The sequence below is a fragment of the Caloenas nicobarica genome, chromosome 16 (genome assembly GCF_036013445.1).
Source record: "Caloenas nicobarica isolate bCalNic1 chromosome 16, bCalNic1.hap1, whole genome shotgun sequence".
Classification (NCBI taxonomy): Eukaryota; Metazoa; Chordata; class Aves; order Columbiformes; family Columbidae; genus Caloenas; species Caloenas nicobarica.
In genome coordinates this window covers 10,825,658-10,886,939 of record NC_088260.1, presented here as the reverse complement: position 1 = coordinate 10,886,939, position 61,282 = coordinate 10,825,658, and the positions used below count along the sequence as shown (strand labels likewise).

Below are 61,282 nucleotides of genomic sequence, written 5' to 3'. Positions count from 1 at the left end.
TTCAGACCTAATCCCAGTTCTGAGGATTCCTCATTCCAGCACCCACTGTTCAGTCACTACCCATGTTTTCTTACCAAACTCTCCTAACATACAGCCAGATGTTCGATTTCTCTTTAAGCCAAAACTGAATCATGTTGAATTCTGGTGCGACTAAAATTAAATGGTAACTGCAAACCGAGCATTTAACCACATGAAAGTGAAGCGCTTTTAGAATCCTAATTGTCTTTTCCTATATCCTAAAACAAATACCTCAGTACTTACTGGAGAAATAATTTATTAATTTTGAGATGCAGTGAAGAACAAATGATCTTTTATGTAGCTCCAGGCTTCCTTTGTGCTATCACAGGAACACCCCTTATTCCACAAAAATTGTTTTATAGAAAATGATTTATTAAACGTCACAATCTGTCAAGACACATGAATATTTATGTGTTCACATTAACATCTCCTGGAGCTGCTGAAAACTAAATTTGTCATGACTTACTGGGAATTACATGTTGCAGAGCAACAAGTGACAGGGGCTTAATTAAAGCAAAACTGACGAAGTATTTGAGCAACTACAAAAAATGCTTTGTTTTAAATGTAGCTAAGGAACTATCTGCATGTTTTCACTAACATGTAGGAGGGCAATGCTGAACTCTCTTTAAGAAGATAAAACCTAGAATGGGACAGGTGCATTTTATCATCTAGAAATTGCATATAACAAAATACTCTATTATCTGAAATTTAGATACTATGATCACATAAAAGATGGCCATATCAAATTATAGTTTTGCTACATCCCAAAAGAAGGTAAGAACTGAGATCCCATTATAGTGAAGATACTGAATTCATTTGAGACCACAATTAAAACTTACTATAATTTAATCTTACATTGGTCCTAGGACAAAGGAATTTTAGGAGTTCACAGGAGGACCTTTTACTTGCCTTAAGCCAACAAATCCACAGGAAACACACCCTTTAGTTTACTACACCAATAATTTGCTTGCTTGTGGTCTGGTCATCTGCCTTCACTGCCATGTGTTGGAATTCCCTGTAGAAACCTGGCATTCCCCACCCTCCTGTGGGCTGCGGAACGTTGTGTATCCTGATTTGTGGTGGAAGAATTTCTGACTCAATCCAGTCCATGCACTATATTCAGAAACTGGAAATTTGACTGTCATCAAGGGAAAGTGCCTAAAAATATTCATTCTGTCTTAATATAAGTAGTAGGCTCTTGGTTGATCTGTCCCTGAGATCAGCCAGAAGCAGCGATGTGCCAGACAGACCTGTCCCTGTCCAATATTGATGAGCAGCAGAGCCATGCATACCCATAAATCTCTTTGGCTGACTTCCAAAGAGTTGTACGGGTGTGAACTAATTTAGGAGTTAGCTAGATGGCATTGAAAGATACTCATATATCGCTATACCATTGTGATTCAGGGGAGAACAGGTCTGGTAACCGTTTGGAGTTTTCTAGAATAAATGTTTGATTGATGTTGACGTAACAAAGTGGCAGCCAGCCATCTGGAGAGGGAAGAATCACTCTTTGAAACAGGGGTGTTTGTTAAGGTTTGTTTCTTTGTTTTTTAATAGATCAGTTCAGTGCCAGTTGCAAACTACAATTCAGTTGGGAAGAGCCTTCTCATATCACACCCCCACACTGAGGCAATTGCTCCAGCCGTCTCTGCTCTACAAGTCATTAGGAAATAGAAGGTGCTTTCCTGTGCCCAGTGTTGACTGAGAGATGTAGCTACAACACACTACAGAGTTCCAAGATCTGTTCTCTAAAAGCAAAATAAAACCACTGGCTCTTACCTATGCTTTAGTAAAACAAATACTGTCAGACTGAAGGATCAAAATTCAATATTAAAATAGATTAAAGAAAATATATTAAATATGTTTCAATTATGTAAGCTCTTTAAAAACAAAACAAACTAAAAAGAAACACACCACAACTTTGTACTAACTCTGGTGAATTAATCTACAGAGGTAAATTTGGCTTCTTCATATAACTGAACTTGAAAGAAATTCTATCTTTTTGCTTTTGAATATTTATTCCAAAAATTCCAGTAAAAAAATAATCTGTACACCGCAGCCTTATAGGCCTGGTGGCAAGAATGAACAGGGTAGAAAAGAACAACAGTAGCACTTTGTTCAGAGTATAAATAAAAGCATCAGATGAGGCAATGACAGCTTTAATGTAGAAAGACTCTTCCAGGTAAGACTAAAAGAAATTTAGATATGATTGCCTGTCTCTTTTTAAATTTGGAATCACGATTTTGGTACTTTACAGATTTAAGATGTTCCTGCTCCGAGTGGGTGTGTTCATTCCCGTCTTGAAGAACTCAGCAATGACAGCCTACATGTTACTTTATTTAATTCTTCTCGAATTAGTTCTATACTGTTTGCTTGGAGGCCAAGGAATATTATACAGTGACTATTGTGGGATTCTGATTTTTAAACAGCTTTTCAATGTTAAGAATTGCGATGAATAAGTAATTAAGAGAGACCACTGACAAACAGTGAAGTAACTCAATGTTCATATAGGGATTGAATGACAATTTCTGGCTGCTCTGGAGCTCCCTGCATGGTCAAATGGGTCTTTTTGGAGCGCTCTTCACCATTCCTGATGTGCTATTGGCCTGGCTCACATTGTTTTGTTACACTTTTAAACTTCCTTTGCTACCCAGAAGAAAAAGGCTACAAACGCAGTATATTCTTCCTCAAACAAACAAAAAGCATGGTGGGAAGTTGCTGCAATGACGCAATTGATGTTCATGGTCTGCCAAGGAATTGCATTTAGCCATTTTTAGTCAAAGACTAGATACTAGAATACAAGTCTTGAAGGAGGAATGGAAACTCCATGCAAAAGTTTCTGTGGAACAAACATTTCCTGCAAAAAAAAAAAAGGGTTAAAGCTACTATTCTTTTTACCTGTGTTTTTAAAGTACCACAGATGGACTTAAAGTTTAAAAATCACTTTTTAATAAAAGGCGGGTTTATGCTACTGTTTCAAACTCATCTATAATTGAATGACTTACTTAGGGACTAAGGTAGAATTATTTTTACTTTCTGCTCTTCCCTTCACTCAGCTATCCAGTTTTCATCAGAGCAATGAGTCTTGTGCATGGATTCTCTGAATTTTGAAATGCATCCGATGCAGCATTTATGAATTGTGAAGCATTGGAACAGGCTGCCCAGGGCAGTGGTTGAGTCACCATCCCCGGAGGTGTTTAAAAGATGTATAGATTAGGTTCCTAGGGACATGGTTTAGTGGCAGAGTTAGGTTATGGTTGGATTCGATTATCTTGAGGGTCTCTTCCAACCTAACTGATTCTATGATTCTGTGATTCTAATTGCGCTGGTGGATAAAAACAGCTAATAGCAATTATTTTATTGGAAGCAAAGGGAGGGGTGCAAATTTATTGGAGCATCGTAAATATCACAATTCTTAAACCTTTTAAACATGAAGCAGAAAGTAGTCAGCTTTTCCTAGCAACCAATTATCAGAAAAAGCCTAATAGCCAATCTCAAAATGACAAAACCAAACCAAAAATCTATGCTAACTAATTGTTATATTGCAAAAGCAGAACACCAGCTACCACTTAAAGTCCTCCAGGAGACAGCAGCAAAAGCAGCAGATGAGGCTGGGTTCTGCATCAACGCAACCCACCATGAACAGATACTAGGAAACAAAGAGTTTACATTTTAGATGCTGGAATAAAAGTGAGTATTTGCACACAGGCTGCCTAGTTTGTTGCACCTCTGTCCTCTCTATGCACATATGTTCCCCTGGGTTTCACTCTGATGCCTTTCAGTACCCCAACATCAAAAGATGATAGAGCCCGTGTCACCACCCTGCTGCCAACTGCCCAGCTGTGGTCCGTGTGGGAGGACATGCAACTCCCGCTGCATGGTTGGAAGTACCAACTCATCACTAAATGGCAACTGCTAAAGAACGTTTTCCTTTTCCTCCCTATCAAGTCCTTTGTAAGGGGCCATTTCTGCCCAAACTGCATATAAATTTTACGTTGTTAGTAGATTGATGCTCTCTCACTTCACCTGCACTGTGCTTCGTGCCAAAACCACAAGACTGCACGACTTCAGTCGTAAAGAAAAAAGTAATCAATAAGTCTGGACAGCTTGTGACACTTCGTGTCAGATTTTCACTGCCTGTATGGCTATTTTTTAATTGAGACAAAAATAGTTAACGCGGCAGTTGCATGCAAAAGGAAGTCATCTGCTTCTTATCTAATGTGTAATTCAATAATTCCTATAATTGATCTTCATTGACAGTTTATGCAAGCTCACTCACCCACACTGCACATATTGTGCTTCCTGACATAATTCCCAACATAGACTATGATATTTCAACAGAGGAAGCTTGTTAAATCAGGTCAAAATAAAGAAGCAGAATCTGCTGCAAGTCCTTGCAGCTGTCTGTCTTTTCACCCTTACCCACCCCCCCAAAAAGAAACCCAACTATTGGAATTTTTATAATGGGCCAAAAATACAAAAACTAGTTTTGTTAAATGTTGATAGGCTTCAGAAGAAAAATAGATCATAATTTTTTCCCTAGATGCCAGACTATTACTGTTAATCAGACATAACTGCCAGTCTTTATTGTTTCCACGTAGTTTGATTTTCCCTGGAAGTGCCATATATATTCTAATGATCTGCTGAATTAAAAGAATTCTAAATCGGTTCTCAATTGATGAGCTGCTATTTTTGAGATAGGCCAATAAAGGACATTTTCTCTCACAGACAAAGCAACATAGAAATTATGGAGGTGATAATGGGTCTTCAGGTGTCTGAAAGAGTGATATGTAATTTCAGAAAAACACAAACAATATATGCGTTTTCCATTTACAATAATTGTAAATAAAGAGGAACATAATGTTTCTGTTTTGTAAACACTTGCCTAGCCAGCATTCTCCAACTATTTCAAATGACTCTCATCCTCCAAAGAACTGAGAAATAGGAAGAATTTAACAGACTAGTGACTAACAGATACAATTAATTGTAGCAGAAAGCCAGACGAAGTTAAATAGAAGCATGCTAAAATACTAGATACAGAAGGCTGGGAGATCATTTCCAGAGCATATGCCAGCACAGAGGAACCCCTGGTTTAATTTTCTATAAATGCAAAGAAACTGCCGCTTTTTAAACAAAGCATTATTTGAAGCTCAGAGCGAGGCACTTTTCCAAAGATGTAGATTCCTTTATTACTGATTCCCTTTCCAGCTGTAAGACCTAATTCTATAGCAGCTGAGCAAATGATTCCCATAAATAACCTACTTCATCCACAAGTGTTTCCCCCCATCGGAGGGGTGAGCTCTTAGGGTAACTACCAACCGTGCTGAATGATTTTCCAATTTCTGATGGCTATAGCACTCCAGGTTAGTTATACTACACCTTATTGAGCTAGTAAGTCATCAGGAGAAAAAGAGAAGCAACCAAGGGTGATACGTGTGCAGACGCAATAAAAATCACAGTAGCCTGGCTCTTACCGTTCATGTCCTCAGCAAGTTCCTAAGGAGGCTTCTGCACCGGAGAGGGATGTTGGTGTGCTCTGAAGAGTACGATAATATTTCATGAGCTCTGCAGTCGTATTATTTTCTGTGGAAGCATCTTCTTTTTCCCACAGAGTAACTTCTGAAACAATAAAACAAACAAAAACACTTGAAGGGCAAACCCATAAATATTTCAGTTATTTGTATATAGGTTACTCTTTTGGAGTTAAAAAATGGAGTAAAACCGACACAGCATGTATCCTGCCTGTCACTGACACTGGCTTGCACAAAGGTGACCCAAGGAGTAGCAAAGACTAGTAGCTCTGGGCCAGCCCGTGTGGCACGGGAAGCCATCCAGCCTCTGTCAGGGGGATATTCAATAATGCTTTCGAAGGCAGTTGCTTCCCTCCCTTTTGGCCTTTGCTGAAATTCTTCATTTAAATATCAGTTTGGGGAAGCACTATTCATCTATCTATGCAATGTCCTTGAGTCAAAACAGTGAGGGGAAGTATCAAAATTAATTAACTTCTTCACATAAGGCTACATCTGACACTAACATCAAAGAGGATGACTGAAGTAGGCAAAAATTATGTTCATTTAAACAAAGATATTCTTTTAATAGTAAAGTGTTTCTGAAAGAAACCAGATACCCAAATATGTGGGAGATAATGCAAGCTCGCCCACAGCACTGAAATAATTCATGTAAGACAACTTTTGATGACTCTTCCTGCCCAACAATGCTGGTTTCATGTGGCTCAAAAGATCTTGTCAGGCAGAGGTCTGGAAGCTTTATAAAACAACCTGATCTCCAAGAGAGAGGAGAATCACAGTCCGAAGCATGGCAGGTAACACAGGGCAATCAGCCAAAGTGAGCTCTGGAGAGCCTGAATTGCTGCAGAGTTTTATCACAGTCGTTGCATCTATGGTAAAAAGCCGTCAAGTAAGCAAAATACGCACACGATCTCTATATCCTTTTATAACAGCACGTCAAAGTATTCATCAATCCCAATGAATAATATTTGGCTTCATGTTTGTCACATCTCTCGTTTGTCACGTTGCAGGTCATGCTGCTTTCACATACCCCATGGGAGAAGTTGACTGTGAACTCAGACCAAGGCTGCACTAAATGTTCATAAACGTCATTTCTGATGAGACAGAGCTTGCCTAGCCTCTGCAGGCAGGGAATGCTGTAAAGCAACATTTGAAAATGGGAAACAAGAATAGAAGATACTTTATTAAGGTAGTGTTCATAGCTGAATTTCACCCCCATATAAATCATGTGTGGGTGAATATTAGATTTAAGCAGTTAACAGAATGTTGAGTATATTAGTGACAAACGTGGTCTATGAACTTCCTAAAATGTCTAGAAGTATGCAAAGCAATAATACGGGAAAGGCAAGAGAGAAAGACAAAGGAAACTTTTAATCTTGGGGTTTATTTTTAGGTCATAGATTGAATGAAAGTTCGGCTTTTCCATAGAACACCCACACCCAAGCAGGAGAGCAAAGATTCTGATTAATGCGATACCCAGAGTATCACAACTTTCTCCATGGCTGCTTTTTTCATACAACATCATTAGTTAATTAGATCTTCCCTGATCAATCATTGAATTACCGCTTCAAAAGGCATTATGATATTATGAGGGTGCCTTGCAGCAATGAAACACTGATTTTTCTGTCCTAACACATTTACAGCTAGTGTGAATTTGGTCCTCCCAGTAGGAAGAAATACTTTTTTAAATTACAAGAACAATTTATCTCACAATTTAAAAACTGACCAGTAAAGTTATTGTAATATGGATTCGTTCTCTCCCCTTCTCCTTTCTGGTATTAAAGATTAATGGCTTTCATGTCTTCCTTGTGTCTTATGTTTTGATCTCAGGCTCTTTGGAGCTGTGACCTTCTCCCTCATGTTCTATTCAACAATTTTAATACCGTCACTGTTACACATCTGTGATTTCAGCTGTGTTACAGCATCTCCTTCCCTGATCCTTGGGAGTCTGTCTCAAAAACCAAAGAAGTGTTCTCATTACAGGAAGATACTAACAGGATCTCCTTTGTTTTCCTCTTGCGACTTGGCTCTTGAATAGAAATTGTGAACTGAGGGTTACGACTGTATGTCAAAACTTCCCCGTGAGATTTGTGCAGGACCTGGCATTGGGGACTGTTGGCTCCTTCCTGCCTCGGCATCTCTTCATCCCTCTGTGAAACGGGAACACTGATTATAGGACAGTGTTACCCCAGGACATGCCTCATCACAGTTTCTGTGAAGAGCTTTGGACTCTTTGGAAAGCAGACAGTACAGGAATAGATTAATATGTAGTTTTTGGAAAAGCCTGGTTTTCATTGCATGCATAATATTCAGGGATCTTTGCATAGTGCTGTACAGAGGAGTTCTGCTGCAGTGAAGCAGACAAAAAAAAGCTTTCAAAGTCATGCTTCTGTTAGTGATACGAGTCCCCAAATATGAAGAAAAGATGAATTGTTTTTTTGAGCAGTATAAATGATGGAAAATAATTTACATTTTAATCCTGAAGAAGGACATTTGCCAGATGAAAGAGAGCTGAACTATAGCACAGGAAGTTCTGCAATTGCCTTTCCAGCACAATAGTGCAGTCTGCAGGTAATTAAGCAACAGAAGCCAATACCCACAATTCAACACTATGCCTTAGCTATTACTGGGCAATTCTTTTTCTCTTGAAAACTCTTATATATAAATACGAGCTTAACATGGTAATTACTCATAACAAGTGCTACTTCATTGTGAATTGTTCTCATACAGCAATATGCAACCACATTTGTTAAAAATAAAATAAAAATAATTTTTAAAACAACCCAACAAAACAACAACAACAACAACAAAACCACAACAAAGAGAACTCTTGTACTGCCAGCTGCAGCTGACCTGCACTCTGAGACAAAGTCCGCTATTTTGAATTTGAATGTGCTACCTGGCACGTGGGCAGCAGGCCCCAGGGAGATGATACACCAGTCTGGCAACTCTCCATGTGAAACGGAAAGGTTCTGATGAACTGAAGGGGATTTAGAAACTAGCAACTAGATTGAGAAGACCCAGGATTTTCATTTTTCTGGAGAGATTAAGACCTGGGTATTTTAATAGCAAGGTTTATTACAACCCCCAAATTAAACCCCAACAAGTTTTGTTACTTCTTTCATTCCTTTTTTGGTGTTGGTTTCTTTCTGAACACCTGTTTCAACCCAGAGGAAACTTTTTCATGAGCTAGTATTTAGTAAATACTACGAAGTAATTTAGTATTTAGTAAATATCAACAAGCAATGCCTGGCTTTTCCAGCTTGAACTAATACAAGCAAGGGGAAACCCAAGAATGTTTCCAAGTATGATCCCGTTACCAGAACACACACGGATAGATATCTCACCCTGCCTGCCCTCTCCCTGGCCTCCCCGTCTGGATGACCAAAAGATCCGGCATTTAACTTCAGGCTTAAGACAAACATGTGTGAAGTAACAATGCTCTTTTTAGTAACTGAGCTGTTTAAAAGAAACACAAGTAAAGAAACCGCAGTTTGAAAGCATGAAAAAGGAGAAGGCTGCTGGGGAATAGCACTGACTAACTCATGCTAATGCAGGGTCTCTCAACCGTGTAGAATGAGCTTCAGCTAACCAGGAGCAACTTAATTACCTCTGTTCTATGGTTTTCCACCTACATGTTTATCGCAGTTCATGCTCTTGAAAAGTGCTGAAGAAACAGCTCTGGGGATGACAGGCTGCTCCTCTCATAGGTAATGGGTGCTGCAAAAACTTTTGCTGAAAGCTTTTGTGCTGCACATATCCAGGATGCCTCCATCCGCGCAGGATTGTCTGGCTCCTAATGATGTGACAGTTCAGGGTCTGTGATTTTTTTCCAGTGCTTGGGATTAGTAAATGAAGGGATCCCTTTGCACCAGTTGAAAGGGTAGGTTTCATTTGGACAAAATACCTCAAACCAAAACCCCCTTAAGGCTGCCCATTCCTTTATCTTAAGGTAGTATATGGGAAGGAAACTCTGCTGCATGCACAGCCTCTCTGAAATGCTCAGAAGACTGAAGATGAGCAAGAGGGTCTTGTGTCCAGTCTCCCATAAATCTTGATCTCAAAGACAAAAGGCCACATTTTTCCTGCCACAGCCACATGCAGCATCAGCCAGAGCAGGGTTTCTGGAGCTCATGAGCCCTGCAGATGGAACACAGAAATGTTCTCCAAATCCAGCAAGGTTGGCAGGGGAGTCACCTAAACACAGGCAGGAACAAGCTCATCTTCAGTTGTGCCTCTCCACTGGTCACATACTCCCTAATGAGGGACAAGAACTGACCAGATCCTGCATGGATGCAAAGGTGCTGGTATTTGCACCAAATAGTTCATAGCCCCTAAGGATTAGTAATTACTCAATGTTACATGAATAAATATATAGTTAATAAAAAACCCGTTATCCTGTACTTTCTACTTCCAAACTTCTTGTTCCCAAGAAGTGAATCAGGCCTCTCATCAGATAATTTCTAGAATACCAGTTTCCATAACAACATAATTGCTCAATGAAACAAAAATACCTGGCAGAGTTGCCATTATCATGAAATAATTGACCACAACAGTGAGTGAAGGAGGCTGCATTAGAACCAAGATTGCTTCATGTCAACGTGGCCAATTACAATCCAATAATGCTAGATCAAAGACCATCATTCCTAATGCAAGTCATTACGAATTGCAGCACATCCATAAGAAGCAGAGCAGGATGATAGTGAACAAATATTTTTCCCCACAACAAAACACAAAGTCATGTCTAAGCATTTAATGGTTGCAGAAGTGCATGGCAGGTAATTTTAGCACCTAATGGTTTCCTATAAAGAAATACAAGCCAGAAGATCTCACTCAGTTTGTGTCTTTATATGAACAAAAGCACAGGCTAGTTTTTCTTTTTTAATAGGAGTGTTTGTTCTACAAAGACTTGTCAAACATTGTCATGTTGTAAGATTCAAGAGGGAGTAACTCACACCCAGTGCTGAAAACACCTACTTCATTAAAAAAAAAGCCCTAGTCTCACTGTGGCTCTACATCTACCCATGGAGCCACGAGATTGCTACTCCTGTGAACTGCAGAAGCAGCAAGCCCAGGGCCAGGTTTGTGTGGGAGTGCTTAGGCCTAATACCTCTCAAGCAGACGTGCATGGCCCCATCCCAGGTCTGCTCTGGACTCTGTTGTGCTCACCGTGTCCCAGGGACATTCTTTGTTTCTTTGCAGCTTCTCCAGCTGAGAAAGCTTGAAGCAATGAGAAGCAGTGCTGCAGCCACTCAGAGTTGTGTATATCTGTAATGATGCTGAAGGCACACGATGGCAATCCCTGCAGCTGATGCAAGAGTATGTGAGGATGGGAGCCCTTGCGGGATGTGTCAGAGGATTGTCCCAGTAAGATGGACCCTGTCTGTTATCTGGAGTGTGCCTAGAGCACAGCAAGTCAAGAAGGAGCCCTAGGTGCAAAGTAGCATGTATGTCATATGGCTGGTCAGGACCACGTGTGAAACAGCCAAATTGCCGGTGTGGAATCCTCGCAAATCAAGCTGGCCTAAAATATAGGCCATGCAACTCCACTAGCTCCACAGTAGTTCTGCTCATTCCCAGCACCACCAGCTTTGTTCTGGAGAGACTATTACAGCATGCTTCCAAACTTCATACCTCAAAGTGACTAAAAGCTGTAGTACACAAACTATTTATGTCTCTAACTCATAGATGTCTCAGCATGATACTCATATGTGCCATATGACAAGTCAAAACTATTATTCTATTCTTTTCCTTTTGCATCCCCTGTTCCTTACACACAGGCAGTAGGGTGAGCACAGGATGGTGTTGGCTCTGTCCTTAGGCAGTCCTGAGTCACCCAGGCCATGCTTTATACCCTTAGCAATCAAGAGATTTTTCCCCTGACTTGGATGTCATGAGTCACCTTGGTGGCTGAGTGCTTTTTCTGCTCTGACATAATATTGATAACCTCGGGAAAAAACAAACTTGCTGGGGACTCCATGGGGATCTTGAGCTTTGGGAAAACTCAGGATGGTCTTTTATTTTACTACATGTTGCTTGGCTAACACTCATAACAGCTTTCTTTTCCCTTCTGTTTAACCAGAAATTTCTGTGGTCTTCTCCCTTACCAACCTCTGCAAATATACTTTCCCATCTTGTATTTCTTCTACCCAGCACCAGGGAAAACCTAGGAACACATACCAGACAGCTTTGGACATTAGAGAAACAAAGAGGAAAAAAAGGTCACATATGAGTCTTCTTACTCTGGCTTTGCAGTTCTGGCCTGCTTCGAAAGCAAGACATGTGTATATCCTTTAATTATTCATTTGAGTAACTTCAAACTCTGATCAAACTCTCTTAGGCTGCCTGCACCTCTTGCTGCCCATCTTGCAGCAGCAGGAGGCTGCAGTAAACTGACACAGCTCAGTACAAAGGTACACAAACAACCAGAATAACTAACACATTTGTCAGAAATAAAGTGCAGTAAAGAGAAAAATAAAGCAATTAATCATTCATAAAAATGAGAGAGAGAGAGCATGGCAAAAGAAACCCGATAGCTCGTGCCACCTCCCCTGGAAGACTTTCAGCCCACTGACAGGAAGATTAAGGATGCTGATGGGAATTCCTCTCTCACCACAGTCAGCTTTAAAAGCACAGGACAATAATCTACTTTCACAGGTCTGGCAGTGGCTTTCCTGCAACACATCTTTTCCCTCCCTTACTCTAAATGAAAAAAGATGATCCCTTGCAGTGCTTGTTTTCTGAGTGCTGCCCTCATAGCTGAGGTGAAAGTATTGATTGAAACACTTGGGCATTTATTGGATTTGCAGTTTTTCTGACGTGTGAAAAATGTTTTGCCTTGCTTAACTCGTACAGTCCTACAAACTCCAGTGTTTGCTGGAGTAACCACCAAAGGTCCAGACCCTCTGCCACACTTCCTTTGTGAAGAGACCAACCAGTGAAATCCCTGGAAGGCAGAATACTAATTTCAAAGCGTTGGTTTTAACAACATACTTGACACTGGGCTTGAAGAGACTGCTCAGCTTAGAGTTCACCTCTCCTTGCCCCTCTAGGGAGGACGGTACACATTGCCATAGCCATAGCTTGAGCTGGCTTGCCTGTTTCAGTATCTTTCTCCTTGAGGAACCCGTTTAGCAGCATGAATCGCGCTGGCAGACAGCCCCGCGTGGCTCCTTGAGTGAAGTTTTCCAACCGTCCCCAGGGCTTATTTACTGCACTAGGTCATTCTGGGATGGGAAAAAGCAAGAGGAAATTACTTAACAACAAAGTCAGTGCTGTCCTTTTTCCCCAAACAGGATAGAACATTTGCTACTTGCTTTTCTTTTACAGCCCTGTAAGTTTTTCACCTGAGCAAGACAAGAATGATTGCTCCTCTTATAGGCAATCTTACAGCACTCTCTTATACCAATGCTTTATTTTCACCCTTGTTTCCCAATACCACAGAGAAGGCCTTTGTATGTCCTGGACGAGGTGACATCTTGGTGTTATGTGATGACATCACTTGCATCAGTCACTTGCTCTCTGTTCTCTGTGTGCTTGATTCAGTCTGGCCTTTTTGCGTTTCCAGAAAGAGCCATCCATGCTGACAGATCATTTGCACTGTACACATGGAACCTTCTGCACTGTGAGAGCATCACCTCCTGAAATGCTTGATCTAAATCTCCACAAGAACTACCCACTATTTGCCATTCTTAGTACCTGAGTAGTGAAATCTCGCATCAGGCTTGAGCAGTGCAATTGAGAAAAAAACCCAACACCCCAGCGTTTGGCTCATTTCTCTTAACTCATTCTTCTTTTTCCTAGGCTGAGGTTTTCCAAAGGACACAACCAAGCCTAACTAGGGGAAGAAGAGCAGAAACGGGAGTCAGCCTATGGACAACAGCTGTCCCAGCTCTCAGCTGAAATACACTTCAGGCTCCTAATGGATAATGCAACCATATAACTGTAAAGAAACTGTACTGCTGTATTCTTAACAGTTTTTCACAGATATTTGATTGGGAAAACATGTACAAGATAAAACACTAGTAAAGTAACATACAAAGGAGTTTGAAAAAACAGCAACCTAATATATTTCTAGAAAATCAAATCAATAATTAAATTCACAGGACAATGGATTTTTAAGTGGAAGTTAATAACAGGCCATGCTGCAAACAAAGCTTTAATCCAAGGTTACTCCAGATAACACTGTTATGTTTTGCAGTCAATAGGCCCCAAACGAGCATTAAGCTTGTATAGATGCCTGAGATGGTGGCATATCTACAATACATAATACTGATTTATATGTGCTTTTTCTCTCCATCCAGGCAATAGCTTTTTTTCCCCTCCCTATCCTAACAGCTGCAGCTATTTTGTGTCAGGCTTTGTTTGCGGGATTAAAACCATCTCAGTATAATCTCTTTTTGTTTTATACACTGAAAGCAGCATTAGAGATGAAAATTAATGCCACAATGGATTTCATTAATCACACCAGAAGGCTTGGTTTGCTGTAGTAGGCACTTCCAGCAGAAGGTGCTCACCATCAGTTTAAATATTAAATGCGCTCCTTTGTTTAAACATCGATGATCAACTCTTTGAAAGCGTGGTTTCTGCGTCGGGGCAAGAGGATTCTTTTAAAAGGGCCAACACTGTTCAAATCATCTTGCCTTATGGTGAGTCCCGCTTTCCCGCAATGTAAGCATCAGTTGATTGCAAGGACAAAAGGTCTAGCAAAATCGGTGCCTGGGGGAATTGCTATGAGATAAAGGCGGCGTCACCTCCGTGTCACCAGCGCAAAAGAAATCACAGTCATAACAGCCAACAGTTACCACAATGGGACAGGTCCTGGCAGGCAGCATGGCACAAGGTACCAGGTCTCTGCCTGGTCTTTGGAGAGCAGGTGCTCACATACAAAAAGCACTACTTGCATCAACTGACGCTGCCCGGAAAGAGGCCAAGTATTGACAGCTCCTGCTAGCTGGGCTGTTGGGGCGTATCCCCACAAAAGTCCCAGTGGCAGATGGCCAGAGGGAAGTTTGCATTCTCACAATTCATGCTCTAACTGTTACAAATAATCAGTGGCTCTCCAGGGCCCTGGGTCTGATGCCAGGCAGGAGCCAGCCCCGCTAGAAAACTGCATCAGCCCTCAGCTGTCCCAGCCAGAAACATCCTTGGACTGATGCGTTGCGGCAGTTGCATACAGATCAACACAGTCTAAGTGTATCTTCCGTAGGAGGAAGTAAAGCAAGCCCCATAGAAGCAGAGTCTGTAGAGAAAAGCCGGAAAATTTATCATTTCTTTCTGCAGAATCTGGGAGCCAAAAGTACAGGTTTCCTTAAAAATGGTTCTGTTCAATCACTATTAAAGCCTCACTTGAAATTAAAGCATAATCAGAAATCGAGGAAACACCGTCTTAGCAAATGCGAACATAGTTTTACCCCACCTTATTCTGCCTCTGCCTCAGCTTCCCTCCTGTGGCAAGAAGTACAAAGTGATGCCTGGATCTAAGGGGGGAGAAAGTGAATAAAACCAAAACTGAAAAAACAACCAGTCCTGCTCCCAATGGAGTCTCGTCCCAGAGAGAAAAGTACTATGAGCAAAATTAACTACAACTCCCAACGTTCACTGAGGCTGCTTTTAAGACAATTTATCCGGGAATATCCTAAACAATCTGAAATTGAAAGCAAGCCCCGGTGGTTGTTGGAAGCTGTAGTCAACTCTCCAGGGGTGAACTACTGAGTAGAAAGATCTCGAGAGCTGCTCTTATAGCTAAAAGAGCCCGGCTAGGAAACTGGAGGAGCTGGTAGCGAGGAAGAAGGAAGTTCTGTGCCCCTTCGGGCAGGCTAAGCAGCCTCCTTGGGCTTTTCGGGAGACTCCAATATTTTGAGGGGATTTTTGGCCCAAGCCTGCAGCACAAACAGCGAGACCCGATCGCAGCAGGCGGCTGCAGCAAGCACAGCAGGATCCGTGCGCAGCTGAGGAGCACAGACCCGCACACGCAAACACACAGCGTCCCCCCGCCCGCGCTCCGGGCGGCCCCGTCCCCGCGCCCATGAGCGCGCTGCGCCGGCGCTGCTGCCGCCGGCGGGGCCGGGGGGCGGGGGCCGGGGGCGGCGGCGCTCCCCGCCCAGCAGCCGCAGCCGCGGGCCGGGCGCGGGGGGCGCAGCGGAGCGGCGGCGGCGGCGCGCAGGGCCATGTCGGCGCCGTGCCTGCGCCTGCCCGCCGCCGGGTCAGCACCGGCGGAGGCGGACAGCGCCGGCGGCATGGAGCCGCCCGCCGCCGCCGCCGGGGCCGCCGCCCTGGAGCTGGCCCTGGAGGAGGAGCTGGCGCTGCTGGCCGCCGCCGGGGAACCGCCGGAGCCGCCGCCCGCCGCCGCCGCCCGCGACCCCGAGCTGCTCTCGCTGATCCGGCAGAAGGAGAAGGACCTGGTGCTGGCGGCGCGGCTGGGCAAGGCGCTGCTGGAGCGCAACCAGGACATGAGCCGCCAGTACGAGAGGATGCACAAGGAGCTCACCGACAAGCTGGAGGTGAGGCCCCGCCGCCCTCCTTCCCCCGGCCCGCGGCGCTCCGCAAGGGCCCCCGCTTCAGGGCCGCGGCCACCGGCCGCCCCGCGGTCTCTCCCCGCGGAAAGCGGCGCCTTCCCCGACAATTCCCGGGGGCGGCAGACAGGGGCCCAGCCGGGCAGCCCACGGAACGCCCTATGGCCGTGATAGGGAAGAAAGGGTCTAAGCAAACCCTCTAAGGCCTGGGGGAGGCAAATCTGCTGCTCTTCCCCGTCCCCGGCTGCGAGCTGGTGTATCGGCCTGGGGACAGGCTGCAAGCACCTTGCTTCAAGAGGTTCCTCTGGGTGCTGTTTTGCCCCAGGACCCAGGTACCACCTGGACGAGGAGACGTGCGCTGTGCTCGGCTCACCTCGTCATGGAAATGCCTCAGAAGTTATATTTATACAGCAGGTACTGAGCTACAGAGCGTATGTAACCCTTATACTTAAGCCGTTGCAGCTAAGGCATTAGGCATAGCAGGAGATAAGCCCTAATGATACGTCTCTGTTAACTGGTTGCTCTGAAAAATACCTACAGGTATCTGGAGAAAGCTGTTTGCCAGGAGCTCAGCGGATTGAGCTCTTTATTGATTTTTAAGAATGAAATAGAGCTATTACAAAGAAAAAGGCTTGTGCAGGCAGCTTCTTTGGGAACAACTCTCTTGCACAACTATGTAACAGAGCTACTATTATACCCCCACTCCTTTTCTCAAATATACTCTTGAAATTTTAATTCTCCCAGCAAGTAATACTGTTTAGAAAGCTGAGAAAAAGCCTCTCTTACCTTTCTGGAAAGAGTTTGAACAGTGCTGGATTAACATTCAAATTTCAAGTCACAGCCCTAGACCTCTTCTTTCTGCACAGTCCTGCATATTCCTATGTTCCATCCTCACAGACTTAGATTTCTCAAATACAGGATTATTCGTGAAATTAGTGTATGGCCCTTGTTCTCTTGAGAAAATTCCTCTCTGGTATTAAACTTAGCACTTTACCCTAGTTGATCCCTTCCTCTTTGAAGGGAAATCTCTCTGCAATTACTATTCTGATATAAACAATAAGTGAAGGTGACATTTGCTCAAATTTATCAGATTAGAATTTCCCAGAGTATTAAAATTTGCCACAGCGAATGTTTGCAGGTTGATCTTTAAGCAAGAACAGACGTATGTGGCATTGTGCTGACGTGGTTCTCCCGATGAGTTGGAGTAGAACCTTTACTACCATTAAAGGAAAAATGCACAAGTTTAAGTACTTGCTGAGCTGCTTTTTAGGGAGTTTGGGAATCTCAAATACAACTTGTTGTTTGCAAAATGTAAAGATGAAAAGGAGGGGGGGGGGACTATGACTTTATATTAATAGTACTTTAAATAACATCCCTCAAATGTTTACCTCTGCTTTTGTGGGCCAATTCAGAAGGTGAATGAGGGATGATAAACACAGCGAATTGTTTACATCTTCCCATCCCTTTACTATCACTCTGACTTTCCAGTTGAATAACAGATTGCTATTTTTCAGGATAACGCTAACTCCTGTCAGATGGATACCTACTTAAGGGTCAGATTTTTTCCACGGGGTTTGGCAGATCTAAGACCGTGCTACTTCACTCAAAAAAATCAAACTTGAACATTAATCTTCTACAACACAAACCTGGTAATCCTAGCCTCTGCAGATTAGATGTTGGCCTCCTCCTGTTACCACTGAAGTGAATGAAATTTCACAATAAGCTTTTCAGTTTCAGAGAAGCAGGGGGAGGAAGGACCTACATCTGTTACCTCCTTCCCTATGCTGAGAACTTTCTGATGATGACCAGAAGCAAAGGCTCAGATGAGATCCTGGGTGACAATTGCACCTGATACAGTGATGTTGAAGTATTACGTAGGAGCAGTTTTCTCCTAGTTAACAGGTCAAAGTCGGTTACAAAAGCTCAGTGAAGCCTCTCCACTTCCCAGCAGCCAGTGTGCTGGCCTGCTCCTCCGGGGCTTTGCCTCAAGACTAAATGTGTTCTAGCTTTGGGGCTTCATTACTGAAGTGCAGCATTCCTACCATACACCTACTCTGGCAAGTCTTTCACTTCACAGCCTGAATTCAAAATAATTTCTAATCATGGAACTGAGGCCCTGTAATAAATTCTGATATGTGATCCTAGTTAGTTTTATCCTCTGTAAGGGATTAAACCAGCTCATACCTCTGTTCCTCTGACACAGAGAAGCCTGCCCTGGCCAAGCACTTTAAAGTATGGACCTTCTTTGGCGCTGGGAAATTCCCCCTTGCTGTCATCTTTTTAAATGAGGACTGGCCCAGCTCAGTTAACTTCAAGAGAAGCTGCTTTCAGAAGAAAATGTCTTCTAGAAAAGCCCTTCTGTGTAAAAATCAGTGAGCAGCTGGTGGACAGAAAGACACTTGGGAAACAAGAAACTCCCCTACTGAGGGGAGCAGTTTGCCCTGTCATGACTACGTGCAAAAAGTCTCTATCCAGATCTGCAGCTGTGCAGGTGCTGGAGACAGGGCAGGTGAGGGGAGACGGCTGCTGGGAGAGGCAGAAGGAATCGGTCAGCACGTCCCAGCTGGTTTCTGGTTTATCCCCGTCTTTGCAACAGCCTTTCTGTGCCCCACTGCACTGCTCTGGTTTCTCCATGCCAAGAGAACAAACTTGATATTCTTCATCTCCTTCTAACTCCAGCCTTTGTGACAGCCATTTATTGAAGCTATATGTAGTGTGGATTTTCTTTTGCAGTAAAGGACTAAAACGGATTTTTAGTGATTGACAGGGCTTATCTGTGGCTTCTAAATCACATTTGAGTATGTCTGGGGAACTTTGGCTGCAGTGCTGCTCCTCAGCCGGCTGAAGTTTTATCTTCCATTTAGAGAAGGCCCTGGATCTTTCTAAACATTTCCTAGCAGTGAAGGAGACAGAGTTATAAAAGACAGCATTTTCAGTGTGCCACTAAAACTGAAATTGTGGCTGCTCCAGCCACACTTAGGCTACAAACAAGATTTCTTTGCACTGGTTCTCATGGGCCTGGTGCTGGGATCTCATGCCTACCTATTGCATTAAAAATAATTATAATAATATTTAGCTCTCTCATTTGCAAGTGGTGCTCACTCTCAGTGTCTGAAACACAAGGAAATATTTTTGCTTTGGGCCAGTGTTTTTAATCAGCCTTCTCTCACATTTGAGGGTTTTCCAGAAAGTCCTGAATTTGCAGAAGGATTTGGAAGGACACAAGCAGGGTGCTGCTACACTGCGCTGGAAGGAGCATAGGAAAGGATTTGGAGATAAGATCAAGAAATAGAAAACGGGGCATCTTCTGCAGAGCAAAAGAGGCGGAAGATTAGCAATAACACAGGCCAGAGGGCTGCTGGAGAAGTGGAGAGCTTTGACATTGAGACCTGCTTGGGCAGGAGGCAGAGACCCTGCAAGGGAGGCTGTGTGTCATCAGCAGCATGCACCCAGGGGAAACAGCCACCTCACAGCCTGTGTTTCTAACAAGCAATAAAAAGCCACTTCACATAAATGCAGTGCAATTTTCTTTTCCTCCTGGCAGGTTTATTTTCCCCTCCTATCATAAATGCCATTGGGGATTGCTCACTGGGGGATGATACCCTGGGAAAAATGAGCAAGTGCTGCCAGCACTGGGCCCAGCAGGTTTCTGTTCTCTGCTAAGACACATTCCTAAAAGGCTGGTGAATCTGATAGAGAGTATTAGCAGGTTATTCTAGGGGACAGAAGACAACCAACAAAGAGAGGGCTCCTGCTCTTCAGGTTTCCCTGCTAATCTTGGGACATACCCGTGTCCCCAATGTGTGACTGTTCTGTGAGTGTGTGGATGGCTTTAGTCACCAGGGGAAATTCAAGCTCAGAGTTTCAGAGCTGGGATTCTTTCAAACAGGCACAACATAAATCTGTTTTGACCTGATTTGCAGCTCTGTTTCAGTCAAGCCCTCATTTATCTGAGCCTGTAAAACATGCAAAAGTCCCACTGGGTTCGTGCTGTCCCTCATTTTCCAGCCAGTCCTAACCAGAGCAGAGTCTCCAGAACTGAGAGTGGTTTCTAAAAAACCTGTAACCCAGAACATGCATGTATGTAATGTCTATAGAAACTACTTCATTGCATCCTTTGCCATTCCAGAGCAGACTTCATCAAACAATAGAGTTACTGCGCACTATCAAACTACCAGACAACTAATTAGGTCAGGAATAGAAGGAGCAAATGGATAGATGATTCAACTGTTGTTCATAAGGCCCATATGAGAAAAAAGATGCCTCATCTAGATTCCTCATCAGCAGTAGGGATACAGTTTGTGTAGTTTTGACTATAAAGGCAATTTTTAAAAGAATTATGACACTGCCCACTGAAATATTGCTCTGGAGTTAAGCTAGGCTCTGCCAAATCAATTGGCCTGCCTGACCTATATATTGTGCCTATTGACATGCAGCCCACTTTACTCTTTTGGCAGTTGTTTCAGTAAAAATTCAATGTGCTGATCTACAGAGGCCAAGGACAGACCAATTGCTGGAAACAGAAAGCAAGTTTAGTGCCAGTGACCTGCCCTGACAGGAGTTACCACCTCCATGGAACCATCACACTCTGGTACCATTCTCTTTCCTGCACTAAAGGCTTCAGCCCTAAGCATAGAGGAGGAAAAGGAGGCTGTGTTCACTTTTTTCCTCTCTTCCTAACCTCTTCTCCCCCGTTATCTAGCACCTAGAACAAGAGAAACATGAACTAAGGAGGCGATTTGAGAACAAAGAAGGAGAATGGGAAGGAAGGGTGTCTGAGCTGGAAAGCGACGTGAAGCAGCTGCAGGACGAGCTGGAGAGGCAGCAAGTTCACTTGCGCGAAGCCGACCGCGAGAAGACGCGGGCCGTCCAGGAACTCTCCGAACAGAACCAAAGACTCCTGGACCAGCTCAGCAGGGTGAGTGACCGCGGCGCGGTGAGGGCAGGCACCCAGCTGCCTTGGCCATGGGAAAGGCTCGCAGCTCTGCTATAAACCACCTTTCAGGCAAACAAGCAGAAAACTTCCTTCTTGAGGTAAAAAAAAAAAAGGAGGTTCTGCATCTGGTCAGATTACACAGGTGTCCCTATAAAACATGCGACCTTTTAACTGAATTTTACACCTTTAAGGAGCGCTGCATTTCATTGGCAAAGCAGTTATGTTTCTGGTTTAACTGGTCATGTACTGCATTGATGTCTCTTTCAACTGTTTTTGTATCTAAAACTGATTTAGAAAATCTATTTCTAATTTACAAGTAGGCTGAACAACTGTGGCACACAAGAAAAAAGCTTATCTGTGACAGTGAGGTGACAGGCCTTTTGCTAGCCTCCCTTTTTTGACATACATTGGCTATAATGTTGTAGAATTGAACATACCATGTCACTGTAAGATGGTGTGTCCCTGCAGATAACTTTGCCATGGTTAGATGTGTGAGAACCTACTCAAATTCCATGGAATGGCATGCTTCAGCAAAGAGCTGCCTCTGAATGAAAGCGGATTTATAGTGAGGCTGCTACAAAATCAGCCTAATTGACTGATTACTTCCAGCATGGGTGTCTTTGACAGCAAAAGACTTAACAGTTTCTGCCTCCCCCCCCAGAAGTTAACCTGTCTTCTGGAATTAAGAACCTTGGTTTTTTTCTGCCCACTGGACAGTTAGTACAAATCATCATTTTAATGCTTGAGAACAGAGTTATTCTGGCAGATGAAAACATTTTTTTCTTCACCAGTTGCTTATCCTCAAAATGGCATAGAGCAAAACCACATACCACAAACTCATGCCAAAGAGGCCCACATAATGTTGGAAGAGCGCATTTCAGACTAGGTTCTGTCAGAGGTGAGTCTCTGGGGCTGGCAAAGGGATTGTATAAGGGAGGGTTAAAACCTCGATCGCAACACTAGGACCAGAAGACTCTGGAATGGGCCACGTATACAGGTCTCTTCACTTGTCTTCACTCAATCTAGGTATACAGTTTTCCTGGGTGTCTGGAGGTGAGAAGAGCAGGTTTTGGGTAACGCTCTGTACTGACACTGAAAGAAATCACTCCTCATTCTGCTATAGATTTTCTTGTCAAGTACTAAAAAGCCACTTAGTCTGTAGATTTGGTTTTTAACTGTCTTAAAAAAAAAGAAAAAAAACAACAAAGAAACCAAACAAATACACCACCACTTGTAACTTCCTTAACTCAGGAACAAGTTTATCCATGTTTTTAGAGCAATAACTCTCAAGTGTAGCAGATGAGCTAGTGAGGATCTTTCACCTCTTCTCTGGACAGAGCATATTTCACGTACAACATGGATGAGAGATTCCACCCAAGACCTTGTAGAGCTCCTATGTTGTGTCAAGTTTTTTATCCAGGGCTAAGAACCTGTCTCCCATCAGATTGGGTGACGCTCTGTGATTTTCTGTGTATGCATGATTTCTATTACTGGCTGGGATATGTAAGATTTGTTGTTGTCCCAGCATAAGCACAAACTGAAAGAGTGGTCTACGAGATAGGAGAGGAAAACCAGACAGCTTGCTTTGGGCTTTAAACCACACGGGATTACCCTCACGTGACATTTGTGCTACAGGAGCCTCTTGCAGCCCAGATGCTCAGAGAGCCACTCAGCTGAGCCTCACGCAAGGGAACCACCAAGTTAGGTGTACCAGAATGCAGTGTCCAAGCATGGGCTTTGTTCCCTTAACTCCCTGTTGCTGCCAGAAGTAGTCTTCACCTACCCACTCCAGAACTGCCACATCATGGGAAAAAGTTGAGTCTTGGTGCTGCCCTCACTGCTCCAGCCCAGCCCTGCTCCCAGCTCAGAGAAGAAGACTGTTGTTCTCCACCACAGACTGACAGAGACAGCTTCTGCTTGCCAAGGCACAATTCGGTGCTCATTGAGTTTGTTACCTGGCCAAAACTTGCTAGTGTCTCAAATATAGCACGGGTGTAAACAGACCCCTGAGAACCTGGGCAAATTAAAACAGAGGTTGGAATGGTCTGTCGTCATTCACCCAGGGTTTTGGCTGAGGTTTTTTAAAATCTCAGCATTATATTAACACTTCATTACTGGGTGCTTAGTATTCCACATTTCCTGCTCCATAGTGCAATCGCAGTCTCATTTGTCTGGTCTCTTATTCTGAAGAGGTTATGCACGTAATCCTTGAGGCAGTGGTAGTGCTTAAACCCTGCACCCACATAGTTCTGGCTCCTGTTATTACTTAGGCTTTCAATAAATAAAAAGGACAGATACAGCTGCATGGATGTACTTGCCTACAGCAGTATTGCTATAGGCTGGAGTCTTGCTAAGGATCATGAACTGAGCACTGGGAGAGGAAAAACTCTACAAAGAAGCGGTGTTACAGCTTCTGTGAACTTTGAGGCGTTGCAGGTAGCCTCCTTGCACTCTTGGTTCTGTGTTTTGCACCTGCGTTTTGCATCACAGTGAGTTTGAGAGGAGGGGGTTATGAGAAGTCTGTGGTAAGGCAATGAAAGCCCCATCTGACACTGTGTATTAGAGGCTTAACTCACAGGACAGAAAGACAAGTTGCTTTCTGGTACGAGTCATTCTACACTAGTAGGTACTAGCTCTTTAAATTTTAATTTCTACAGGTTTTAGCAATTAACACCTCATGGCCCAGTTTCACAATCCCTGAGCATCTCTCTCCTGGGGAAGGTGTTCCCTTGGCACTTGGCTGTGTGTGCCAAATGACAGTCTCAGCTTCATGAGCCACCAACCTGCGTGGTCCTGTTTGCTCTTTCTGGAGTCCCTGGGCTTCAGCCCCTTTTACCTCAAAGCACGGCAGCATCCACCATCTCCTTCATCCTACCCCTCCCCTTTCCTGCTGCTGTGATATTCTTTCACCAACTAATTAAGCTTTAGGACTTTTTTTAAACCCTGATTCCCTGGAGATGACAGACCAACCCAAGCACATACTTTTTTCCAGTCTAAACCTGGCACAAATGCTAACCAACCAAGCACACAATCCCACACACCCACACAAGGGTGGCAAAGGGACCTGGAAAGCTCCATCTTGCAATTAAAGCATGGGACCGAAAAAATCCATCCTCAATTCTGGCAAAGGCTGATAAGGAAAAGTCAAGGATGGGGATTTTAAGTCTGTTCCAGTCTCTAAAAATGCGGATAACTGTCTTGCCTCAGAGTTGCCAAGAGGCTAAAATAAGGTCCATAAAATGATTTGAGGTCTTCAGATGAGATGATATAGGAGAACTTTACATATCTAATAATAGTAAGTAGGCTATAAGGAACTTCGCCTTCTCTTGAAATACAGCCTTTTGTGTGGTTCTCTGCTTTTGGCAGAACTGAGATACTGTCTGGGGTTATCACAGTATTAAACCATGGGGAAATTAGGTGAGCTGGACTAGGAGCTTATCATGAAAGACATGATTCAGATGCCAAAGATCAAGTTTAAGATCTCCACAGAACTTTATTTTTTAATTTGCTAAGTGATGATTAAAATCCCTCCTGCATGTTGATTTGATTTCCCTCCCCCTGCCTCAGCACAGCAAAGCATGTATTAATAGTAACTCTCAGCAGCGTGTCCACACCAAGCTGAATGCCGATTTTACCTAGGAGAACATACCACTCACCATAAATGCTCAAAGATAAAGTATAGGAGTCAAAGTACAGTTTTGCTGAGAAAGTCAAGGCTTGGGAATTGCATGTTCCATTTCCAGCTCCTTCAGTCTCTCCCATCTGTTTCAGCTCCCCATTTGGAAAAAAAAAAAATCCTATGTTTTCTGTCCTTTTAAGTTACAAAATGTTGGGGGAATGAGTATAGGGAAAGGTCTCCTGTTACATGTGCCCGCAGCACCAAACACAGCAAGAGTCCTGTCCCCACCTTTGGGTTTCTAGGAGCTACTAATGCAAATAATAATAACAAGCAGCCCTTTTCCTATAATAAGGCAACATATTACTACTTTGTCAGGAAGTGAATGAAAAAAGACTTTCACACTGTTGCTAAGCGGCTTCACCAGATGGCTTTCCCACACATTTCCTGCGACCAAGCTCTGGGCTCCTGTAGCTGATTGCTGCATGTAGCTTGGGTGAGGATGTATCTCCTTATCCTTCCAGGTTCAGTTGGGCTTCTTTTCTGGTACATGGAGCATAAGGAAGTAATTTCACAATGTCAAGCTCAGGTAGTTTTTGCAATGAAAATTGGTTTTCAGTGGCAGGAAGAAGCGTGTCATCTTCCACCACTGAAGTAGCTCTTTGTGTTTAGAGAGGAACACTCGGCTGCTGCGGCATCCCTCAGAGGGGCCCTCAATCACCAGGTTCTTATATTCACTCAGCATCTAGTGCCAACATACTGCTACAAAGAATGAGGTGTTTCAGTCAATCCCTCCGGTACAGCAAGAAAATGATTGGCCATACCACAAATCTCCAAAGGAGGTTTTATTTGCTAGCCACAAACCCTTCCTTTCGGTAATATTTCAGTTCAAGGAGTCGTGTTTCTAACTTTGCACTGTGACATGCAGGACAACTTCACAGAACTAGCAAGCACTCCCTGGCTTTGATCTGAGAGAAACATGTTTTTATGCAAGAATGAGCTGACCATTCACTTATATTCAAATCACTTACTTTAAATACATCCTTTGTGGTCAACAACATACTTAGAAGAGAGGCAGATCTGTTGTTAATTATTGATTTGAAGAGATTTTTCTGAATGGTTATTTGTTGGGACCGTTCGCATAAGAACAATGTTGGTTTCAAGAAAAGCAGACTAATGATTGAAGAAAGTTACTGGAACAAGTGTGCTGGGCAAGATTCACTGCTTTTGCCAGGCCAGAGATCTATAGCCATTACACTGTGGGCTAGCTTGTCTTTAATTCCTTGTTTTATCTGTACAGATGCTTAATACAAGCCTCCTTATGTTTCTGGTTTATTAAGTTGTCTCCAATAAGCAAGCAGGGTATACTGGGAAACTCCATGCTCAGCAGAGAGGCAAGTAAGTCAGAATGAATTTAAGTACTGCTTCAGGGGGTTTATTTTTAAACAGAAGAGGATCCTGAGTGGACCCAGGCTCAAGCAGAGTTGCTTTGACTAGCCTCGTATTTCATGGTGCAGATCAGTCACTACACTGAATTATTTTTCATTAAAAGTCTCTTTTTTCTGCGGCTCAAAGTGTTTACTGGACCTATTCAGTAAGGAGTAGCTTACTGTAAGGAACCCCATACTGAGCTACTCAATAGCACGTGGAGTCCAGCATAGCAAATCTTGAATCTGTAACACCTCCAAGCAGTCTAAATTCAATGGAGAAGGGAGATTGCACAAGAAAAGGTGACATCCCTTCCTGTTGAAGGGGCTGAAGTACCTGCATTTCATGGCAGCTTAGGTAGGGGTGCTCACTCCTTGGGGGAGGCAGACAGCCCTTCCAGCATTGCTTTTTCCCTGGCATAAAGCACACTGATGTTACACATGGCAGGGCAAGAGGAAAGCAGATACCAGCACAAGACAGAGCCAAACACTGAAGCCAGTAAACCTCCCATTAACCACATCAAGCACTCTCCAGCTCCCTGCCCCATCAGCAGATCCTAGTACCACATAACCAGATCCCTGATCACCCAGTGAATACTGATTAGCACACATGCAGGAAAGGCTCTTTCTCATCAGCTACTTCTCCCCTAGCAGAGAGCACTTGTTAATAATTCAGCTTCATGCCACATCAGGACTGGAGTGCTGAGGCTTTCTATGCTAAAGCTGTAAATATAGGATGTGACTGCAGCTGCGTGTTCTCGCCTGCAAAGTCCTTCAATGAAATGATTCAGTGCCCTAGAAGGTAACGAGGAAACATCTTGAGGTCACTGCTGAGTGGCACTCACCCACCATCCATCAGGGAGAAGGGAAACAGGCAGGAAGAAAGGCTCAACCCTCTGCTGAGAGTCTGGCCAAGCTTGTAGCACCCGTTAACCCCATTTTAGGGCACCCAGACCTTCCAGAGCCAACTAGAACAGGGCTATCTGGACACCAAGGCATAAATGCAGGAAATAGCAAAGCAGTAATTTCTGCGAAGATGGCAATGAGGCACCCCTATAGAGTACCGCCAAAGATTTTACATCCACCCATTTCATGCAAGATTTTTACCCTTTTATCTTTTGGTTTAAGTACTGGTGAGCATTGAGGGAAGGGGCAGAAAGCTATCCGCAGAATTAAACAGGGGCACACGCTGCTACTGAACCACAGTGCAAAGCCCTGTGTTAAAGGGTTAAAAATTACCATTAGGGTAAAAAAAAAAAAAAGTTATTATTACGGCAGTGGAACTACACAAATCCTTGCTCATGAGAAAAAGGATAGCATCCATCAGTCCCAGGGCTGGATGGGACCCTCACCCTCCCCCGGGGCAGTGGCGCAGGTACCCGGGCATCCCCAGGGACCCCGTGCTGGTTTCCAGGTGACAGCACATGGCGGTCCCTGCTGGTGACGTTGCTCTGGCAACCGGGTGTGATTTCTCTGCTTGTAATGCTGTGACAGTCAGCGGCCACGCACTGAGACGCATTCGTGACGTCCGAGGCAGGCGGGTGGGTGGCACAGGCCCCGCTGCCACCCCCGGGAGCTCAGCTTGCTACCGGGACGTGTCCCCGGCATCCGCCGCTTCATCACCCCCTCCTCACCCCCTTTCCTCTCCTGTTCACAGCAAGTTTTCCCCAAAAATCAACCTGGAGATTTCCCAGGCTAAGGCAGGCTGTTATCCACACCAGCCACAATGAGCTTTGGAGCCTGCTGGGGGAAGGTAAACATTCTGTTTTCTTGGTAAAAAGAGCTCCTTGTGAGCAGGTCAATCAGCCCACACAAAGGTGACTCTGCCAGGGCTTGGCACAATGCATCTCTCCCTGTGAGCCCAGCTCAGGGAGCACAGCACAACAGAAGCAATTACCTGGCAGAGCCACTTCACCCCCACACTGTGCACGGCTCATCTTGCGTCCTCAGAGGCTTGTGGTGCCTGGATGGAGCAGTAGAGACTGGCCCCATGAGACACCCCCAGAGCCCAGACCTCCTGCCCCCCACACCTTGGGCAGCACAGCGGCGCAAAATGAGCATCCAGAGCACTATCTAGGACAAATACATGCGAGTGTTAAGCACCCTGTAGTCAGACATACACTGCTCTTCTCTGTACTTCAGCTGAGCGCAGCTCACAGCCCAGCCTTCACCTCTAGCAAGTGGTTCTGGAAGAGATTTTGGGAGCTTCTGCAAGGCTTCTACCTTGAGACATTAGCAGCACCACTAAGCCGTGAACATCTGAAAGCAGGAATCTAACATGAAACTGAAGGTGAACTTGTTCTGGAGTGAGGAGATAAAAATCTGGATGAGTCCCTTCCTCCCCTCTTGCACTGCACTAAAAATGTCAAGTGGCTATTCTGTTTGGGTCCAGGTCTTTATAGAAATTATTTTATTATACAGTAGCTCAGAAGTAGGAACATGTGGGCAGAAGAGATTTTTTCAAAAATATTTCTGCTTATTCACACTTGGTGTAAACACTTCCTCCAGGAGATTCTAGAAAGTAGGACACAGAAGGTGTTTGCATCCAGCCACTGCATTACTAGCTAGAATCAGAGCTAAACATGATTGAATGCTTTGCAAATATCTACATAAGAAAAACTCAGTTAAAAGCATTTGATCTTTAAAGAGCCATTCTGGGTTATAAAGTTTGCACACCTTATAATGAAAGTCCTTATTTTTTTTTTTTTTTAAGTAGGATTGCTTTTTCTAAATGCAATTTAGTAGACAATAGCTCAAGAGGGAGGTCTCTTCTATACTGACGGGGGTTTTGCCAGCTGTATTAGGTGCTCTGATTACCCATGCAATCAGAGGCCCCTTGCAAAACAGCCTAGAGCTTAATCAACATTTTCTTTAGAATGGCATTTAGCAAAACCCAGTTATTGTGAGCACAGCTATAGGATCAGCAAGACCCTCTTGCTGACTTGTGATGGATACTGCAATGCAATACAGAGCTGGCTTATGCTTGGCAGCACGACCCATAGGGATGGGAAATGCCACCATAGATGGGAACAAGAAGCTGTCTAGAGTTGAGAGTGCAACAGAGAACAACTGATAGATTAGCACATAAGTCAACAGACTTGCATGACAGAGTGACTGGGGTAAAAGGTTGCTCATAAGTAGACCAAGAGAGTATTTCATTTGGAGGAGATACAGGTTGACCTAACAATTTCATTAGGTTCCCTCCTGTAGAGGCTCAGTTCTGTTTTGTGAGCTATGTCCCGTACTGAAAGTGTACGACCCCAGGAAAAAGCTGGTAGTCCAGAGACATTACTCCCTTATAGAGTTTAAGCTTATTTTTTCCATATCCTTTACATAAAGGACAGTGTGTATAAGTTGCAGAATAAGAATTAGACTGGATGTGAAGACAAACACCCTAGCTGTACAGTTAGCCAAGTAGGAGAACAGATGGCCCAGAGATTCTACAAGGTCTCCATCAAAGGAAGCTTTTGAGAAGTGGCCAAGTGGTCACCAGTCAGGCAGGGCTGGCCAATTTTTGCCTTGGCATGAGAAGAACTAAGCAAAGTTAAGTCTGAAAGAGGCCTTCCGAGGTTTCGCTATCTTTTATTCAGGCAAGATTTTCTGTAACATCAGGTCAAGTCTTCCTGCTATTTATGAATATTGAAGAGGCAGAGAAGCTTAAAGTAATACAAGAAATAAGTGATCTCTAAGGCTTCGGTACAGACTTGCATTTTCACTCTACATGGATGTAAAGTGAGGAGTGAAAACAAATGTAAACAGGAGACTATTCAGAGGTAGGTTCCAACCTTTGCTTGAATGTGAGCTCTTGAACATGCTCAGATATCAGGCAAGTCACACTTCCCAGCAGATTTATGTTTAGATGAAGCCAAATGAGAAAGCCTGAAATGACCATGTTTGTTCAAAAGAGATTGTTTGTAGAATTTAGCAGTGCGATATTTGTCCAAATAACCTGTATTGATCGGCTGTGAAGTTGCACAGGGATTTGCTAACTCAAATTATTTCTGTTGTTTTTGCCTCTAATCCATAGAGATTTATTTCCTTGGGCTTTACTGGATGTTGTATTTCACTTTGTGCTCAAATTCTTCCTAAATGTTGTGCTTCTTACTTTTTATTTCCCTCTCCACCTTAGCACAGGGGACCAGGCATCTTAGTGAAGACTAACTAATAAATATTCAAAGCTTTAAGAGCTCAAGGCAAATGCGTATGAAATTGATGATTTCATTAATACTACTACCTCTTCCTGGGGCCTTTCTGTGCCTGAGGCGCTGGCGCCATGGCCACAGGCCTTACCCTGCAGAGCTGCAGACAAGGAGGGGTCTCCCAGTCTTGGGCTGCTTTGTCAGCCTCTACTGCAAGAAACCGCTGCCCCCAGATCTGCTGAGCTACCTCATATTCATTTCAGTCAAGGCAAAACAGTCCAAAAAGCCACTAGTCGATCTGCTCAGACGGCTTGTTTTTATGGTACGGAGGAATGAGCTCGGCCCAGAGGGAGAGGTGGAAAAGGATAATACACACTTGGGAGCAGCATTATTTTTTTTTTCCTGCCAGATGCAACTGCATATCCCTGGTGTTTTTAAAGCTGCATAAACACAGGCACCTCAAGATCTCCCAGGCAGCACCCTGCCTTCACATGGAGTCCACGCTGGACACTGGCCCTGAAATAAGCAAACCATTTGAGAGCAGGACTGGAGACAGGCAGAAATATTGCTCACAAGCAATTTTCTTGACTGACCAGAATAGACAGGCCAAGCACCATTTTACTTTGAACCCCACTGCAGAAACCTCTATGGAGGTTGTAGCCACTGATTTGTACAATCTAAACCAACTCCTCAAAACCCGCCTACAGAGGATTAACAGGTTGATTTACTTCCTTTAAAGAGGCCTCCTCCATTCCAGGCATTATCCAACCCAGCAGTTCAGAGCTGCTTACCCAAGATTAAAACTCTGGCACCACGAGGCACAGCCCATCAGCTGCAGGCTGGCTCTCAGCAGCTCCTTCCCTTCCAAGGAGTCATTTGCTTCAGGCTTTGAAAACTTGCAAAATTCCTTCTGTCTTCCCATCCTTCATAATCCTCCATCAAGACAGTACCACAGACTGAAAAGGTCAAGCTGGGCGAGAGGGGAGGAGACAGGCAGCCTTTCTACCTTCATTACAGGTCACTGCCTCACCTCAGCCCAGGAAGGGAAGATTAGCCCAGTGTGGGACAGTTCCAGACCACACAGCTTTAGTGCTCCTGGTCCCAGATATGGGGCTCTTCCATCAATCTCTGCCCCTTCTCATGGCCAGGGAGCACACTGCCAATAAAATATTTTTCTATGTGAAAGAGATGATGCAGAAGCCTTTCCAAGCATGGACTTGTTCAAATGAAGATACTAGCTCTCCCGCTGCTTTTTAATCTCCCTAAGCAGAGCTATAAACCACCCCAGGTCAGGGAAAATGGCCTAATCTGACCAAAATGCCTGTCCGGACCCACGTAGCAAGCAGCCTGTGATGTTAACCCTTCTCACAGCTCAGGGAATGTGACATAAGCACTGAGAGCCAGCTGGCCATGGTGCAACTGGGCTCACCCTGGGGACAGGGAAGGAGGAAACAGCTGGTTATGCTGGAAATCCATTGCCAAAGCGCATACACATCTATGCCTACATACACATATACGCCCCCTCCACTCTTCCTTCCCCTCGCATCACTTGGCATGCAAGACATCTGCATGAGGCACCTGCTAGTATTTCAAGCATGTGAAGGGGACAGTTTTCATTAAGCCTGTGTCAGCACCGCAGACAGAAATGGTTTGGTTTTACTTATGCAGTCTGCTGGTGCCACAGAGTGCAGGCAGGTGGGCAGCCATCTCACAACACCGCAAAAGCCTTGTCTGCCCCTTTGCGCAACTGTGGATGAGGCCACTGCAGGATAAATTGGAAACATCAAGGCCAAGTTGCTGCTGGTTTAATATCACAGGGAAATTTTTTGCTTATGTACCAACAGACTCCCATATTCACCACAGAAGAGGCAGTACTTCAAAGGCACTCAAATAATCACTTTTTGGTGCATTCCACCAGCATCGTTAGGCAAATGTCCATAAATACCGTTCTCACATATCTTGTCTCACTGAGATTATCCTTGTCTCCTTGGCAACTGTCAGATGATGTATAATGCTAGCAGGGATTAGCCCCAATGAGCCTTATAACCCTCATGTAAATTCCTACTCTACGAAGAGACCTGGCCAAACACTTTTCTTTCCCGGTTATGTTAAAATGTTGCTATACACAATATTAAATCCAAGAACCTTTCAGTAAAAACCTGAGTAAGGATAAAAACTAATATGGAGCTTTTAAAGTGGTAGTATTTGTGTTGTCCTCCAAATAAATAAGTTTGACATGTGGATATGCTTGGTGTTTCACAGCTTGACAAGTAAAGCTGTATTTTGAATCAGTACTTAAGAGAAGGCTTGTGCTGAAAACTTGGGCTCTAATATCTTTATCTTCTTTGTCCCTTGGTGCCAGTGGGGATCACTCTGGGAAATTCCAAATCCCTGCAAGAGCTTAACAAACTTATGCTACACTTTAACCTATTAATTTCTGAAAACTAGCCTAGATTCAGGTCAGCACTTGTGCATATTCTGTCAGACATCAGTTGCACTGGGACTTTCTGCCTCTGAGCAATCAGCTATGGGCTGCACCCTCATGCTCCACTCCTCCCCGCTGCTCAAGCAGACATGACCAAAGCATCAAGTCAAGGAGGTGCAGCCCCAACACCAAAGCTTTCTTCAGTGGAGTATTTCTCTCCATGTTTGGGCCTGGTGAGGAAGAAGTTTGTCCCTCAGTACCCCATTTGGCCTGCCTGAGCACCCAGAGCAGGCTTTTGCCATGTGTAGTACTGACATCACACAGATGAGGTTTGTCCCCATGAAGGAAAAGCAGAGTATGCCAGTGCATGGAGCCAAGCAGCACTGCATTACACGTAAGTGCTAAGGGCTGGCGTGTCTTAAGTGGTAACAAACAGCCTGTGGTGCAAAAGTGGAATGGTTTACTTGTTCTTTCTTCAGTCCGTTTGAGTCTTTATAATGTTCCAGCTTGGGGAGATCTGCTCAAATTCAACAGGAAAAAAAAACCAAACCAAAACAAAACCAAACACACCACAACCAAACAAAAAAAACCCCATATGCCACCTCCTCGAGCAGAGCCAAGGAAAGGAGGCTAAAAGAAGCACCAGCCTCAGCAGCAAAACCAAAGCCAGACACACTACAGTAGAAGTATTTATGTAATTAAGCAAACAAATCTTTGGCACAGCATTGTGTCTATGCATGAATTCAACAAAGGGCCATGGCTGATGTCTATTAGACTAATCAACCAGAGAGAGCTGAGAAAGAAAGGGAAAAAAAGGTATTGTTCCAGGAGGTGGGTCACAAACCAGCCAACCCAAGGGGTGATGGGGAAGCCTGTGTATACAGGATAGTGGCAGGCAGAAGCTAGTTAGCAATGATGCGACGTGATTTCTTCGCATGCTTCCGTGGACCTGTTTGCTCCCCAGCCATCTGCCAGCTCCTGCACACACCTCATCATGTGCAAGACGGGAGGGGGAAAAAGGGCCAGTGGCTTAAGTCAGGTGATTTTTTAGCACAGATAGGATAAAAGTCTTCCTAACTCACATGCCTGTGTACTGGCAGCAGCTTTAAGCGACACCATTTTAGACACTTATGCACACAGCAAGCACTCTGTAGACTTAGTATTGCTACCACGGGCTTGTGCACATAGAGAAATTCAGCTACAGCAGCAGGAGCAATAAAACTGCTGGGAGCTGAATACCATGATCTCCTCTGTCACTGATCACATTATTCTTGCTTTCAGGCACCAAGAGGAAGAGAAAGTTAATCATTTATATGCAGCAATGCTAGGGAAGATCCCAGTTTAAAATCCTATTGTAGTAGCGTAAGAACTGGAGCAGTAGATCAGCCTGTGCTCAAGTGCAGGATAATCCATACACACTCATGCAAGGCAGCCCCCTCTGCTGAAGATAAAGTGATAAAAGAACATAACTGGAAAGCAATGATAGTTGCCACAGTTGAAGTATGAGCACACTCAAACGGGGCTTTCAAAATGAAGCACACTCCAACAACCCTGTAACTTGCCAAGGACACTTGAAAGCTGAAGAACAGCCACTTCCACACCACTGTTGTGTTTTACTTGGTGTGCTTTAGCTGGTCTCCTGTTACCTAGTTAGGGCCAGAAAGCACATACACAGGGTACATGACACTCATCAGTACTGATATTTCCTTAGAAGTACCAGAGCCAAAACCAACAGCATTTCCTCCACCCTCTCCCCTTTCTCCCAAAAGGCACCCATAGCCCTTTACACACTCTGCCCTTCCAAGACAAATCACTGAGGGTGAAATGGGGAATTTCGGGGGAGCATGCTTTCCTCCTTTGCCATTCTGTGGTCGTGACGGCTTTATGAAGGATGCTGCTTCTTTCCAGACAAAGCCTCAGCCATCAAATCTTCACGAGGGAAAAAACATCTTTTCTCAGCATCAGACACACAGGACAGGCTGCCAACTCTCACAGCATCTGTCAGTACAATGTTGCCCAATCTCAGATCACATGCAGTGCTTGCAGGTCTCCACAGCCCAGAGTTGTTTTGCAGGCAGCCTCATGGCTTGGTGGCACAGAAGCGTGGGCTGCAGATCACCCCCAGTCCCCATGTCTGCCTGGCACCCACTTTCTGCTGCCAGCCCCAGCCCAGGCTGACTGCAAACTTTCTGTACCTGCATGGAGTCAGTTGTCAGAACGCAACAGCCTCAGTGCTGAAAAAAACTCCACAGTTTGAATGGTTCCTATCATTTTAAGCGGCATCTCAGACTGTGAGGGAAAGGGCTTTTGATTCAGTGGCACCTGACCTACATTTGCAAAACCTTGGCTATAGGTGCAAGTCTAAGTATAGCACGTGTGTGCCAAATCTGCTGCCCACAGCCAAATACAGAGCCTTTGTCTGCAGCACTTCAGTGGACTCTAGTTCACATGCAGTTACTCTGACACAACTGTTAGGATGTTGCTACAACAGGTTTTTTTTTTTTCTTCTGACAGCACTCTACCTCTCCTCCACAAGAAAGATAACTGAATAAATGAAGGGTTTGTAACTGAGGTGGCTTCCCCCATACAGAATCACCCATGCTTTACCTTAAATGATATTCACAGATGCACCAAAGCCTGAAACTCATACACAGAGGGGCTCTTTCCAGTCCCTGATAATGCATTCCCCTGCATGTGTATGATTTGGCAGAGCACAGTATATTTTATACATCATCCTACAGAATGTGCTGCACCCGCCTTGTTTTTCAGCTAAGTTTGCTGTGTTCATCTACTTGCTTTATTTTTTATTTTCAAGCACAGCTTTTTGTAGGACTTAAAGTACCAAAATGCCAGCGAGTTTGCCAAAAGCTGTTATTTAAATAAATTCATGCAGGAACTTTTTAAAAGCTAGATTGTAGGAGGACAAAGCTCCAAGGAGAGATCCACATTCTTGTTGCTGGACTCTCGCATCATCCAGAGACTCCAGCCACAGCGACACCCAAGCTGCCTCCTCAGGGAGCACCTCACCTGCCAGGCTGACACATGCATAAGATCTGGCCACTTACAGAAGTGCTCAGCAGCTTCACAAAAGCTGGGTTACAGGTGTTGTTCAGAAAACTTACCATCAACTTCGAATACACCTTCTGTGGCTTAACTTAGCAGCTCTGGCTTATGCTAGAAGTTCTATTATGTATTTGCCACTCCATACTGCTATCAAGGTGCAGAGTGCTCTGAAGGCCAAGCCTGTTCCCTGAGGATCTACGACTTAAAGACCTAATCCCCTAAGTGCCTACATCTGTGGCATTGCACTAAGAGGTAAACAAGTACGTTCAAGCATCTGCTGCACTGAGTCATAAGCTGAACCTTAGCGGAAAGGGAGCAAAGCTGGGCTGAGAGGAGGCGAGCGTTCAGGTACTTACTACATATGGTAATGTGCAAAGTATAGATCTGTGTTCGACTGCAGCAGATCAGAGTGCTCAGATGTTATTACTGACACATTGTAATTATCTTTTGTCGGGAATCACCAAAAGCAAGGTCTGCGTTGTGCTCGGAGCCTGCTCCAAAGACCTTGTGCTCTAAACAGATCTTTTCATGCTGCCAACAAGGGAGAACAATTCAGGAATAGCTGGAGGCTGCTGAAGTACAGGAAGAAGTATTGCCAAGTTAAATGGAATCTCTAGAAGCTTTTTATCTGCAGCTATCCAGCACAGCTTTGGTGTGTTTAAAAAGACAGATCAAATAGTAGTTGACGAATAAATATTTTTAAGTAAAATGTTACCCAACAGCTTCAGAAAAAAATCCATCAAGAAGGTAGATTTGGACCTTTTTATTTGCACATTGCAATTGTGACATGCTGGTGTGTGTGCTTGAGGGTTTTTTTGTTTGGTGGTGGTTGTTTTTTGTTTGGTTTGAGGTTTGTTGTTGTTTGGTTGGTTTTACTTTGTTTTGTTGGGTTTGCTTTTGTTTTGTTGTTCCCTGCCAAAAAACTTTGTGAGACACTTATTCATTTTTATAGCACTCACCTTTCATTTATGACCCTACTGCATCTATCAGTGCTAAAAAACATGTAGTGAAGAGAAAGCTTTAATGGAATAGTTTGAAGCTATAGCTCCCATCCTGGCCAATATTCACTATAGGGTTTGAGTTTCCTTATTTTTCTACAGAAAGCAGCCGTAAGCTTTACTGCATTGGCTATGAGAAATAAGCCTTCTACACAGAACGTCTTCTATCTTGCTTTAGTCAAGCCGAACTAAAAAAAACCAACGAAAAAAAAGACAACTTAGCTCTTCCTTCTCTGACTTTTGAAATAAATTTATCAAGTTGTGAAAGAAACGAGCAAACACATCAGTACTGTTTTTAAGAAACAGTCTGATTGAAGCTATTGGGGGTCAGCAGGGCTTTAAAAGCCAACAAAACATCTCCCAGGTCGATCTACCATAAAGTTTAAATATACATCTACATTTTAGAAAATGTTTTCTCTCTTCCTGTCTAAAGGCTTCCTGAGAGATATTAATATATTTTAAGCCAACTCCTCAAATTTTTCCTCATCTTTTTTGCCATCCACTCATTTCACACATAGGACTGGACATCAGTATTTTCATGCACTCAGACATGTTTGTAGGTGCAAGTTTGAGCATCAGGTCTACATACATTTAAAAGCTTCTGGTTTGTATATTACTATGAAATCCCCAAAGAGCATATTCTGGGCTTAACAGAGTATTTAGATGAAGATTTCAAGAGCAGGCTGAGCTGCTAACCTGCCATCACATATGAGATATCCCCAATAGAACTCAGTTCATTTTCTTTGAAATAAAGGAGATGGAGTGCTTAAAGCCAGAGTAAGAGACTGCAAGAAGTTTAATTATCATCTCTTGCTTCCAGGCACAGACATTTGAGTTTGAACACGTCCAGGTTTAAAGTCTTAGACTAAAACAGCCTCATAAAAAATAAACTCAAGGATGGAGATTGGCTGTCCTGACTTCTGGCTACCAGGGGAAGACAAAGACGGCAAAGCCTCTCAGAGCAGGAGCACATGTTACTTTTCACTTTGCTTCCACCATTATGAGCTTCTGCTTCTTTTTTTTTCAAAAGGTTTTAATGCCCAGGTTAAATCTTCATGTTTTCAGCTCAGCTATTTCCAAACTAGTCAGGCATTTTGTGTTTCATTAGGCTATCATCTGTCCTACACTTATGGCCCACTAGAAATTTGCTGGAAGGAATATCTTTCATCCTTTAGCTCAAGTAGAAAAGTCAGACTGAGCTCAAAAAAATCTGGATTAAAACCCCACATCAAAGGTAACTTGGCCAAAATGCTCTATCAAGATAAAATATGCCTTTTGTCAGGGAAAAATAACTTATTAATGGAAATTAAGCACTGGAAATGCATTAGAAGTTATCTAGGAGGGCAGACCACTGAACTTACTAATGCAAAACACAGACCATCCAGTTTTCAAACCATAGTGGTTCCCTCTGCCCGGCCAAGGCAAAACTTGAGAACCTGCTGTCTCACACGCAGGTGTGGGGGGAACAACAGACTTTTTAACCTGAAAGTCCCAGACCATCTTGCAACACACTGGACCCAGGCTGTGCTCCCCTAAAATTAATGCGGTGGCTCCTCTCAGCTCCACTTTAGCGTAACCAGGCTTGATTATTTAAGCTATAAGCCTTTCTGCTTCCATTTGCGAACAGGTAACTAAAGTAGAGAGGAAGAAATGCTTCATTCAAGGTCATGTGCAGCATCTACACAGAACTAGGACAGCCTGCTAGCATTACGCTTTATTACCCTATTCCTCCTGCCAACAAGCCCCACATTCAGCACCTCGTAACAGACACCAGTGCTGGGAGCCACTGTGCAAAGCTGCCTCATCTCCCACACTCCTTCTGCAAGCAGGATTTGCATACAGAGAGCAAGAGCCACTGTGCGCACTACTTAGCATTGCGTGTCCTCCGGGCACACTTTGTCCTCTGAGTTATCTCCAGTGCTAATTTATTGCAGCATTCGAAGCAGGGAGCCTCCAGCAGGCCCTCCCGCAGGAAGCAGGCTGACTCATTTTTCCACACGCTGTATTTTCCTCTCCACAAGAGCCAAACGCTTCGGTCAAGAATAAACCACAAAAAACACAGAGGGTGGTGTTGAAGCACCTCCTAAACCACGTGCACAACCCACATCCAGTTGTGAAACCATTTCTTTCATTCAAACAATGAACCTAGAGGCATTACACCCAGCTAGAGTTGCCCCCACATGGTACACAACTGCCTTTGCTTCTGTTCTAAATCACAGATCCTAATCCTGTCAAATCATTTAGCCTAAGCTAATGGGTTTTGGCCTCAGCCAAACAGTTATCCAAGTTAGCACTTGCTGAAAAACAAGATGAAGACCACCATTTTGCATTCGTTGCTCTAAGCCCTTTGCCAAAGCATTCAGATGTTTGCCTTACAAACTGTTTCTCGTATATCAGCTAGCCTTGTGGGAAGGAAAAAAAAAAAGAACAGTTCCATTGCCAGAAAAATCTTTACTATCTACTCTTTCACGCTTTGCTTAATGATGCAGCAAAAGTTTACTATCCCTATTAAAAGGATTTTTCAAGGACGCTTCCAGAGAAAAAAAAAGTAGCAGTGCCTTATTGTGTCTGAGTATTAACAGCAGTTATCTCTAGCAGCACTTCCAGCCTTGAGAAACATGGGAAACAACCGAGGTCAGCCAGTGCAAACTTCTCATCCCCCAAAACAGGCAATCCACGTGCCAGTCTGCTTATAGCTACTGGATAGGTCTATATTATATGGCACTATCCAAGCACATTTCCAGTCTTAAAAATCAATTTTTTTTCTAAAAATATCCCATGCGGTCTATGTTGTTGGTCTCTGCTGGATGTTTACAGCCAAAATATTTTGGAAGTATTGCAGGTTTCCTGAATTCTCGTTTTTCCACACAGCTTCTTCAGGCAGTGGCAGCTCTCACGCCAGGACCAAAGCTGCTACGTACTTTGTGTAGTTTAATTTCCCCACAGCTGGGCAGGAGCAGAACAAGGGGTGAAGCAAGGAGAGAAGGATTCGGCCCCACCACATCATTTGGTAGAGGTGGGGACAATTCTGGCCCTGGCCATGGCACACAATGCTCCCCGGCTCCCACGTCCTGTACTGCACTGGGGAGCGGTGGGAACAGGTCCTGTGGAGAAGGCTTAGCTGGGTCCCCCCTTCCTCCTCCTGCAACCTTGGTGCTCACGGGGCTGTTTCTCACATTTTTTACCTCACTCATCACTGCCAGACAGTGTTTTGTCCTTTCTTAAGTACATTTTTGGAGAGGCGTCGCTGCCAGGCGCAGCTGTGCCCCTCAGGGGAGCTGAGCTGAAACCGGCTGGAACCGGCCGTGTCCTCCCCTCAGAGTGGTCCCACGGCCCTGCTGCCCAGACACCTAAACCGAATAAATGCCACCACTTGCCGTGGTGACACACATATTTCAGAACTGTCACTAAAATACGTGCTCATGGCACACCCTTCACAAACTTCACTGAGAACATCAACCACAAAAACAATCTCTTTGCACCAAAATCGAAGTGGCACCGTTGCAACACTGCGAAGGTGTTTTACCTCCAATTCCTCTAATGATACATGATCTCCCTGTCTTTATCTCAACCCGTGAGCTTTTTCATCTTATTTTCTTCCCCGTCGTGTTGTGGAAGGGGTCTGAGAGAGCGGCTGGGTGGGCGTCTGGCCATTGCTCTTCTCCCTGTGTGCCATGGCATTGCCATAATGGGGCTGATGGTGCCACATCCCAGGGACCGTCCGTCAGGAACATCCCTCCTCTGCGCACATAAATCAGCAAATGCAAACTGAAGCCTTCAAAAGGTGACAAAAGGCAAGCGCCACTATTACGAAAGCACTTTCTTGGATAGACTTATGCTTCGAGTAACAATTTGAAGTTGACCTGAATGAAAAGCTTTGGTAAAAATCTCCCAAACATTCCCAAACTGGGCAACCTCAAGGTATGCAAAATATAGGTGGTTGCTCATGGCATCAGCGTGCCAAGGGCTGGAAAATAGCCATGGCCTCACCTCTTTCTTGGCATGGGTCAGTTAACCCAGAAAACCGGGCTTCCCACCACTGCCAGCGGGCACCAGGGAGCCGGGGTGCTGGCTGTGGTGGTGGGGCAGCAATCCCAGTCCTCGCCAGCCAGATCGATGTATTTATTTTAATTGTTCTGAGACAAGATGTTTGTTTTTTCCTCCTTTGCTTGCGACTTGGTAGCCAAATATATTTTCCTCTCAGAGAAGAGCTGGGAATCCAGGAACCTGAAGCCAGGGGAGGCAGCAATTAGTGGTTTGGAGTGTTAATGGTGCCACAGTGGGAACAGGGAGTCCCTCTAACTCCGCTGTTGGCAAATTAATAAAGGGGCAACACGCTCTCCTGAGTGTTACATATTTAGCACTAATTAGGACTTCTCTTTTGTAGCTATTTTAGGCAATAAAATCTTCAATATCCTTTGTTAAATTTGAATCATCTTGTTTGTAGAAGCAAATTGTATGGAAACATTGGTTTCTTCATCCAGCTACAGTCTATTAAACTTTTGCCATTCTCCTTTCTGACATGACTTATGGCTGGATATTTTGTATGCAGTTAGTTTTATTTAGCAAATCTTCCCCCAAAGAGGATTTTCTTTGAATGAGACTGACCTACAGGCTGTTCATTTCTCACAGTCCATCCCAAACATTTCCAAGATCCCCTCTTCGCAGGAGTGTCAGTGCTTCAATTTATTTTTATTTATTTATTTATTGCTCGGATATTCCAGATGTTAAACCTCATGGAGTTATTGTAACTGGCAAACCATATTTTTCGATGAGATATATAGTTTTGTGTATCTTAGCATTTCAGAATTAATCACGAGAGAAACTTAATCAGGTTTGTAATGAAAAAAGGCCTTTAATTAGAGCAGAGGCCAAAATGTCCTCCTGGTCTTGCTTTCTTCTTGCACTGCCCAAATCTCGTCTAAACCTTGCCTGAAGTCCAGAAAACAGATCTCACAGTTGATTGAATATATCTTACTGTGAATTGATGTCTACGGTTTTGCAGATATGTTTCAAACCCTGCCTGTTGGCTGTGTTGGCTAATTTGCCTATACCCAGGAAATTAATTCTTTCTTAACTACAGAGCAAAGCTATGATGTTGGGCGATATATGTCTGCCTTTCTGGAAGGAATATTACTTCTCTGTAGCAAAATCAATGCATCACTAAATGATTGACATAGCCACAAAACATTTTAGCTTTTAATGTGTAGGAGAACACCGATAGGGAAGAGAAAGCCCTACAGTTTACATAATGAGAGTAGAGCCAGACTGGCTGAGGCAGAAGAAATTCACTTCAACAAAAGCTATTGCTTATTTGAGCAATGAAGGGAAAATGCAGATAGAATGTTACACCTTCTGATAACGCTAAGTAAAAGAGGATGCTAGGAGTAATCATTAGCGAGCTCATGGATTAAAACACATATGTACACATGCACGGGACTGTGGAGAACCCAAGTAGACACTGTATGAAAATACACCACAAAGCCTGACAAATAGCAGAGACTGTCAAGGTAGCTTTCCATAAAATAATGCCAATTGATGTTAAAATCTAGACTTTATAATCAATTAGAAATGATAGTTCGGCAGCAGTATTAATAACCTCTGAAACAAATGTAGCATGAAAAGGGGGTTTCCATGACCAGAGCTCAGCTCAGAAGATTTTTGTCTCATGTCTATAAAAAATCAAATCTTTGCAAAGGTGAGACCAAAGGCATCAGCCATTTCCCTATCTAGAAGAACTGGATGAAGACTTTTTCTCATTCTCCTGTGGAGGGAAACACGTGATACCCTCATCTCTGTTTACTTCTTTTAAACGGCTGGTCAGAGAGAATATTCTACACCGAATGAGGCTAAAGAAGGTATTATTTTTACTTTACTGCATGAGATAGGATGTGAATGGTGTATGCTGAGGTGACACTGTGACATCCTGTCTTGCTTTAGAGCCCTAAACACTAACAACAAGTGAGTCCTTTCTTCCCTCCATGTGGGCTATAACAGCAGGAACAAGATGTGTGAGTGTGTAAACTGAGCACCAAGTAGATAAATTCCAGATGATAATTTAAAGCTGGTAAATACTAAGCAAGCAGTCTAGTACTGGAAAGGACCTTTGAGGTCAATTCATTTCCCTTCTTTTGTAGGTAGCCCTCTGAAAGAAACTGCATGATAAAGTGATCCAGCTCCACCACAGAATTAAATTTTGCCATCATTTCTCCTACTGTAATGGTGAAGGAGGAGGAATCCTACTGCAGCTCCTTGGAAAAGTAGAAATCTTCCTATTCCCAGCCTTAATATACTCTTATCCAGTTTATTCACACCATTCTTTCTGCCAAAATTGTGCTTCTCCTTAAATAGCGCTTCTTCCTTCTGTGTCCTTATCCGTGATGTATTTATAGGGAGTCCTCTCTCAGCATTCATTGCATGAGATAAAACATGCCATCCTTTTTTAGTCTCCTTTCATATAACAGGCTTTTCATGATCTGGATCACCCTTGCAGCCCATCCCTTCACTTGCTTCAATCTGAGCATAAGGACCAGAACTAGCAACACCAGCTATATATTGTCTTACCAGGGATTTTTACACTGCCATTAACACTCCCTTGTTTCCTACCGCTGTATTATACATTTACACTGTCTATACATAGAATTGTTCTAGCATATAAATTATGTTATACAGTTAACCGTCAAATACTGGTGTGTCATCTCATCTGGTACCACTTGTGCTCCTTGGAAGTGTGGTCAGCATCTTGCAGGCAAAATCCTTCGATGCTTTTCATCTGGTGCTTTTTCATCCTTGACAGCTCCTGCAGAGTATTTCAGCATGAAGATGTTTCAGCAGTCTTTACAAAAGCAAGTGAATCATTCAAAAAAAGCACAATCCATCCATCTTCTTTAGTGTCACCAATTAATAGCTGCTCAGGATGCTTTGAAATCCATAGCTGCTTAAGAGAAGAAAAATAACCAACTCTTTCCTATAGTGCTGTGCTATCATTATATTTTGTGTACTCTGCCTGTGCAAGGAAGCTTTTTTAAATTAAAGGAGGTGAGTGTGATATGCAAAGACCTCTGATGTGAGGCTTTTAAGAAGAGGAAAAGATCAGTTATGCTAATCCAGGATAAGAAGGGAACTAAAAACCAATTGGTTGTTGGAAACTATTTCTCATTCCAGAAGGCAGTGGCAAGAGCCCGGCTGATTTTGGTGGCCACACTTCTGTCTTGTGCTGCCCGTGCAAGCAAGTGGTGTTGGGGGCAGCCACAGTTCCCTTCACTTGATGGAGCTGGAACAGCCTTTCGTGGATTATTTTGCTGCATACTGTGCAAATAAGGGACCATTTTTAAAGGGGGGTAGTGTTGCCTTTGTGGGCAGCTCAGGCTGGGTCTGTGTGCTCAGTCCTCAGGTCACAAGCTGCTGGAGCAAAGTCGTTGCATCCTTTGGTGGAGCTGCTGCCTTGGGCTCTGTCAGCCAGAGCACCCTGAGGCAAAGCCTGACCCACGTTTGCCAGATGTAAGGGTGCTCTCCCAAACCTGCCCACAGCCGCTGACCCCAATGCAGGTTTTCCCCTCTTGCCCCCGTCTCTCCCTCCCATCTCACCTCCCTGTTGAAGGCATTGTGGCGGCTGATGGCGTTTGCCTCTTGAGGGGGAGCAGTTCCCTTCCAGCTAATCTGCCAGAGGGGGAGGTCTGTGCCTAAGTGTAATGGAACCTGATGGAAGCTAATTAAATAGAAAACCATCCATTTGTGCTGTCTCATTAGGGATTTGTCATGAAAACCTTATGTTCTCTTACAAGCCTAAACAAGCGTGTTCACTATGTAAAAATCAGCCATCAAGCTGTCTGGAGAGTAGTTAACGTGTCCAAGTTGTCATTTATATAGGCTGCCTGCAGCCTGGATCCTGCAGGTAGGAATGGCCTTTCCCCTGTCCTCAAAACACCCACATAAATGGGGCATCCCTCTTTCGGAATGGGAACGAGGGCCAAGCCCAGCAATCCTACACCAACAGCCCTCTAGAGCGGATGCTCCTCCGTCTGGCCCTGATGGGAGCCAGAAATCAGAGGCAAAGAGCACTTGTTATTTTAGAGCTGTGCCAAAGATGTTCGGAGGTTTAGAAAGTGTAAATTTAATAGCAGTGTTTCCTGGGGTCTGTGGCGATTCCCTGGCCTCTGCCTTTGCAAGTGGCCTGGTCTAGTCAACCACAATCAGGCTACTATTTTTGAAGAAAATTAAGTTCCCTGCAGGGCATAGGAGTCATCATGCTATTTTGTAATGGAAGAAAGTTACGGGCTGTGTCCCTTTGGCTCCCCACAGAGAAAATCAACATGGTCTAAATGGCTGCTCTCCTCAACATCAGTTCAGGATTAGCTGTTCCCTCATCCAGACTCTGCAGGCTTCAGAGTTTCTGCCAAAACTAGGGCTTGCACAAAAGTCATTTTGGGGCAGATCTTCCCATGGGTGGGAGGAGAGAACTGCTTTCATTCCATGGAATGACCCCCTGGGATAACGGCAGCTGGTGTCTCCTTGCAGGCGTCGGAGGTGGAGCGGCAGCTCTCCCTGCAGGTCCATACCCTCCGGGAGGACTTTCGGGAGAAACACTCCTCCAGCAGCCAACACATCGTGCGGCTAGAGAGTCTCCAGGCTGAGGTGAGTCTCCTGTGCTCAGCCTTGCTCCTTCAAAAGGCAGCCAGGATGGCAGCTGTGGGACAAAGGACTCCCTCAGCAAGAATTTTTGCTGCAACCCAGGGCTGGCTGGGGTGACATGGGCCAGCTTCAACCTTGGTCACAAGCACACCTGCAAAATGAATGGATGAAGATCTTCCAGGAGCTAAACCATGGCTGTGCTCTTGCAGGACTGCTGCCCAGTACAGATTAAACTCTGGGGCATGGTGGGAAGGTCTGCAAGGTTGTTTTATTTTTTTCTGTTTGTCATGCTTGCAAAGAAAGCAGCAGTCCTCTCCTGCTTCTGAGCCCTGCACATGGGAAGGCAAGGAGCCCCTGCTTATTTTAGCTCTGGTCTATTAACAGGAATGGTATTACCTCCCTTCCTTTTCTCTGATGAGGGTCACTGAGGGACCATGTATGCAGGAACTAGAGGGGTAGAAGGTGTCCAACTCTATTATCCTACTACTTTTTTTATTTATAAGCTGTCTGGAAGAGCTTTTCCTAAAATCTCTCAATTTCTTCTTTTTTCCCACTCCCACCTGCTCCCTGCTGGTCCCTCGCCTTTTCTTCCCCTCCCCTTGGTGTGGAGCAGCAGGTCCTTGAAGTAAGTATGGATGCTCAGAAAGGGTTTGCCTGCGTGTGCATCGCTGTCATCATGCATGCCCGTCACCATGCATGCCTCACCTTGCCACCTTACCTCCTTCCTGCCTCTTGCTTTCCAAATCCTTTTCCCTCTGTGTCCTTCCCATGGCCCAGGGCCCACAGCAGAGTGATGGGTTTTTCTGTTAGATGGTCATTCACAGGGTGTTCATTACTGGTTTGGATACCAAAAATGAACTCTGGATACAATCTCTGTGTTATACCTCTTATTTGTGTCATATTCTTTTTTCTCCAACCCACGCAAATCATGATGGTGGTGGGAAGAGACATCTCAGAAACCATTAGTCACCTAAGAACAGATTTCTAATACCTACAACAACCTTTACCCTGCAGAAATAGCAAGTCCACACACTTTGCTAATATTCCTTCATGCAGCCAAGTCTTTCCAGCAACCTGGAAAGTAGCAAAAGAGAAAAGGTCCCAAAGAAGCCAAGAAAGCAGTGGGAAGTGTCTGAATTTGTCTATGGTCCATAAATTGAAAGGAGGCCGTAGGGAATATTTAGGGTTATACTGGACTGGTAAATGCCATACCCAGTCCCCAGAGGACCTGTGTGTACTGGTCTGGGAAAAGGCTCCATTTTCTTGGTTAAACAAAAAGTGACCTTGGCTAGTGCTGATTCATTCTGTGCACTGTCCCCAGCTAACTGAGAGGTTTTGCTTGGCACATTGTCCCACTTCACCTGAAATCACTGCCCTTGACAATTAAAAGAAATGAACCAATTTTAAAGACAACCGATCACTGAGAGACTAAAAATAGCATGGCACAGAAAGGAGTCTTCACAAGTAAAAAGACAGAAAAATCCCTGGCGAACACGCAGCAATTAAGATCAGCAGATGGGCGGTGCTGTGGAACAGCCCTGCGGGGAGCAGGATCCCGCTGGCTCACCCCGTGGTCTCCAGCACCCATACAGGAGAAAATATGGCCATGCTCACATGGGTACCAGCCAGGAAAAGTAACTAGTTTTGCCCAGTCTTGCAAATTTTAGGGTACAAGGGGTGGGCAGGGCTGGTCTCCGCTTAATCCATGTGGACATTTCTGCCTTCTCCCTGGCTTCCTAGCAATGCACACCCAGCCCCTTTGGAGCTGCCCATGCAGCCTGGGGAAGGAGGAGATTCCTTTCAGAGCCTTCCTAAGCTTTAAACCACACACATACATACAATTCCTCTCATACAGGTACAGAATACCTCCATGCATACTTTTGCTTTTTACTGTTTCATCTCTTGGGAACATGATTTCCCTCCTCTCTGCTCCTTGGAAAGTGCAGGGTCTTACACCGCCTCTCTTTCCTCCGCAGATCAAAATGCTGACGGACAGAAAGCGGGAGCTGGAGCATCGCCTTAGTGCCATGATGGAGGAGAACGACCTGCTCCAGGGAACCGTGGAGGAACTGCAGGACCGAGTCCTCATCCTGGAGAGACAAAGCCATGACAAGGATCTGCAGGTGAGGAGGCAGCACAGGACAGGGAAGAAGAGGGAAATGGAGTAAAAGACATGGTTTGGGGTAAATTGACCAGGAAGATAATCAGGAACTGAGAGACAAAACAGCTGGAAGAATAAAATGACTCAAGTAGGCACGGCAGCAAGCAGGGTCCTGAGTATTCCACATGGGGATAGATAACAGGAGCTGCAATGGGGCATCTTGACAGCAAAGAGCAGCTTGGGAGGGAGATCTGAGCAAGGCAGTGGGACACAGTGCTGGAGAAATGAGATAAATGTAAAAAGAACAGAGAACTGTGGTTGCAGTTCATTTTACTTAACTTTTTTAGAATTGGCTTCAGAAGGGACTTCTTTATGCTCCGCTGTCCCAGAGGGCAGTAACTGGCCTCGTGGCTCTCACTGCTCAGATCGTTTCCCACAAGTCCCATGGTGTTCACAGCCACGTGTCACCAAACACCACTCCCTGGAGAACAGCTGGCACCTCTAAGATTTCAGGCATCTTAGTAGAGAGCAAGATTTTTCTTCCTCTTTTGTGGGTTGACAACCACTGGATGCCCAACTTACCAAAACAGCCCTGAATATTTTTTCTCCTTTTTTATATATGTGTATAAATTCTTTAAAAACATGTCTATATTACTTTTCTTTTTGGATTCACTTACTGCCAGGTTGTTTTCAGCCATTTTTTTTACCTGAGTCCCACAGTGTTCCTCATTTTGGTGCTGATTTACCTGCTATTTTTATGTTTCTGGAGTCTAAACAGTGTCCAATGATGCTTGGAGATTACTAAGCTCTAATAAATAGCAATACCAGCCAAGAGTACTTTCCTCCTGGCTGGGAACCCTCTTTCGTGGCACCCATTCCTCCCTCTCAGCTTCTCCACAAACCAAGAGATTCATCCAGTCTGTATCACCTCCACTAATATTTTTTTTCCTGCTTCCTTGACTTTCTTTGCAAGCTGCACCAAAGCCAGCTGGAGCTCCAGGAGGTGCGGCTGTCCTACCGGCAGCTGCAGGGGAAAGTAGAAGAGCTCAGTGAGGAGAAAAGTCTCCAAAATTTCAATGCAACCAGCACGTCCCTGCTATCCGAGATAGAGCAGAGCATGGAGGCAGAGGAGCTGGAACAAGAACGAGAACAGGTATTTGCCCTCCAGCCCCTGGGAAAGCCCATGGACCTTTGTGGCCAGCCCCAGAGAGAGAGCGAGTTTAATGCATTTGATATGCATTTGGAGCTGAACCAAAAGCCAGAAAACTGGGGTTGTTGTCCCAGCTCTGGTATCAACATCCTTCTGACCATATGAAAGTAAATCTCTATATCCATTTCAAAACCAACATAGCAAGCAAGACAAAGATTTGTGAGGTTGGGTGATCACATGCCCCACTTCACCATGAAGAAAGATCTCCATGGTCTTGATGTTCCAGGCTAATGTCAGGCTCTCTCATTCCAGCTGAGGCTGCAGCTCTGGGAAGCTTATTGCCAAGTGCGATATCTCTGCTCCCACCTCAGAGGAAACGACAGCGCAGACTCAGCAGTCTCTACAGACTCCTCCATGGATGAGTCTTCAGAAACCTCATCAGCCAAAGATGTCCCAGCTGGCAGCCTACGGGCAGCTCTTAGTGAGCTGAAAAGACTGATACAAAATGTGCTGGATGGGGCAGACTCCACGGTAAGTTGATGGTACAGGGAGGCCTTGGCTTGTGCATGTCCCCTTGCCCAGGTGACAGAGCTTGCTGCAGGTTCCTGCTGGATCCTGAAGACCCCGGTCCCAGAGAAAACCTCTGTGGCCCACAGAGATGGGCTGTCATGGTGCACAGCCTGCTCTGTGTGTCTCGAATGCTCAGCCAAATGCCAAGCCAGCACATGGGGTTTCAGCTCGCAGTGGTCAGACCACCATAAGCTCATTGCAACCGTCATTGATCTGGGAGTCATTCTGGAAAATTACTGAAAGTAGGCTTTCTTTGAGATTTGTGGTAAGTTGGAGTTTCAACATGGAAGTATTGCAGATTGTCTTATACATCACAGTTCAGTTATTTCTCTTACGGTTTTCCTAACCTTGCTTTATTAGCAATAGTATCACAAAAACATCATAACCCAAATATGGGTAGGTTCTGCCCCTGCAAATTGACACTGAGTACAAATGTCTGGGCAAGAGCTGCCAAACTCAAATCCATTGATGGGTGAAGGGTTTTGCTGACATACGATGGTGACTGCGGGGTATGGCCCTGGGGCTGCTGGGGAGGAAGGAATGGCATGGAGGACCACTCAGCATCCACAGGAGTGCAGAACTACAAGGAAACACCCCACTTTTTGCAATGGCTCAATTCAGGCCCATTTCCATCACCCGCAAGCTGGTTGCATTGCCAGTGTGACTTATTTGAGATGACGTGGTGAAGAAGATAGTGCAGACCCTGCAAGTGCAGACCTGCATGGGAGTACTCACGCCCCTCATTTCGGTACCTGTAGCAGCTGGTAAGAAGGCTGAGCATAGAGATGAAGTTGTATTTGTTAAATAAAAAATAGTGAGTCCTGCAAATGGTCTACAAACACAGAGCCATATGTTTCCAAGTGATCAGTAGGTCTCTGTAAATTGGGTTTATGCTAAGGTGAAAACATGTCTGCATGCTCTTTTTATCATGTGTAGAAACACTACCCTTGGCTCAGCATGTTTCCAATGCAGAGGTATATGAGAACAAAACTGAAACTCTACCAAAGTCACATTCACACTTTCTTCATCCTTGTTTAGTATCCTCCATCCCAAATCTGTATCAAATTAATGCAATTGCCTTTTTTAAAGTGAAATCTGAGCAAGAGATTTCTCTCCCGCTCTCAGAGCTCTCGACGAAGTGATGATGACACCTTAGAGGAACAGATCAGGCGAACAAGCGAGGATTCACGAGCCCTGAGGGAATTAATGGAGGGAGAACGGGGAAAACTGAGGCAGAGTTTGGAGGAGCTGCAGCGACTGCACAGCCAGGTTAGCAATTCCCACACTTTACATGTGGTCTTGTAACACCAGTATTCATTCACCAATACATACCTTCTGTGGAACAGATCAAGATGATAAGTAACCCAGGAGGATTTGAGCCAAAACCAGTTGTGGTTGGATGAGGGAATCTCTGTGAGACCCAGTTGCAGAGGCTTCATGCATTTAGGACCAGATTTTTTGACAAGTTGTCTGGGGCCTATCCCAGACATCATCTCAGGCAGGCAAACTTCCTTTAAACCTTTCCCCCAGTCTGTTTCACTTAAATTCTTCTCAGTAGAAGACCCCAAAGTATAAGGCTGCTTGATATGGCGTAGTGGAAACTCAGAGGTATCCAGTCCGACCCATCTTGCTTGCACTAAACCCTCATAAGAGCTATATACAACCACTGGATGGACAAAACAGTGCTGCTCTGCTGTACATGGCACAAGGTTTGCCTCCTTCCACAGCACCATCACAAAACTCTCCTAAATGCACATGCAGAGAATCTTAATCATGGCCAACCTGGCACCAGGCAACACCCCAGGGCCAACAGACAATGTCAACAGCAACAAATGATCCAACCCTGAAACCAACAGCAAACCCAAAGCACAAAATCACACTGCGTGTGCACTGAAAATAGCATCATCCGTGTCTGAGATCCTATGCCAAAATCAGCAAATGGAGACAGGCAGGCAAAGAGATGCCCTGCGATCCTTATTTCTACAAGACAAGTCTCCAAACACTGGAAGGGTCTGGAGGCTGCTGCAAAAGCAACATTTGACACAGCTGCTTGTGCAGCACCAGCTGCATTGGAGCAGGGAATGGGATTAACACCCTTGGCTGGTCTTGCCAGCAGTGCTGTATCGCTCTTTTGCCATATCCTTTCAAGAAGAAAAAAGAAAACACATGCCTGTTCAGAAAGTCAGCACAACTTGGGGTCTGAGAGCCTCATGTAGGGCTATGGGCCCTCTGACTATGACGCCAAAGAAAAAAAGAGTGAGAGCATCATTAAATACTGCTGGCAGTGATGGCTGCGTGTGTTTGAGATGGGAAGCAGTCTTGTCGACAAAGCAGCTGGTTAGAGGCAGATCGCAGTGAGGAGCAGCCCTGGCACCCGTCCCTCCTTGAGGACTGCTCCTCTCAGCGAGGTGGCCACCACAAGGGACACCTTTGAGGGTCCAAACTTCTGCCCCCAGTGAGACATGAGCCCAGACACTCCTCTGGCCATGCTGCCATAGTCCTGCGCACCATCCCTGGTGCCCCTTGCCCTTAAACACACCTGAGATGGAGGAGACACAAGAGCTTGATCACTGTGACTTGGCTACCCTGACAGAGACCACTAGAGGCTTATTCACAGATTTTGAGCGACCACCTGTATGTCTGGATGCAGCAACTCCTTCCACATGCCTTGGCAGGACACCAGGAGGGAGCCGCACTTGGTTGGTCTTTGCTGTGGCTGATGTGTCCAAACTCCTCAGCCAACAAAGACGAGAGGACCTGCCCTGGATCACACATCTGGACCCCCATCTCTGCTTTTTGAGGTCTCTGACTATGAAAGCTCTGAATATTTAGGGAGCAAAGGGAAGACTGTGGTTCTACTTTCTTCTCACACATCTTTGTTATATGGAGAAAGATGGGGCGTAAGTACAAACCCAGCAGACATTGCTCTCAGAGTAGCACTCCAGCCTCACACAGCAAGTACGCATCTCCCACAGCTTTTGCCCGTAGCCCGGCTTTGCACTTGCTCAGAGTTAATAATTATTCTCATCTCCCATAGAAGAGACAACATTGTCTTAATTTCAGTGCTAAAGAAGATCATCGACATAGATGAAAATCTGGTCCATCCAGGGCAGCAGTGCTTTGCTGCCTCCGCACCCCTCTGTGTTGTCACTGGTATTGATACAATCAAAGGGCAGTTCCTCCTAAGTTTTGGGACCTCATAGCACCACACACATTCATTGCTCCTACCTGAGAACAAGGTCAGCTGGTGGAGACAGGAATCGCCCCTGCCTCTGACTACACTGAAAAGTGATTTCACGCCTCCTGCCTGGTCCGTTTCCTCCCTTGTGGCATCCCATTCTTACCTGAAACACAGACAAAACCAGCTAAAACCCCAAACACAGTTTTCTGGGGGCCTCTTGATCCACTGTCCCCTGGGATTTCAGCAGAAGTGCTCAGCACCTTTCCCAGAGCTCCCACCACTGCTCTCCATCACCTCATTGTTCTGAGGTGCATCCCATGCTGGGCTGTGTGGGACATGGCTCGGGCAGAGCCCTCCGATTCTCTGGCAGCTCCAGCACACAGCGGGGAACTTCTGCACACAGACAGGGCACGTTCGCACCCACCGACCCAGCCGTGCTGTGCTAACGGAAGATTCTCCCACGCCGCTGATGTGATGAGCCCTTTTTGAGTGTCTGCCCTCTATTTAAAGATTTCTTTGAGGCTTCAAGCGCTACTGAGCTGCATTTAGAGAAGGGAGGTGGGTCAAACGCTGGAAGGGTTTCCAAGTGGTAGAGTAGTGTAACAGAGCATGTGTGTGCCATAGACAAAGAAATTAAACATGTGTGAAATATTGCAAAGCTGTGCTAATGTAATCTTTGCGTGATTTCATACCCTATTAACTCATTCTGTACAAGACCAAAACGATAGATCATTTCTCAGACTGTTTAAGACTCTGCACATATTTTAAAGTCTAATTAAAGTTGTAAGATGTGCCAGTAACACCTTCATGGCATTAAAGGGAATTTTTACATCCTTTGTCTTCAGCTTCAGACTACTTCAAGAGACACAATGGCCCTCCCCCAAAAAAATCTTATTCGCTGCTAAATGATGTTTGCAATAATTTAACCCTGGAAAGGTCAGAATACAACAGGCAGACTCAGAGGATGCACGCACAGGACAAACCACCTGGCGAGGGGCAATATTTCAGCACTGATGCCGTAGATGATTTAAAGCCATTGGGACAGCAAAGTCGCAGGCAGGTCCCACCCCACACAGCTGTGCAGCTTTCGGTGCTGTTGCTGCACATTACTGAGGCCATCCTGGTGATTCACCTTGCTCAGACCAGCGCTGTCAGCATCCTAAAGTGAGCCAGCGCATTTCATGGGGGTTTGCAGCAGCACTAACAGCCCCCTCTCAGCTGATACAGCTTCTCTTACAAGCAAGGGAGCTCATCCTCCAGGTTGGCCCACATGGCTTTTTATTTTCCGATCCACTCATGGTTAATTTACCTGAATAACTCAGGGTTTCACACCTTCCCTCTGCCCACAGGTCACGCTGCTGAGCGTGGAAATGACGACTCTGAAGGAGGAACGGGACCGGCTGCGAGGTGCTGCTGAAGACAAGGAGACAAGTGAACGGCTCCTGCAGGCCATCAGGGACCGAGATGAGGCCATTGCCAAGTAAGTGGCATGAACAGCCAGAACCAGGCTGGGCTAGCAGTTACAGAATGCCTAAGCACAAGATGCTTCCAGGCTGATTTTTTCCAGTGCTGGTCTGAGTCACAGCAACAAGGAGAAGACTTCAGGGAATCAAATGGAAACACTAGGTCTGCCCTATTTGCCATATTTTTCTTCTTTTGCTCTTCCAGACACACAACTCTGCTTTCCTGCTCATCCCCATTACAGCCCTGCTTGGGCTTCTTCCCTAAACCTCTGGTCACTCGCTCTCCTTTCCTGTTTCAGGGTCTTTTTTGCATCTCCAGTCCTGCAGTTCTCTAATTTTCCTCTCAGTTCTCCCACTGTATTTTCCCCATCCTCCTTGCAGACTTGTGCAGTTTTGCTACCCCATAGCCCCTTTCCCCAGCTCTGTGCTTGGGCTTGCCATGCTGCCCTGAGCACGCTTTGCCCCAAGGAGAGGGGCAGAAACATTCACCCTCTGTGCTCTAGGTAGAAAGAATACATCTGATAATCTCTTCAATAAGATGATGGGCCAGGACACCACTAGTCCATCTCCTTATGGAAATGCCTAATACTCAAGCCCTCAGCAAGAGCTGGAGCATAAGAGCATTGCCCCTCTGCAGATGTGGGGAGCTAAATCAGCATGCACAGTCCCTTCATGTATTTTTAAGTGACCCAATCACCTGTGCTGCTCTTGCCTGGGTAGCCGGCTACCAGATTCTCATCGCTGTGCTCTGTAACACCTCCATCTGTTGGCAAAAATCAGGAGCATCCCAGCTGCACTGCCGGGTGCAAGAGAGGTGGTTCTGACATTTCCAGCGCGTGTGGGTTGCTGGTTCTGCTGTGGCTATGGCAACGTGCTGCTGCTGTGATAAATCCCCCGGTAATATCCAAGCAGCAATGGGGAGCTTCCCAACAAAAGGCTCTTTAAGGTGCTCAAACCCACAGCCGGGAGTGGAAGGGTACAGCTTCTCCACGGTGGTTAATGACCCTGCTGGGACAAAGCGCTTATATTTACGGCTGACTGTCCTGCCACGGCAGAAGCCCAGAGAAAGAGGGATGTGACAAGTGTGCACAGGTGAGTGGTGGGTGATTAATGAGCAGAAAGTAGCTGCAAGTGAAAGCAGACAAGAGTGTCTTGTTAGAAAAGGAAGTGTCTCTCCATAGACCGAGCAGGCTGCTCCCAGCTCATGATATGTTTCCCACCTCGCACCTCAAGGGTTAAGTCATTTTTGTTAAAGCCCTCCTGAAAAAAAGCCTTAACTCTGAACAGAAATAAAATCACTGCCTGAGGCAGACATCTGGCATGGAAAATTTTTAGCTTGAAGCTGAATGTTGGCAACAGGGGAAGCAATAGGAAAATAGGGTCCTAGAATAGGTGGTGTTAAGCAACCACTACCTGGAATATAAACACAAATTCCCAAATTGCTCTTCTCCAGGGGAGCACAAGGGAGCTATTAGAAGGCAATGAATTAGCTACACTTAATAACATGCAATTATTTCTCCTGAAAATGTTTGCAAGGAAAGATGGTTCCCAGCAAGCCATGTTTCAGTTTCCCATCACACAGCAGTTAATTGAAAACCTAAGGTTTACGCTCACTTGTGTGCTCCCAGCACAGTGAGCAGCATTTCCCAGCTTGGGCAGCTTCGGAAATTGCTCCTTCGTAGAGGACAACCCCACTAGCCAGGAGCAGCACCCGGGGCCCTTGGGGCAACCTTGGCCATGGCATTACAGGCCCAGTGGCCACCAAATGGATGGCAAGAAATGCAGCAGTGTTCCCAAGTGGCAGCACAACCCCATTGAAACTGGGAGCTTTACTTAAAGCATAGTATTTAATTCAAACAATTTTAACCGTTTGTCATTCTTAAAAGGCGTATCGGTGATAAACTTTCTTCCTTTACTTCTTCCTTCAATCAAAGTCTTTAGAAACTGAAAGCAGAGTTGTACTCTTTGAGGGTTTTTTTTGTTTGTTTATATTGCAACTTATTGATCAAGTCAGAGACAGATCATTTGTTTTGTAGAAAATACCATTTCCTTTCCTATGCATTAGTAAAGAGAAGAAAAGGAAAAAAAATATTTATCTGTAGATTCTACCTCATTTTAGATCTCAATTTTTATTTGCAGATCCTGCACATTATCCAGGCACACTATATTACCTTACACAGTAGTGTATCTACCTTTTTCTGTTCTTCATAGTGTACTTACAAGAAATCTGCTGGTTTTATAGTAATGATGTCTACAGTTCTGTCCTACTCTTCAGGTGAATAGGTTGTCCAGAACACAACAGAAATGAACAGCTTCGGATCTGGGAACTTGGCAATGAAAGAAATTGTTGACTTCTCCTCAAGGATATGTTTAACACTTCCTAAAAAAAGCCAACCAAACAAACAAAACAAAAACAACAAAAAAAGAAAAAGTCACATGCCCCAATTTCTCTCTCTCCCCCCAGGAAGAACGCAGTGGAGGTGGAGCTGGCCAAGTGCAAGATTGACATGATGTCCCTCAACAGCCAGCTGCTGGACGCCATCCAGCAGAAGGTGAACCTCTCGCAGCAGCTGGAGGCCTGGCAGGTGAGCAGCCCTCCAACACAGCAGGGTCTGGGTGGCATGTGGCCCAGGAGGCACCCTTGGGTGACTTCGCCCTGCTCCCCGTGGGTTTGCTGCATTCTCAGCCCAGGAACCCATAGGCAGGAGCGTTTGCTTTTGGCTCTGCAGGAGCCAGTGACGCAGCGATGCTCAGGGGAGTGAAACCCAGCCCTCTCCTGCTCAAAGCCTTTCAGCTGTGAGCTCCTAATTAATTATACAGGACTAGCCATTTAAAATGGAGAAACAAACTGTATCTCATGGCTTCATGGAGCATGGGTAACATACGCTGCTGTGGCCTGGGGAGGGAAGGTGTCTGTGTGAGAGGTGTCCCTGGGCAGGCACAGCATGTCCTTGCATTGCCATAATGGAGCAGAAAGCTGGGAAGCAGAGAGCTTGTGGTGATTGTTTTGTGGTATAGCTGCACTGTTTTCATCTACTCGGAAGATCTGTCAAGATGGAGAAGCTAAAATCCCAGCTCTCCACCAAGGTAAAAACTCCAAAACCCCAAACCCCCAGCAGTTCAGCGGCTGCCCTGAAGATCCTCTACTTGGGCCAGTGGGGAAAACCCATGTAAGAGGCAGAGAGCCCTTGAGAGCAGACCAAGCTGTCTCCTCCCAGAAACCAGCACCGAGGGAGGCTACTTTAACAGAAAACATGAGAAAAGGTCTGGACCAGTTACAGTATTTTGTTGCAGACCGTGGAAGACCCTGACTCTACTAACAACCAGCCTGACCAGTAGAAACCTCTCCCATACAACCTTGCTCCTGTTTCTTTTCTTTTCTTTCTCCTGCTTACAGTTTGCTTCCTCAGGGCTTTTTACTATCTGGCTCCTTTGGTTTCTGATCTAGTGGCCTTTCTCAGTTCCTGTACCAACAGCTTTAGTCGTACACCCCTCCTGCCTTTGAGGTGAGCTCCCTGCACCCTCCCCAAGCACCCGCCATCCCCTCGCCTGTTCCATTCGCTACCACCATCACCCACATCTGTCTTTGTCCTCACCATCATCTGACAAGAGAGGCCAGTGGCGGGTCTCCATCACCCACCAATATTCCGCACAGATACCCCCGCCACCCCAGCACCCAGCCGGGGGCAGCGTTCAACACCCCATGGTAAGGGTCAACCCCCCAGGTCACTGCGGGGAAAGCAAGGCTGAGGCGCACGTATCATTAATCCTCTGTATTCGATGTATCCAGTACCTGGAAAACTTCTTGAAATACAGAGTGGGGTTTTACTTGTCAGCCTCATGATCTAGTAAGTGACATGCAGTGCTCTGCATAGGAGCTGTCTGTATCCAAGCTCTGCTTCAGTTTGGATGGGTTCTATACATTGAGACCTATTTACTAGTACAGTCAGTATTTAGTGCTGGAATATCCCCAGCTTAGGGTTTTAACAACAGGCTTTTGCTTTCTCACTTTATGTTGTCCAGTTGCAGCAATACAGCAACCCCAATCTTGCTCCCATCAGCTCTCTGAAAGGAGGATCAGGCTCACTAGCACTGCAGAAAGTTGTCTCCAACATACTGACCTAACGTATTATTATGCAGTAGCAAAATAGTTTCCAAGCGCCTGATGTCCCCAGAACAGAAGCTCAACCACAGAGACACAAAACAAGTCAGGTGATTTATGTATTTTGGGGACTATTTTGCAAAGCTGAATGTTTCTTATAAAATGGGATGAGATTCTCTGCTTTAGCTGGGCATAAATAGAGGCTTTAATCTGATAAAATTTTGCTCTTGCACAATTCTAGTCTGCACTTTACCAAGGACCATCAACAATATGACAGTTTTCTGTAAGCACATAATCATACCGGCCATCACATACGCCAGAAGCTAAATCCTGCACATCCGAGCCTGGCACAGGAGTGGATGTGCACCTTGCCCCCGTGCCTAATCTGACCCCCACTGGTATTCATCGTTACCTGACCAGGGGCAGGAGAGGCATTACTGGGAGTAGGGGAGGAACATGGAGCAGAGCTGGAGGTGAAGAGGTGTGCTGCTCTGAGCGCTCAGCGACTTCAGTGCAATAGCAGCAGTGGCACCATTAGGTTACAAAATGCTGCGATGCCAGCAGAGAACTGCAGCCTGCACAGCTGCAGCCACCAGCCTCCGAGGTCTCCTTGGGCAGCTTCAACCCTTCTCCCATGCAAGGGGGCCCAGCTCCAGCTCACATAGAAGATACACACCATTTGCACCTTCTTCAGCCTCACCGTTTCTGCAAAGAGCAGAAACTCCTGCCCAGCACTCCCAGACCACACCGATACTGAGTTATCCAGCTTTACGGGATCAATTTATCAGGCAGGTCTCATCCTGCTGCTGTTTGTCCTCCCTCCACATCCCCAGACACTCCAACACCCCTGTCCGGTGCCAAGGCCAGGAGCGCAGCTCTGCCCCAGCCTTGCCATATATTAATACATCTACCCCGAATCTCCACAGCCAAGCACTGTGCTCTCTGATTCATGCATCAAACAGACAGGGACCTGAACGCAGTGCACTCTCAATAGTGCTTACCGTACTTTTATATATATATAAAAAATATTTTTGCATCTATATCTATATATAAATCATACTCATCCCTTATTATGCGGTTAACCAATGACACAGATCTGCCGTGCTGGAGCCTGGGTGTCTACTTCATTTTCCAGAAGAGGTGCCTTCCAACTCCAAGTCTTATACATTTCCATGTGGCAGCTTCACCTCTAGAAACCTGTTTCACCCTAATGCTGTGGTTTACCTTAACCTCTTCAACTCTCCCCCTGTCTTTCCCCTTCCCAGCCCTGCTCCAAAAAGATCAAAACCTTCCCCAGTCCACGTAGCTCTGCACCCTTCTGCTTGCCCAGGGCAAGTCCCCATACTAAATTCAGGTCCTGGCCACGACTGTCAGTCCTTTTCCCTGCACAAAATGCTGCAACAAGACAATAGCCATTGTTCACATTTCCAGTCCAAGTTGGCTGGTTTTATTCCACATTGAGCTACAGAGCGGCTGGGGCATTCCCTGGGTGATGGCAGCACCTTCCCTTTGGTCTCAGGGCTGCCCTGATGGGCTGCCCTGCACTGAGTGCCAAATGAACAGCACTTCCACCACTACACCCCATCCAAACTATCCTTGTTCTCACCAGATAGTGCCCCCAGTCCCGATCAAGGACCAAAACACTGGAGAAAGTTGATTTCTCCAGTGGGACTGGTTTGGGTGCACACGTTTTCACTAATCTACAGTTTAAATATGCAATTATAGCAGAAATAACGCATCTGAAGGTTGAAAATTAGTAGAATGGTTAGCCAGGTTTTCAAGGAACACATTAGCATGTCGTTAGTGGCAACAGAACTTATTATTTTGTATACAGCAACTTCACTGTGCTGCAAACCTGGATTAAACCAAAGCATTTCTGGTACATCTGCAAAACCACAGTGCAGTTGTTCATGGCAAGCTGTCAGTCAGAGAGCTCCCACCGCTCTGCTGGCTCCAGGGGAAGAAGCGGGTCTAAGGAACAAGCACATTCTCTTTGGGAGGTCTGGTGCAAAACCCAGGAGGGGTCTGGCGTGCCCACGTCTGGCCCCAGCCCCTCGGCAGCACCTTCCCCAAAGAAGCCCCATGAACAGCAGCTGTGCAGGCGGCTCTGTCGTGCCCACCTGCTTGCTCCACATGGCAAACACACGCACCCGCTCAGGACAGACAGACATCCTTACATTTTCTGGCATTTGCTTTCAGCTGCATTTGTTCTCGTTTATTTATTTCTCCCCGCAAAGGAGACATGCGCAAGCTGCAGACAGCAGAGAAACGTAGTTTAGGGGTGTCAGAGTCCCAAGTGGGGTGATGCTCCTCTGTAAGACTACCTGAGCAATTTATCCCTCAGAACTGTGTGATTTACCCTCCTCGCTCACTAAAGAGCCTCCCTGCAGCAAGCAAGGCTGAGCCTGCTGCCAGGTGGGGAGCTCGACCTGTCCCCACTCCCGTCATCCCTCCTCCATCTCATCACAGCACGTTTCACACCGATTTCAGCCGTGTCTCCGTGCGAGCTCCCTTTGAGCATCAGCTGCCACTAACACCTGTCTCCTCTCCCTCTGCCACAGGATGACATGCACAGGGTCATTGACCAGCAGCTGATGGACAAACACCCGAAGGAATGGAGCCAGCTTGCTTATTCCTTCTCCAGTGGCTACGGCGCAAAGCAGAGTGCCAGACCCTCCCCCGTGTTCAGGCCGGAGCAGCAAGGGGATGAGCCCGTTGGGGCAGAAGGGAACCGGCTCTTTTCCTTTTTCAAGAAAAATTAATTTGAAAAAGAGAAACCTCTCCAACAATTCCTGCTTCAAGATGGGGAGGGGAACAGCTGTCCAGCTTGCTGATGGACCCAACTCTGATCCACTAAGAAAAAAAGAAGGGGGCAAAGGAGTTAACACTTGAGACTCTGCACTATTTACACCGCACCTGGTCTGAACCAAATGTTTACATGAATTGGAGATTTGAAAAGTGATGTGATACTAATAGAAAGAAACTTTTTGTATTCTTTAAGTGAAGCGATAAACTTCAGGGTATATTTTAGGCGCTTGGACACAGTCCAGTTTCTGCTGTGAAGAATAATCTGATTGTCTTAAAAGCATTCTCATGCTGGAGAAGGAACTAAGCAGCCCCGAGATAAAGCAGCAGAGGGGATTGAGAGCTGCCAGCACGGCAAGCACAGGGGGAGGAAGAGGGCTGAATGCAAGAGAAGAGAGGGGAGTCACCTCCGGTTCTGGCAGCTGTGATATCCTTCGTCCATCCCACTGAGACGGGAGTCGCTCTGGCCCCAGCATTGCCGTGTTTGGACCAGTGTAGCTTTCTCTGTGGTGGAAGTTGAGCCCTTGCTGCAGATCCTGCCTGGGTGCTGTCTCCCCTGCAGCTCTGCAGAGCTGTTCACTCCTCGCTGGGCATCCAGGCTCCTCGCACGTCAGG

General features: G+C 45.2%; 1 protein-coding gene across 1 annotated transcript; it reads left to right on the top strand.

Moving 5' to 3' along the window:
• Positions 1-15,715: 15,715 nt before the first annotated feature.
• BICDL1 (BICD family like cargo adaptor 1) lies at positions 15,716-60,624 on the top strand. The gene is made up of 10 exons (XM_065646639.1): positions 15,716-16,048; positions 20,763-20,978; positions 45,182-45,298; positions 47,272-47,418; positions 48,370-48,549; positions 48,859-49,077; positions 50,242-50,385; positions 53,647-53,777; positions 56,225-56,345; positions 60,424-60,624. The coding sequence occupies exons 1-10, from the start codon at positions 15,716-15,718 to the stop codon at positions 60,622-60,624; spliced, it is 1,809 nt and encodes a 602-aa protein (XP_065502711.1).
• The last annotated feature ends 658 nt before the right edge of the window (positions 60,625-61,282 follow it).

Bases quoted from the DNA above. Each gene is read 5' to 3' on its own strand.
- BICDL1 (XM_065646639.1), top strand. From the start codon at position 15,716: ATGTCGGCGCCGTGCCTGCGCCTGCCCGCCGCCGGGTCAGCACCGGCG. The intron at 16,049-20,762 runs GTGAGGCCCCGC...CCCGTTATCTAG, and splicing joins AGCTCACCGACAAGCTGGAG to CACCTAGAACAAGAGAAACA. The intron at 47,419-48,369 runs GTGAGGAGGCAG...TTTCTTTGCAAG, and splicing joins GCCATGACAAGGATCTGCAG to CTGCACCAAAGCCAGCTGGA.